General features: G+C 44.9%; 1 pseudogene; it reads left to right on the plus strand.

Annotated features, from left to right (window-relative positions):
• The first annotated feature begins 464 nt into the window (after positions 1-464).
• Positions 465-32,150, plus strand: LOC134369103 (histone-lysine N-methyltransferase PRDM9-like; annotated as a pseudogene).
• Positions 32,151-72,089: the final 39,939 nt, after the last annotated feature.

Below are 72,089 nucleotides of genomic sequence, written 5' to 3' on the forward strand. Positions count from 1 at the left end.
TTTTCCTAATCCTGAGGGAGGGCTTGCAGTACTGCTCTCTGCCTCTAGACCCGATGAAATCCAGCGCAGCATCATATAGAGCAACACATGGGCCCGACCCTCAGAGAACCTCATTCTGTCTGTGGGCTGGAACTGAAATACCCAGTACTGTCCAATGCGCCCACTTCGTGTCCTTAAGTACTTTATGTTGTCTGGGTTCGGTGCCACACAAGACGCAGGCATGGACTTTGGACTGGAACACTCATTGGACTTTACAAAGTGCAAACCGGCTGTGTGTGTGCACTGCACATGGCAAGCTTGGAGGGCTTCCTAGAGACAACGGCCAGGGCTCGCAGGCGGGGCAGTTGTGCCCCAGATGCCTGAGTACGGGAGGCGGGGCCATCCTGCGTGACAGCCACTACCTCTTCATCCATTGGCCGTGGACCCACAGTAGAGGTCTGGGCGTGGCTGGGTGCCTTGGCGCCATGAAGCCGGCAGAGCGGGCCAAAGTCCTGCGCATGCGCAGAATGCCGTGACCGACCGCGAGGCTCCCGGAAGTTCTCAGAGCCGGAAGCTGCCTGCGGCTCGGCTTCTCTAGCTGCTGCTGGGGGTGTGCAGCTCAAGGCTTTCGACCTTGCCTACCCGGCGCAGCTGAGCCTGCTGAGGACCAGGGCAGCATGGCGAGTTAGGCGGGCTCCCGGGAGGAAGGGGCTTCCGCCGAACCCTGGATAAAGGTAGGTGTGGGAAAGGGCCCTGGGGAGGGAGGGGCCGGTAGGCCTCTTGGGGAGCAGCCGCCAGAGGCCAGTAATGGCGTGGGGTGTGCGACCCTGGCAGAGTTGGGTGGGACGCCCGAGGAGGCCTCCGGGACCGGGGTTGAAGCTGTGCAGGAAAGCGCGGCCTTGGCAGAGAGGGAGGCGGAAGCGACCGGGCAGGAGGTGGCGCCAGTTTTGTTTGAGGCAGTGGAGGTGGTGGAGGTCGCTGTGGAGGAGGAAAGAGGAGAAACCGGAAGAGGCTTGTGAGGAAGGAAAAGTCGACGACCAGGAGGATAAAGAGCAGGAAGACGTGGTGCTGTGCTTGTGGATGTAATGGCGGTGGCGGAGGTCGTTGAGTGGCAGGAGGAGCAGGAAGAGAAGGGGAAATCCGAAGAGGGACAAGGGGAGAGAGAAGTCGAGGAGCAGGAGGATGTGGTGCTTGTGTTGGTGGATGTTATTCAAGAGGTGGAGGAAGTTGAGCAGGACGAGGAGAAGGAGGAGCAGGAGCAGTGGAAGGGGGAGTGGGCGCAGCACGTGATGGACGGTGAGAGGGTGGTGTAGGAGCCTGACAGGGAAGAGGAGGAGGAGGAATTTGAGGAATAAGTTCAGGAAGAAGACCTGGGGGAGGAAACTCTGATGCAACTTGTAGAGCCTGAGGAGAAGCTTGAATAGAAGACCCCGACACAGACTCTGTGGAGCCCCATGTTGTCCTTATCCCCTCTGTAGTCACTGGAGGTCCTTCAGTTAGAGTTGGAGCCCGTGAACAACCAAGCCAGGAGGGCCTTTGCTCGTTTGAGGCAGAACCTGGTGCAGAGACGCAGGACTCATCTCGGTCACCGAAGGGCCATCATCCAGGGCATCCCTGGCTTCTGGGCCAAAGCCGTATCCTTTTGAATCTCGCTTTATACTGACCAGTAGGAGCATGGGCAAGGGTAATAGCAATCGATCCACGGGACAGTTCAACATGAGAATATACAGGCTTTTCTGGCCGGTTGCTCAGTTGTTTAGAGAATGGAACTGATAGCACCAAGGACCAGAGTTCCATTCCTGTACTGGAAAACATCTACTTGGGGGTTGTGGAGGAAGGTACAGACTGAGGGAAGACGGAGCTGCAGCCACACTCGTGCAAATACAAATACTTATGGCACAGAGACACTAACTGGGGCGGAGAATTAGAAGTCATTCTGGATCAGTGTCGTGAATAGCACAAAGGAGTTCTCATGTAGAAAAGGTGTTTGAAGGACAGGCTTTGCTGAAAATAATGCTGTAGGAAAGTGTATGAATTCCCACCCTAGTCAGTAAGAGCTGATAAAGTGCATACTTAGATACAAGCAGATTCACTTTTGCCCCTAGTACATCAGGGACACATAGAGCTCAACATCCCTCAGAAAGGAGCCCCTCCCTGTGTCAACGTGGACAGTCTCCCATTTAAGGCCATGCAAGGCACCCATTGCCTTGAGTGTGTCTCATGAAAGGCAGGGAGGGCACGGTGCATAAGGTGTGGGAGACACAATGTGTGAGGTGTGGGAGACCCCTGCGCAACACACTCTCCTAGCTGTTTATACATGCTCAGTTGCTTCTAGCGCCTACTTCCGTAGCATGGAAAGGCTCCTTGACCTGAGGCAGATTGTGAACCACCCCGAGATGTTGGCCATGATCAGCGATGAAGATGAAGACTTGCTTAGCTACATGATCGACTTGGAGGTCAGAACTAGTGAGACTGAGGCTGGAAGGTTGAGCGGGGAAGGATAAGAGAAGCAATACTTTCAGGCAAACAGAAAAGGGTAGGTGACCTGAAGAGAAATTTTAACCTTCTCCACTTTGTCATGACAGGTGGAGGAAATCAGGCATCCCATTCACTGCTGCAAGATCATGTTGTTCTTTCGGAACAACCCGTACTTCCGGAATAAAGTGATTATTAAGGAATATCTCATTAATGTCACCGGTAGGAGGTGGATCCCAGGATGGGTAGTGAAGGTGTTGGGTTTATCATCGTCAGCATGCTCCAACCCCTTCCTGTATACTTTTCTTCCCTGCAGGATACAGGGCATCTCATTCCACTCCAGTTCAGTGGTATCAGGATTATGAACATGAGGCTTATAGCCGCAGGCACCACAACAGCAGTGTTAACTTCTTCAACTGGTTTTCTGACCACAACTTTGCAGGATCTAACAGGATCGCTGAGGTAGGGCCTCACTGCGAAAATTCAGAAATGACCAGGGAGGGTTCCCAGCCTTCTTGGGAATGGTGTCTGAACCCTGAGCGGTCCTGTCCTGGTTCCCCTAACAGATCATCTGTAAAGACCTATGGCTCAATCCCCTGCGGTACCACATGAGGATGCAGGTGCCTGGACAGGGAACCGAGAGGGCAGGTGAGCAGCTCAGGAAGTAGGGGCTGAAATGCATGTTTGTAGGTACCTGGACACTCATTTCACAAGTGTAGAAATTGAAAGACAGGGAATGACACAAACCAGGTCACCCAGGGCATCAAGATGAAACAGGAACGTTGGAGAAACTGCACTGCAAAACAAGTTATAGCTGGGGAAGCTTAAGCCCACTGCACTATAGTCAGTGTCCGGAGTCGTTTGGACAGAAGCAAAGCTCAATCCTTTACTTCTCTGAACTTAATTCCATGACAGCCAACCCCACCCTCAGTCATTTCTCCACCCCCTTAAATTTTGGCTCATCAAATGTTCCTCCTTTCACCCTTTCCACAAAAGGCTATGAATATTTGTACAGTCTCTCATTCCTTTCTCTCATCAATTTTCCATTTTGGTAATCAGTGTCTTTTAATTTTCTTGTTTATCTCCTTAGCTTATTCTACTCATACAGAGAACACTGGCAGTGGGGCAGATGTTACGGAGAGCAATTTCTAACACATGGTAAGGGGAAATTGAAGAGGTCACAAACGGGGAAGGGCTAGTTTTTCCTGGGCAGGACCTTGCATAATTAAAGCAATTTTTAACATTTTTCAGAGAAAATGAGTTTTTATGTGTGTTTGTGTGTTTTAGAGTATTCCAAGTTTTTGAGTTGAATATCTCGGAGCATCAGACTTTACCTAAAAAAGCAGAACTTCTAAAAAGTGACTTCAGATACAGTGTTCTCATGCTCAGGATTGAAAGAAAAGCCGGTCAGGTGATGAAAAATGCAGACAGCAAGACACTTGGATAAAATCGGATTGGTGTGAAGGAGAAATAAACACCATCAAACATATGTGTCTCTGTGTGTGTGCTTGTGTACCGGATTGGGGTGAGATTCTACATAGGTCAGATCCATGTGGGTTTTTAATTCTTTGTCCTGGAACTGTCAGTCTGTGGAGGATCTGGGCTTATAAAGTTGTAGAGAGCAGATACACCAAGGTTTGGGATTCCGTCTGAGGACTTTTTTTATTCCTTCCCCACAGAGCAGGGGGTTGTGGAGAAAGAAGAAAGGAAAGAGAAACAGTTTAGTTTGACACTTCTTGTTTTTCCCAGGAATGTGAGGGTAGTTCAAGGAAAGGACCTAGTGATTACAGAAGTAAGATAATCAGGGTGAAATTTTCTTGCACAGGGCTCCTCCAAATATCCTCTCTTGTGCGTTAAGAGAATTCAAGGTGGAAATATTAAAGTTCGTTTCTCTTCTGAACCAAATGTCATCCTTAGGTAGATGAATGCACAGTGCTTTGCTGGGACAATCAACCTGTCAGGGCCAGGCTTCCCAGCAACATTTTAAGAAATGGGAATATATGGTATATGAAGGGACTGTGGGAAAGGACACAAAGGGATGAGGGAAGGCAGTGAAGGTGTGGCTTTGTTTCTGGCAAAGGTGACTAAGTGAAAAGATAAACTTTTGGGAAAAAGCGGGTCTCCTTGTAGTTGTATGTGAGTCCCGTTGTTTTTCCAGGTGACTGAGTTTGGGCAAAAAATATAAACAGAGCAGGGAGGTGGAGTGGTTAAATATACAACTGCTAGACTTTCACCCATGTGCTGTCTGTCCCTAGATGATCCTAGATGTAGACATTATTCTTAATATTCCTATTTTCAGATGGTCTAAGCTTTTAACGAAGACCCTGTGTATTAGGTGAAGATCCCAAAATGTAAATAGGTAAGCCATTATGAGTACATTCCTTTCTTGGTATACTCCAGTGAGAATGTTGTCTTAGTAAATGATACCCCACACCGTATTAGGAACCCAGAAACCTTTCATTTTCTGTGGTGTTTTCAGCATGTTGTGCATAAGGTTAACATAAAAGGAAAGAACGGGACAGGCTTTCTAAGCAACTTGGTCCATCTTGATCCAAACAGCAGGAACCTTTTCCGGTGCCATGTGCTGCTACCTATCTTCCATTGTGCTTGTAAAAGAGAGCAGTTCCAGAAGCCCTGCATGAGAGCAGGTCAGCAGATTTCTGTGTGCCCTTTTCTGAGTATTTAGCTGCAAGTTTAGGGGTCTTACTTAGTGTTTAATGAATGGAGAAAAGGTTAGGAAAGGGTTCTCGAAATACTTATCTCCCGCTAGCCCTTGGTTGCCAGTTTTAACTGTAGCTGCTCTTGGAGTGAAATGTGAGGAGAACTTCCATGGAGGGTCTAGCAAAACCGTAGCTGTCTACTGTTGACTAAACTGCTATTGCCTAGTGGCTTGGTCATGTCCACCCAAGAGAATGCAGCTTCCTGAGTTTCGTCCTTGACTCATAGGTGTAATTCAGTCATATTACTGCTTTCACATGGTCCCGCTGTTTTGGGGTTACCAAAAGAAGTGTGAAATTGTACATTTTCCCTAATGCTTCCTTCCATGGAGTATCAGTGCATGTGGGCCTCATAATCACATGATTAATTTGTGAGCATTCTGACTTGATATCTCTGAACCACATTTGTTTTTCCTGATGTCAGTGTCTTGGTATTCTCTGTTTAAAATTCAAATTGAGTGTCTGCATTTCACCAGGTTTCTTTCTCATTCTGTGTGTGAGTGTGTGTCTCTTCCTCTGACTCTGCCTATACTTTTATCATCTGATATAATTTATCCTTGCTGCTGTAAACTGAACACTCACATCTCTACAGTGGTTTCAATATTTTCATCTCTTTGCTTTGCTGTCTGCCACTGTTACCGTTTGTTCATTCATTCATATATAGTTTGTGTCTGAGTCTGTCTCCAAGTGAATTTGGCTGTTTTCTCCATTTCTCTGATTCTGCCTATACTTTTATCATCTGATATCATTTATCCTTGCTGATGTAAAGTGAACACTCACATCTCTACAGTGGTTTCAATATTTTCATCTCTTTGCTTTGCTGTCTGCCACTGTTACCGTTTGTTCATTCATTCATATATAGTTTGTGTCTGAGTCTGTCTCCAAGTGAATTTGGCTGTTTTCTCCATTTCTCTGATTCTGCCCATACTTTTATCATCTGATATCATTTATCCTTGCTGATGTAAACTGAACACTCACATCTCTACAGTGGTTTCAATATTTTCATCTCTTTGCTTTGCTATCTGCCACTGTTACCGTTTGTTCATTCATTCATATATAGTTTGTGTCTGAGCCTGTCTCCAAGTGAATTTGGCTGTTTTCTCCATTTCTGCATCAAATCCGTCTATCTCTTCTAACTGAGATTATCTGTGAGTTATTTTTGTGAGTCACGGAAATGCTTTACTTATAGGCATAACTAACCTTGTTACATATTTAGAAACAGGGATAGCTTGTGCACTCACTGAAGTTAACGAGGAGCATAAATCCCACTTGGATCACATAAGAGAGGCTTTCGGAAAAGTCAGTAACAACTACGCCTCCTAGTTCTGCCCCCTTTACCCCTCGCCCCCAGAAGAGAATGAACGCTTTGAAGGGAATGTGTCAGGTCGTTTTCAAGGGCGGGGGGGAGTCTTGGGTTTACTTGTCAGGTTTACTTGTAAGTGTTCTGTAAACACAGTGCAGTGGTGAATGGAGTTGATGGTCACAGCCCCTCCAGTTTTTAACTGGATTATTCCTTTAAAAACCTTAATCTATGCACAATTTCTTTATGATTTGTTTGTTCTAAGCTATTTATGTATGGGTTTGTCATTGCATGAGAAGTTGTCAAAAAATCTCTATTCTCGTTGACCTCCTGCAGAGAAGTGAGAGGGGGACATAAACTAAACAGGGCATTCAGAAAGGGCAGGTAACAGTGTGAGCCTATTCTGCCTACAGGGTCTGGGTGTTGAAGAAATGTGAGGGCTTCAGGAAGAGATAATTTGGTCTAAAGGCTTCTAAGCCAAAGAACATTCTATCTGAACTTTCATGTCTTCTCAAGAATTTTGGGAGTTCGAGCAATTATTCTTCGAAATGTGTTTTTTTTTGTTTGTTTGTTTGTTTGTTTGTTTGTTTTCCTGCCCTTTTCTCTTTAGCCTCTCTTCTGGGACTGTCATTCTGGGCTTCGACTGTTCCTCAAAACTCACTGGGGCTTGACCTCCATTGTAACAGTGTTAAGAGAGTGGGAAGTACTATTATAATATTTGCAAGATAGGGTCTTTGAGGAGGGATTGGATTGTGAGTACTATGCCCTTGTCCGTGAAGTAATGAGTTATCATGGGTGTGGTTCTGACAACTTTAGAAGGAAAGCAAGTGAGCAGGTTAGCTCTCTTGCTCACCCATTCTCTCCCTGTGACAGCCTGCATTGCTCTGGAGTCACCACCAAGAAGAAGGCCTTCACCGGATATTTTTCCTGGACCTTGGACTTCCCAGCCTCCAAAACTGTAAGAAACATGTTTTGTTTCTTTATAAATCACTCAGTTTCAGGTTTTCTGTTATCGGCAACAGAAGTGGATTAATACAATTGGCTTGCTTTATGGGGATCACACAGTCTCCTAGGCTGTGTTTAATTTTTTCTTTCTTTTCTCTTTCTGCTCGTCATACAGGATCATTTCAAGTGAACTAACTAAGTTTTCTGATTTTTTCTTCTGCATGCTCAAACCTTCATTTGAAACCTCTAGTGAAGGTGTCAATTCACATGTTATGGTTTTCGAGCTGTTGATTTCTATCTCCTTATTGAGAATCTCTATTTGGTTAGACATTGTTCCCTTGGTTTCTTTTATTTCTTTGTGCATCATTCCCTTTACCTCTTGGACATATGTATGACAGTTGATTTGGGTGATTTAAAGACTGTCTAATAAGTTCATTGACTGGGAGTCCCCACCCACCATTTTTTAAATCATCATCATCATCATCATCATCATCATCATCATCATCATCATCATCATCATCATCATTACTATTTTCCCGTGAATGGGAAGTGCTTTCATGTTTCTTTGCATGCTTTGAAAAGTTTTCCCGTTTGTTAGGTTTTTGTTTTGTTTTGTTTTTGAAACCTGGAATTTATGATTATTGCAATGTAGTAATTTTGGAGAACACGTTATTCTCCCTCACCATGGTTTATTTCTGATCATTATAGTCGATTTTTTAAACTTACTTTTCAAAACTGTTTTGAGTAGACCATACTTGTCGTGTGCAATCACTGATGTCTCTGTTCCATTAAGCAGTAATTTGGGAGACATTTCTTTATGTGCCCAGAACAAAATGTAAGACAGGACAAATAAAAAAAATGCTGTCTTGTTCTTTTCAGATTGGCTCAGAATTTTGGTACACCGTCAAAACTATACGAGCAGTTTACATCTGCTCAAGTCTTCTCTTGTGGATTACCTGAAGCCTAAAGATGAGCCTGAGAGAAAAGCTTGCTGAATTAGTCTGTTTTTGTTGCTTATAAAAAAATACCTGAACTGGGTGATTTATAAAGAAAATGAAATTTATTGCGAAAGTTTCTGAGGCTGGGAAGTCCAAAGTCCATCTTGTGGTGGCAACAGTGACCCAGGGGTCTCACGCTGCAAGATGGTGGAAGCTGAGAGAGAGAGAGAGCAGAGAGACAGACTCTCCTCTTCTTTTAAAGTCCTCAGAACCACGTCACTCACCACCATTTTTAAACCATTCACTACTGCATGGTGCTATAATCCAATCACCCCTTCAGGGATCCACCCAGAGCGGCCAGTCCCTGAGGTTTGGGGTGGATTGTCCCCAAGGCGGGAAAGACCAGGTCCCGCCTTACCACCCGAGCCTAGGACTGAGGGGAGCCTGTGACTGACAGGCTTGGCTCCTCCCTACTCTCCGCCCCTTTATGTCCTTCTGATCGCTCATTGGCGGGAGCGTTTGGGTCACAACTCTGATAGGTGGTTTGGTGGTACCGGTGGCTGCGTGGCCGTTTCAACCAGAGAGGATCCCAGCGGGCGCCAGTCAGGGTGGGCAGCGGGGCAGGAGAAAGCCAGGGAGACTGACAGGAACTCGGGAAGTCTTTGCCGTGCAGTAAGAAACCCTTGTAAACCTTTAGCCCGAGACCTTCAAATTTCAGCCTGGGAAACCCCAGATCCCCTGATCCCCAAGAGACCTCGAATCCGCTAACCTGGACCGACCTCAAACCCCCTCGGCCTGAGACACCTACGCACCTCAGCTTCAGCCACCTCAAATCTACCGTTCACCCACAGGAACGCCAAATCCTCTAATGCTTAGAGCCCAAACACCCTAAGCCTGAGGAATCACAATTCCCCTCAGCCTGGGAAACGCTAAATACCGCAGCCACAGAGAGACTGAATTTCCCCAAGCTCAGAGATCCTACTCAGCCTGGAAACGTCCTTCTGCTTCAAAGACCCCCAAATAACGTCAGTGTCAGAGAGCCTAATGCCCCCTAATGAGAGACCCCAAATCTCCTTAGCCTGAGAGACCCCGAGTTTCCTCAGCCTCAAAAATGCAAAATCCTCTCATCCTCAGCGACCCCAAACTCCATTTACCTGATGAATCCCAAAGCCTCTCGACCTGAGTATCCCAAATCTCTTCAGCACGAAAGACCCAAAATCTTGTCCTGAAAAACCCCAAATACTATCAGCCTGAGATACCCCAAATCCCCTCAACCCCAAAACCCCCAGAACCTCAGCCTGAGAGACCCCAAATCTCATTGGCCTTGGAGACCCGCAATCTCCTCAGCCTGTGGGATTGCTGCTCCTTAGAGATCCAGACTGCTTTACTCCCACAGTTTTCCAGAATCTCCAGTTGAAGATCCCAGAAGCTTCCTATGAGAAATGTTCATTTCCTCTCAGTGGAGCTGGTGAGTCTGACCCGAGTCCCATCAGTCAGGGGGCCTCAAAGTCTACATGGGCCTCCCCCAGCCCTCACATCTCAGGACTCCCCTCGAAGATACCTGAGCCTTGACCCTCAGGCACCTTTGCCACCCTTCCTCAGACGCGTCAAGATGCAGGGGAACTGAAACAGTACAGCTTATGTTAGGTGGTCTGTCATGGCCAGCAGAGACCCTCCCCCTATCCCATCGATAGCCCTCAGACCTCCCCAACATCCTCCAGTTCTTGCAAGGTCTCCACATCTTCCTGGTCTGGACAACATGGCCAAGTGGAGAAGACAGAGCCTGGCTGTGCATAATGGTCTGGGCTGTGGCCTCCTCTCAGCACCATCTCTTTCCACAGGAACGTTGGCCTTGTAGCTGGGAGACTCAAGGGTTCTTCCCAACCTTGGAGTTGGAGCAGGTAGTTGCCAGCCTGTCCCAGCACCGAGAGCCCCAACAGGTCCCGGGAGGAGACCCCTGAGGGAGATGCAGGGAGTACAGGGCAGAAGCCCAAGGTGAGAGGTGGGGGAAGTCAAGCTGGGCTCCAAGCAGGATCTGTAAGAAGGATGGAGAGGGGAACCGAGTGACAGGAGCTGGTGTCTGGGGGGCCACAGACCCATGGCCTGCAACTCTGTGTGACCCTGGCTGTGAATGTGCGTGGAGTGGGGACAATTTGTCCCGTCTGGGACATGGGAGAGAAGAGGACACTGGAATCAAACTCTCTGTGTTGGGGAGAGCTAGAAAAATGCTGTGTCCTCTCAAACAGGACACAATCTGGGGAGGGCGGGAACAAATATCTTTATCCTTGTTTCACAGAGACCACCCCAAGGCCCCAGGCTGTGTTCTGCTTGTTATGATTACAAGGTAGAAGAAAAGGCCCCACTCGGTGTTGTGATGTATACAGTAAATCACTGATGAACTATGTTATTTTCTCTAGGCTAAAGATGCGTTCAAAGGCATTTCGATATACTTCTCCAAGGAAGAAGGGGCAGAGATGGGAGAATCGAAGAAAATTTGCTATAGGAATGTGAAAAGGAACTATAATGAACTGATTAACATAGGTTACTCCAAGTGCTGGCTGCAGACCAGCCTGGGAAATAGAAAACAGGTCTTCTGTCCCTGTATTATTATGGCTCTCTCTTAGGTGGCTGCATCTGCCCACAGTTCCCTTCTGTATGGAGACAAATCTGGAGGGGAAATTTTGTTCTTTTTATTTGTCAGGGTATGGCTGAGTGTCGGCACTAGTCATGCAGAGCTCACATCTTGACCTTGTTCAAGACTCTCCCAGCCCATGCTGAGCCACACTGGCTTTGTGGTGCTTTCCATTGCCACCACCCTTTGTTCCTCCTCCCACCTCTTCCCTTTTAGGACAAAGATTTGGCTTCTTTCTAGAGCCCCTCGAACAGCTTTCATGTGTCACTGGAGGCAGGCCAAACTCCATGTGGATGACACTGAGGATTCCGATGAAGAATGGATACCTAGTCAGAAAGGTGCGGGGCCAGGAGGAATTAGAAGTGACCTCCTGAAACCAGCCTGGGTTGATGTCTCGGCTTTATCTTAGGAGTTAACAAAGGAGAACATGTTCTCTCAAAAACAAATGTTCAACAAACAAGCAAGATGCGAAAGAGTATATACAGTAAGAGGCTGTTCATATAAAGGTTTTAAACGTGTAAAATGATTACATATTTTATTTACAGATACAGTAATAAGTGCTAAAAGTATAAAAACCTGAATGTGAGTAAGAAATACCAAACTCAGACGTTATCATCACAAGAGAAGGAGGAAGGGCTGGCAGGTGGCTTCACTATGTCATAGTTACCTTTTTTGTTTGTTTTATTTTTACTTTTGAATTTTGAAATAAAAAGTAGAAATAAAAACATCTCAAGCAGCTGTGGCAGAATGTTGAAATGGGACTGCATGGTGGTGGATTTATGTTTTCCAGCATTATTCTCTGTACTTTTCTATACGTTTAAAGTTTACCATTCTTTAAAGTCATAAAGAAAGACTGGTTTTGCTAAACATTGTTAATTAATTAGTGGGCAATTTAACTAAACCTTAATTGAACTGTAAATCCACCAAAGAGCTTTCTAACCCTAATCTCATAATAGTGCAGTCATTGGATCAAGTGTCTTAGAAGAAGAAATGACTAACCCCACGGTTTGTCACACATCATTATCTGGATTCAGTTAAATCCCCATCTTAGTCAATTTATTGTTTCTTATTGTGGTAAGAAATCACATAACATAAACTCACCCTCCTAACAGTTTTTGAGTGTTTCATATTATCAGCTATATACACACTGATGTGCAAGAAACTGCTAGAACTTTTTCATCTTGCATGACTATAAAACTATACCCATTGAACAACAACACCACATTTCCTCCTGCCCCAGCTCTTGGCAACAATTCTACTTTGTTTCTATGAATTTGATTACTTTAGATACCTCAAATAATGAACCATGCCATATTTGGCTTATTGTGACTGGCTTATTTAACTTAGTAAAATGTCTTCAGGATTTATCCATGTGGCAGCATATGGCAGGGTTTCTTTATTTTTTAAGGCTAAATAATATTCCATTGTATTTCTATACCACATTTTCCTTATCCATTCATTTTTTAATGGATATTTAGGTTACTTCCACCTCTTGGGGGGAATCTCTCTCTTCCTCTTCTTATAAAAAGCACTAATCCCATCATGAGGACCCCACCCTCATGAACTCATCTAGCCCTAGTTACTTCCCGAAAGCTCCATCTCCAAATATTATCACACCAGGAAGTAGGGTTTCAAAATATGAATTTTGGAGGAAAAAAACCCAGTCATAGCACCCACTCTTTTAACTGAGTTTTTTTCTTGCTGAGTTGTAGGAATTCTTTATATATTCTAGATATTAACCCCTCATCAGATATATGGTTTGTAAATATTTTCTTCCAGTCTGTAGGTTGCCTTTTCACTCCTTGATTGTTTCCTTTGGTGCTCAGAAGATTTTAAGTTTTACATACTTCTCTTTGTCTATTTTTGCTTTTGTCACTTATGCTTTGGTGTCATTTCCAAGAAATCGTGGCCAAACTCAATTTCTTGAAGCTTTCCCCCATGTCTCCTTCTTGAAGTTTTATACTTTTGGGTGTCACATGAAGGCCTTTAATCTATTTTGATGTAATTTTTGTATGTAGTGTAACATAGGGTCAATCTTCATTCTTTTGCATATGGTGATCGAGTTTTCCCAATACCATCTCTTGAAGAGACTGTCCTTTCCTCCATTGTGTGGTTTTGTTCAGCGTTTTTTCATGAAAGTCAAGTCAATATATATATATATATTTTTAAATAAATGTAATAGAAACCTTGTCAACACAAGATGAAGCACAGATGAGGTTTTGTTTTGTTTGTTTTTTGGTGGGTGACCAGTTACTTCAGTTGGTTAGAGTGTGGTGTTAACACCAAGATCCAGAGCTCTATTTTTAAAAAACATTTTAAGAAAATTAGCAGTGCCTCCAATAGAAGCAAAGGTCTTCATGGTACTTCAGAAACCATTTTCAAATCACCCTTGGATAATACTTGGAATTGTCACTCTCTAGTTCAGAATTCTCTGTCCCTAATGAGAATCTTCTGAGCTTGGAAATATTTACCAATCAAAACACTGATTTCTCATCACCTTTTGGTCCATCCTCCTTGGGTGGTCTTCAGAGTGGAACAGAGTAAACACCAGAAGGTGAATACCTGAAAAATCCTATTGACACAACAATCTTCCTCATGTAAGATCCAAACACAGGTAAGAGAAGGAGAATGTGCACAGTATCGTAGGACTGCTGCCTCCCTTTTCTGATCTCTTTAGCACAATGTCGGACATCATCCTTTTAAGAGTTAATAAGAAGAGCAATGATAATCACTACTGCTTGTTTTATTTTTGCAATATTTCAGACTTTATTTTAAGCATTGTACGTGAATAAACTCACTCAAACCTTACAACAACCCTATGAAGTTGGTACTATAAGCATAACCATTTTGTGGATGAGAAAACTGAAGTACAGAAAAGTTAGATTATGCCTGACATTACAGTCAGTAGTGGTTCAGTCTAATTCAATACTCCTTCTTTCCCTAAAGTACTTAAGAGCTGATTAAATCTTTCTTCTTTTGTAAAGTTCATGCTGCCTTACTCATACACCTTTACATTATTCATCTGACTGATTATTTCAACCTGATTCTTCTCTGATGTGCTAAGTGAGAGATACGCTAAGACAGTCTGAGGGGAGCTTGGCAATATACAGTCAATTTACATTGTGCCTGGTCCCAGATGAAGACGGAGATAGTTCCTACTCTCTCATAAGGGACCCATTCGGATGTGAGAAGACTGCTCCTAGCCCTGAGAAGTTTGAAGTTTGATTGAGAAACAACAGATAGGAGAATGACTTAGCACTTCATGTATATTACACTATTCAGTAGAAATGTATCCTGGTACTGATTTTAAATGCTCATCCCTGTAGGAAGAAGTTAACTGCTATTTCCTCTGGGCCCGAACTAGGCAAATCTCATGCTGTTTGTAATCATTTGTATAGCCTGCCACCTCTGTATTACGAGCTCTTTGAGAGCCTGGTCCATACCTGATTATTCTCAGGAGTCCCAGGCCCAACTCAGAGCCCTTGATGACCCCCTCAGTGTTTTCTGAATAATTCCAAATTTTTCAAATTAAAATAGAGGTAACAGGGTCAGAGAGTGCTGAAGATAATATCTTTGAATTAGATTTTGACTGTAGAGATGGTTGAGGAGGAAAATTGATGTCAAGACTATAAGAGAAATTGTTAATCTCAAAACACTTTGGTGAGCGTTATTACATTTCATGTTCACTGTACCATTAAGAATTAGCATGTATGCCAATTTACGGATCGGGAAACTGAATAGAATTAGCTGGTAGTACACCCTTACTTAGGCAGAATTGGTACAGGAACTAGTTAATTCAATTTCAAAGTTAAATATCCCTTCCAGGATATGGCAGTTTGCAGCTCTTAGCATCACTCTCTTAGTTGTCTAGATAACCTTTATGCCAACTGTTTCTTCTCTTCCCAACCTCACTGTTCATTCTCCAGATGTGTTTTCTACCCTCTGTGCTTTCCTACCTTTCTCCTTCTGTCAAATGTCTCCTAGTTCATAGAAGATCCCCTCTTTTTCCCTATAAGCCCCTACCTCCTTCTTTCACAGACCTTGTTGAGTCTCCAGGTAGTCTTCCAGATTATTCTCCCTCCCTCGCTCTCATGTATATATAGAAAGTTGAAGCAAAAGAGCCTTAAGACTGTCCTGCCCACACAGGCCTTTCCCTTTCTCTCTGGTATTCAGTCACTCCAAGTTTTTCCAGGGATTGTTGAACCATTAACTAAAGTCATGCATGTGAAAAGAGGTTGCAAGCCCTAAGGAACGAAAGAAATGTATGTTGTCTTTTAATATGTGATTCTCACATTAAAGGGAATATCCAGATCACTGTTAAATAATGAATCTATTTTGAAGAAATTGTCAGGAACAACAGATTTACTGAACACAAGGGACTCAGAGAAGGCCCGGAAACGAGTGTCCCCTCCTGCAGAAGCAAGTACCTCCGGACAGCATTCTAGAGAAAAATTGGGTAAGAGAAAATAATTTGGGGACTTTAGTCCCTCTAGGTCCTTTAGAAAGGTTGATGAGTATGGTCTAGATATGTGGCGTAGACTTTCGATAGACCTGTGCTTAAGCTGGACTAAGCTGAGACCAGAAGTTAGATGCTGTATTGAATAACATGTAAGAACAAACACTAACTCTGAAGTCACACACTTGTTATAATCCACGTAGAATCATTTGGACCTTGGGAAGACATTATAAATTCTCTGAGCTCATTAATGCTAATCTGTAAAATGAAGATAAAGACCAATGGCTCATATATTGTTTGAAAGCACTAAAATAAATATACATTCAAGGTGTCCAATAAATCCATCTGTGATAATAGAGACCACATTTTCTTATTGTATATCCCTGCCCTTGTTCAATGCCTAATATGTAATGCACCTTCAACAAATATTTTATGGATAAATAAATGCATGAATTAACGGTTTGTTACTAGAAAGTTTCGGAAGTTAATCCTGATCCTGGGAATCCAGAAACTAAAATTGAATTATGCATCTGTAGTCAGTGTGGGTGTAGAGTCTTAGTCTCTCTGAAATAATAGTTAAGAGGTAGTGAAGGGGTGGCGAGCCAGAGTATGTAGAAGGATAGACAATAATTTGATGGTAGGAGATTTCACATTTTCTGACGATACAGGGACAAACACTCCAGACTCCTAACTTCACTCACTTACTCTTCTCCAATGTAGAACTCAAGAGAAAGGAGATTGAAATGAAGATGTGTAGCCTGCGAGAAAGGGTCATGCATACAAAGAGGCCTGTGAACCTCAGGATGATGACTACCTGTGTAAGTGACCCTTTTGGCCCACTCATGGAGAAGGCTATGTCCCGGTACAATAATTTTATCTTGTTGTTTGAACCCAAATCATTCCTTTACTCTGGTGGCTTGGAGTACAGGATTGAGGCTGAATTATGTAAATGCTGGGCTCTTTCTGAAGCTCTTTATATCCAGGAACACGCACTATACTTTTCCTAATCCCTGCTGCTCTTGCCTTCAGATTGTGAGCAATGCCAGGACTACTTCATCGACAGCTGACTGGCTTATAGACCCCCTACATTTGTAAAGGACAGTGCAGTGGACAAGGGGCATCCCAACCACTCAGCCCTCACTTTGCCCCCTGGGCTGAGAATTGGGCCGTCGGGCATCCCTGAGGCCGGGCTTGGAGTATGGAATGAGGCATCCGATCTGCTGTTGGGTCAGCACTTTGGCCCCTATGAGGGCCAGATCACAGAAGATGAAGAGGCAGCCAACAGTGGCTACTCCTGGATGGTGAGAAGGGCCTACCTTAACCCCGTCTTCTGGCTTCCTATATCCCTTCTGTGCCTTTGGTGGGACATCACTTTCTACATGCTAGAACATGGATAGTGACAACATGGTTAGATCTGTGTACTTAGTGGTCTTTGCATGAACCTGGAACTCCTATTTAAAGGTCAGTGGGTGAGTGGGAGAAAAGTGGCACAGAGACAGAAAAAGTGCATTCTCCCTATGGTGCCTCAGCTCTGACGGGACAAATCAACTCAGATGTGTAGATGATGCTGAGGAGTACACAGCATGTGTCACCATTGGCGGCTGAATCCATGCAGGCTCAAATGCATGGATGACGGTAGAATAAAATAATTCTGATTATTACCTGCCCATCAAACCCAAAAATGACTAACTTATTTTTCTGAAACTCAGATCACCAAGGGGAGAAACTGCTATGAGTATGTGGATGGAAAGGACAAATCTCGGGCCAACTGGATGAGGTAAGGCCAATAGGTTTCGGGTTCCAGCAGGGACACTCATCTCTCTCAAGCTCGGCTTCTTTCCTCCTCAGCATGCCTCCCTCGATGGTTTTTACACTCTCTGCTCCCCTTACAATGTTCTTTCTTATTATGAACATCCAGGAAAAAAGAGGTAAAATAAAAACACTACCATTTTTTAATCAAAAAACTAAATCTCTATGATAGACAAAATTGGGGCACCAGGATAAACCCTGAGGAGCCTAGATTCATTGGGGATGCTGGATTCACACTTTAATTTATCTAATCAGCATTTATTAAGCATTTACTGTACTCTAGTTTAGAAAATGGAGTACATCTCATGAATAGATCACACAACCCATGCCCTTGTGAAGGACTATTGCAAGCATAAATGAAACATTCTATTATAGGAGAAGTACACAAGGCCAAGACAATGTAAAACAAGGGACCTTTAATCTGTGAGGACAGGAATTCTTCCCAGCTTCAGTGAAATTAAAACCTGAAGCCTGAGAAGTGAGCTGCAGGGTGGTCATGGACCTCTGTGCTGCATGGACCAGCCCCTTTCCATGAAGGTTCTTGTTTTATTAGAGGATAAGAATAGGGATATGCTGTTATTATTGTGTATTATCATGCTAGGCCAAAGGAACATCTAAGTTTCTATGGGAACCCAGGGAGGCAGGTGAATGGCACCTGGGTAAACTATGGGAGATTAGAAAAAGGTCTTTCAAAAGAAGATAGACTTGGGGTGATTATGGAATGATGTGAGCTAATCTAGAAGCAGAGTACATGATTGATTAAACACCAAATTCTGTGGTATAAGTAGAAATCGATTGAGAGTTTAGAGAAGTGAGAAGTCAGTGTTTTATGGCCAATCATGGTGGAGGTAAGTCTGTAATTGGGCTTTGAAGAATGGTTAAGTAGGCAAGGGGGGGAAAGCATTCCAGGCAGCATGAGCACCATAAGCAGGACTTGGAGAAAGAGGCTTAGGTATGAACAGCAGGTTCCTGGAGGAGGGTAACGGCATGGCCAGTCACAGCATGGGGGCCTTGACCATCTGGTGACAAGCCCAACACGGCCCTGGCAGGTAGTGGAGACTCACTGCCTGTTATTTTCTGTCCCTTTGTCTGCCTCAACCCCAGGTATGTGAACTGTGCCCGGGATGATGAAGAGCAGAACCTGGTGGCCTTTCAATACCACGGGCAGATCTTCTATCGAACTTGCCAGGTCATCAGGCCGGGCTGTGAACTGCTGGTCTGGTACGGGGATGAATATGGCCAGGAGCTGCGTATCAAGTGGGACAGCAAGTGGAAGAAAGAGCTCACGGCAGGGAGAGGTAGGCACCACATTATTCTTTAAAAAGGACAGAAAAGAAAGAATTCTCCTTGGGAATTTTCATGGTACAACTGTTAAGTAGAGTAAAATGCAGTCTGAAGTCAGAAAAATTTCAAATCAGGTGTTTCTGAAATTAAGGCTTTGTTTCATATGCATTTGACTTTTAGGGACAATTTATATTTTAAAACTTTTGTTCTCATTTTATTTTTTTAACTACTTTATATGCAAAATATATAACAACATATAGTCCTGACAGGCTTAGAGACAAAGAACAAGTTCTCAAGCACCTACCGGCTGTTTCAACAAGGCAGTTTCTTCTGGCTCTTTTAATTATTTCTTAATTTCTTCCGTATTTCTAAATAACATACATATGTTGTTTTTCATTCATTCATTATTTCAATTAGTTGTCATGTGAATTCTTACTCTGTGCCAGACAATGTTCGAGGAATAGGAAATATGGATAGAACCAGATGATCAGAATAAGTGCTATTGAGCAGCTAACATGTGAGTTAGGGAAACACGCAGACACACACAGGCATGTGCATAAAATGAGATAGTCATTCATGCTTTCAAGAAAACTAAGCCAGAAAAGTGCCTAGAGATCATCATGAGGGGAGCGAGGGTATGGCAGGGAACATGAGGGAAGGTTCCTCTCAGGACATAACATTTGAGAGGTGCAGAGTTGTGCTCAAATGTCTCCAGGCAGAAGGAGCAGCTCGTGCAACAGCTCTGAGGCAGGAGAGAGTGAGGGTGTTTGAGGAATGGCTGAGACCACCCAGGTGAAGGAAGCAGAGAAGAGAGCAGAGGTCAGAGAGATACACAGAAGCCTGGACATGTAGTGCCCATGATTCCTGCCAAGACACTGGGGATTTTCCTGAGATGGAAACAATTGTGGAATTTGAGTTAATTTTCAGAAAATAATCTGCAGTGTGTAATCCCCTCAGACGCCACATCAGTCTCCAGGTAAGAGAGGATGGTGGGTTGGATAAAGATGGGAGTCAGGAGGAAAGAAGTCTGATTAGGGATACAATTAAAACAGAACTTCCTATTAAATTTGAAATGTGTTAAGACTGAATGAAATACCTCAAGTAGGAATACTTGATGTGTCACCCAAGGAAGAACATATTTTTATTTTATGATTTGTGGACACTGAGATGGAAGCAATCCATAATCTAGTTTAGGCAGCAGGAACCAGAGTCCTTTACTCAAGGGGGCCTGGACCACTCTGAATCCCACTTCCTGATGGAGAACCAGGTACACAAGAGTCCACAATTAAATGTCTTTGACTGGGGAGACTCAAACTCAGGTGTACTTACACATGCTCTTTAACTCTACACTGCCTTCTACATTTGTGCATCTCCAAACGAAGTGGTTCCTGACTTCCTAGATCCTTTTCCCCTCATAACAAAAGTCACTAAGGATGAGTCCATCCATAATAGCCCCTTTTCGTGTTGCTATAACACAATACCTGAGACTGGATAATTTATAAAGAACAGAGGTTTATTTAGCTTATGATTCTGGGACAGCTGCACCTGGCATGAGCCTCAGGCTGCTTCTACTCATGGTGGAAAGTGGTAGGCAGCTGGCGGGTACAAGCAGCAAGAGGAAGCAAGAGAAAGAGATGGGGGAGGTGCTAGGGTCTTTTAAACAACCAGCCCTCATGGGAACTAATAGAGTGAGAACTCACTCACTACTGCAACCTTCCGGGGAGAACAGTAATTCATTCATGAGGGATCTGCCCCCATGATTCAAACAGCTCCCAACACTGCCATATTGGGGATCAGATTTTCACATGAGTTTTGGGGGGACAACACATCCAAACTCTATCACCATCTATGTAATCCAGAGTTATTATTTCTCAGTAGAATAAAATAGCTGCAGATGCTCTATCAGGAAAAGTACCCAGAGATTAGGGAGAGAAGAGGATATGATATGACCTAGAAGATAATTGTAGTGTGTGTGGGGGGGAAGTCACTGCAGTTCCTTCTGTATAAAGACTGAAGCTGCCTCTGATGCTATTGAAGGTCCCTGGTTTGGCTGATCCATAGACAAGGCCCTTGATGTGGGCTTTCTAGATTTCTGAGGAAGATGTAGTAAACAAAAACAGAATGAAAAATAGACTGTAAAGGAATGCTCGGTGGGAGACAGCTTGTATTAACACATGAGGAATGATTAGTGGAGCAGGCCTTACCATACAACAAAGCAGATGGCCCAGTTGTCTACACCTCCCCTGACCAAAACCTTCTGCTTTCAGCGGAACCAAAGCCAGAGATCCACCCTTGTTCTTCATGTCCTCTGGCCTTCTCCAGTCAGAAATTCCTCAGGCAACATGTGGAACAAAATCACTCCTCTCCAACCTTCCCAGAGACATCTGCAAGAGAACATCTCCAGCCAGGAGATCTCTGTGCAGTGGGTCAGAATCAGGAGCAGCAACATCCTGATCCACACAGCTGGAATGATGAGGCCGAAGGTCAAGAGGCCAAAGAAAGGTCCAACCCTTATATAAGAGGACAAGGCACAGGAGGATTTCAAGCACATTTTCCAGCCCGCCCAAAGGCCAAATGGGGAGTTCTAGGGAGAGTGAGATGGAAGAAGAGTCCAGAACAGGCCAGAAGGTGAATCCAGAGAACACAGGCAAGTTATCTGTGGGGGTAAGAATCTCAAGAATTGCAAAAGTCAAGTGTGGAGAGTGTGGGAGAGGCTTCAGTAACAAGTCAGGCCTCATCTGACACCAGAGGACACACACAGGGGAGAAGCCCTATGTTTGCAGGGAGTGTGGGAGAGGCTTTGGCTGTAAGTCACACCTCATGCGACACCAGAGGACGCACACAGGGGAGAAGCCCTATGTTTGCAGGAAGGGCAAGTGAGTCAGCAGTAAAACCACATCTCAACAGAGAGTGTGTGGCCACCACACACCTCCACAACCCAGCACTGAGGGAACTTCAGAGAACTTCTCTTGACCTCTCATATTCCCCAGGAGTGTAGAGACAGATGTGACCGATCAAACACACCCTCCATTTTCATGACCAGAGATGAGGCAGAAAATGTGGGAGGCAGGGGTTCCTTAAGGGTTCATGGTCTGTGGACGGGTGCGGATCCCCTCCATGTCCCACTTGGCTCCCCTCCATGTCCTTCTGGCCTCCTGTTCCAATAAACATCATCCCCAGACAAAGCTACAGTGCAGGCTGTGTACCTTGTTCTCAGTCCCAAAGGTGGGAGAGTCCAGGAGGCCACGGAGAACTTGGACTCTCAGCTTAGTCTCATGGGAACCAAGCCCTGCTTAAATCACCTCCTGGGCCCAGGGAGAGAACCAGGGGAGGACATGGAGACTGAGATGGGCCAGGAGGGGCCCGCCTCCACCAGCACCCCCTTGGCCTTTCCTGTTTCCTCTGATCTCTGTAGCCTTAGAGGCAGAAGCCAGGCAGGGACGTGAGTGGGAACTCAAGAGACAAGGAAAAGGAGTCAGGAAACCAGTTCCCCGAGCCCCCAACCCCTTCTCTATGGGTCCAGTCTTAGGCTGGGTATCAGGCATCATAGCGGAGGGGGCAATTGCAGCCCCAGGATCTGGGGCATGTTTACAGAGCAGGGCTTCGGTGGTGGGGTGGGCCCAAACCCTGTAATCACAGAGCCCTCCCCAGCTGTGGACTCTTGGTCCCTGATCCTCCAGCTCCTGGAAACAGCGTGAGGGGGGAGGGAGGAGACCACTGCGGTCTTGGTCTGAGGCTGCCCGACATATAATTTGCATATGCTCCAAGGTAGGTCATCTCCCCCAGACCCAAACGTTCCACCTGTAAAATGAAGTCTCTGGAATTGGGGAGAGGGAGGTGGGGCCTGGAGAAGGGAAGGAGTCATGGGACAAATCTGCCTGGGCAGGTACCCAGGAGGAGAATGCTCTAGGAGGTGGTAGATGGATGGAGTCATGGGAGTAACATTTTGGGGACTCCACTGTGACCTGTCTGAAGCTGGGGAGCTTGGGATGGGGTATAAAAGGCTGGTGTCCAGGGCCAGGGTTCCACAGAGGAGCAGGGGGGAGATGGGGATGGTGCCCCCTCCTCTGCTCCTCCTTCTGCTCCTGGTCCCTTCTGGGAGTGAATCCTCACACAGAGAAGAAAACCATGTCTCTGCACAGACTGAGTGTGTCTTCAGTGAGAGGCCGGTGGGCACTGGGGAGAAAGCTACTGATCCTGTGCCGGGTGGGCTCTGAGCATTGGGGGCACTGCCCAACATGGAGGCCCCATAGGTCTCAAGGCCCTGTCCAGGCACAGCTCCAGGGAGCTAGGTGGACAGCCCACAGGTTCAGACTTGAAGACCTCTTTCCCTCAGGGCTGTGACTGGCATACAGCATTCGACGTGGGAGCCAATTTCTGATCAGATTCTGCTGTTGAGAGAGAGAGAGGTGGTGAGTTCACAGAAAAACAACAGGCTGACCTGGAGTTGGCAAGTGCATCACAAGCAATGAAGTTGTGATGAAACCCAGAGTCTCGAAAACAGCATTTAATTCCTCTAAGAAAAGTGCTAAAAGTAATCCCTGCAGATGTGTCATGGCTGTCCTGATGTGCGCAGAATGCTGAGGAAGGAAATCAAAGGTTGACGAAACATCCACCTGCCTGTTGAGGGTTACAGGATTGAAACAACGTGCTGGAGACTGACTGCACTGGATATATTACAAGGTAATATGGGGAATTTTAAACAAGTGCTGGAGCAAATTGGGATCCTAGAAAAATGCAACTGAGTACAGGAAACACTGGCCTCAGCCCTTTCAAGTTAAGGAAGGGTTTGAGGTTACCTGAGAACCAACCCTGACCACAACCATGATATCCAGCCCTAAACCTCGAGGCATAATCCTAACATTAACCCGTGTAATACTGGCGTCTCTGTCCCTACAGTTCCTATCAACAGAACGAACCCACCCCCATGGGTTCACAGAGCCCTGGGGTGTTGGGGTGGGGATGGGGGGCCACACAGCTCTGGACCTGGAACCATTTCTCAAAACTTCTGTCTGCATCTTGCTTTCCAACAGGGAATTAAACCCTGTCTACATTGCTTGTTTCCTTTCAGTAGATGAGAGTGGAAGCCAGACTGAGAAGGGGCCTCCACCTGGATCACAGGTAGCCCTGAACCCTATGACGACCACATAAGAATTTCAAATCAACTAGCCAGAATGAAAAAGAAGCATCCCGAGAGTGTCTGCAGTGCAGCCAGGGATGGCAGTCACTGGACCATGCCAGGTGTTGGGATTGAGGTGTCTGGGCACCCAGATTGCCCTGGGTGGGTCTTGTCACCACAATCTACCCATTGTCCAGTCTGACCCTCAGCAATGTACCCGTGGTGCCTGGAGATGGGCAGGAATGGTCAGCACATCTCAGAAGTCACCCAAGTGTCCCCCAGCTGATGACCTGCAGAGAGCTGACACTGAGGACATCGGCCTGACATTGTCCTAAACACCATGTGTGTCTACCCAATTAAGGTCAGAAGCAGCCAGTGACTGCTGCTTCTTGTAGCCAGTGACATCGATAATATTGTGATAGATGGAAAAGAACATGAGAGAAGAGAGTTCGATTGTGTGTATAATGAGAGATATACAGTGAGAGATGTAAAGTGAGACATGCTGAGATATTTATATAGTGAGATATATAGTGAGATATTTTTATAGTGAGATGTTTATATAGTGAGATATGCGTATAATGAGAGGATTATACAGTGAGAGATACATAATGAAATAAATAAATAGTAAGGTTTTTATATAATGAGAGATACACAGTGAGAGATATATAGTGAGATATTTATACGGTGAGAGAGATATATAGAGGTGTATATGTATTTGTCCAGAAGCACACTTACATAAAAGTCTCCATTTCTTGGCAAATTATCCAAGAACTCAGCCAGTCTGTGGCAAAATTTAGTCACAGACCCTGCTGTATTAGCCCATTTTTGTGTTGCTGTAACAGAATACCTGAGACTGGGTAATTTAAAATGGAAAGAGGTTTATTTGGCTTAGGATTCTGGGACAGCTGCATCTGGCGCAGGCCTCCGGCTGCTTCTACTCATGGAGGAAAAGCAGCAGCAGCTGGCGGGTACCAGCAGATCACATGGTGGGAGGAAGCAAGACAGAGAGAGAGAGAGAGAGTCAGGCTCTCCTCTTCTTTTAAAGCCCTCAGAAACACGCCCCTGAGCACCATTTTTAATCCATTCACTACTGCATGGTCCTACAATCCAGTCACCTCTTTAAGGCTCCACCTTTCAATTACCATAATAGGATTTCCCACCCTCTTAACAGTCACAGTGGGGGCTAAGTTTATTTATTTATTTATTTATTTTGTTAATTTTATTTTGTCAATATACAATGTTGTTGATTATTGTGGCCCATTACTGAAACCTCCCTCCCTCCTCTCTCTCCCCTCTCCCTCCCAACAATGTCCTTTCTGTTTGCTCATCGTATCAACTTCAAGGAATTATAGCTATTATATCTCCCCCCCACACGCCGTTTTTTTTTTTTTTTTTTGTGTGTGTGTGTGTGTGTGTGTGTGTGTGTGTGTGTGAATTTATTTATCTATTTTTAGCTCCCATCAATAAGTGAGAACATGTGGTATTTCTCTTTCTGTGCCTGACTTGTTTCACTTAATATAATTCTCTCAAGGTCCATCCATGTTGTTGCAAATGGCACTATTTCATTCCTTTTTATAGCAGAGTAGTATTCCATTGTGTAGATATACTGCATTTTCCGTATCCACTCATCCGATGATGGACATTTGGGCTGGTTCCAACTCTTGGCTATTGTAAAGAGTGCTGCGATAAACATTGGGGAACAGGTATACCTTCGACTTGATGATTTCCATCCCTCTGGGTATATTCCCAGCAGTGGGATAGCTGGGTCATATGGAAGATCTATCTGGAATTGTTTGAGGAACCTCCATACCATTTTCCATAGAGGCTGCACCATTTTGCAGTCCCACCAAAAATGTATGAGAGTTCCTTTTTCTCCGCAACCTTGCCAGCATTTATTGTTCAGAGTCTCTTGGATTTTAGCCATCCTAACTGGGGTGAGATGGTATCTCAGTGTAGTTTTTATTTGCATTTCCCGGATGCTGAGTGATGTTGAGCATTTTTTTATATGTCTGTTGGCCATTTGTATATCTTCCTTAGAGAAATGCCTACTTAGCTCTTTTGCCCATTTTTTAATTGGGTTGCTTGTTTTTTTCTTGTAAAGTTGTTTGAGTTCCTTGTATATTCTGGATATTAATCCTTTGTCAGATGTATATTTTGCAAATATTTTCTCCCACTCTGTTGGTTGTCTTTTAACTCTGTTAATTGTTTCTTTTGCTGTGCAGAAGCTCTTTAGTTTGATATAATCCCATTTGTTTATTTTTCCTTTGGTTGCCCGTGCTTTGGGGTTGTATTCATGAAGTCTGTGTCCAGTCCTATTTCCTGAAGTGTCTCTCCTATGTTTTCTTTAAGAAGTTTTATTGTTTCAGGGTGTGTATTTAATTCTTTAATGAATTTTGAGTTGACTTTAGTGTATGGTGAAAGCTGTGGGTCTAGTTTCATTCTCCTGCATATTGATATCGAGTTCTCCCAGCACCATTTGCTAAAGAGGCAGTCTCTTCCCCAGAGTATAGGCTCGGTGCCTGTGTCAAAGATCAGATAGCTGTAGGTGTGTGGGTTGATTTCTGGATTCTCTATTCTAATCCATTGATCAGTGTGTCTGTTTTTATGCCAGTGCCATACTGTTTTGGTTATTATAGCTTTGTAGTATAGTTTAAAGTCAGGTGGTGTTATGCCTCCAGCTTTATTTTTTTTGCTCAGCGTTGCTTTGGCTATGCGTGGTCTTTTGTTATTCCACGTAAATTTCTGGATAGTTCTTTCCATTTCTGAGAAAAATGTCATTGGACTTTTGATGGGGACTGCATTAAATTTGTATATCATTTTGGGTAGTATGGACATTTTCACTATGTTGATTCTTCCAATCCAAGAGCATGGGATATCTTTCCATCTTCTTGTATCCTCTCTAATTTCTCTCAGCAGTGGTTTGTAGTTCTCATTATAGAGATTTTTCACATCCTTGGTTAACTCAATTCCTAAGTATTTTATTTTTTTTGGTGGCTGTTGTAAATGGGCAGGCTTTCTTGATTTCTCTTTCTGCATGTTCACTATTGGAGAATAGAAATGCTCCTAATTTTTGTGTGTTGATTTTGTATCCTGCTACTGTGCTGAAGTCATTTATCACCTTCAAGAGTTTTTTTTTTTTTTTTTTTATTGTAGAGGCTTTAGGCTGTTCGATATATAGGGTCATGTCATCTGCAAACAGGGACAGTTTGACTTCACCTTTTCCAATCTGGATGCCCTTTATTTCCTTCTCTTCTCTGATTGCTCTGGCTAGTACTTCCAACACTATGTTGAATAGGAGTGGTGAGAGTGGGCATCCTTGTCTAGTTCCTGTTCTTAAAGGAACAGCTTTCAGCTTTTCCCTATTCAGGATGATATTGGCAGTGGGTTTATTATATATGGCTTTAATTATTTTGAGATGCTTTCCCTCTATACCTAACTTATAGAGGGTCTTTGTCATGAATGAGTGTTGAATTTTATCAAATGTTTTTTCAGCATCTACAGAGATGATCAAATGGTCCTTGTGTTTGATTTTATTAATATGGTGAATCACATTTATTGATTTGCATAAGTTGAACAAACCTTACATCCCTGGATGAATCCCACTTGATTGTAGTTAATAATTTTACATATGTGTTGCTGTATTCTCTTTGCTAGTATTTTAGTGAGGATTTTTGCATCTATATTCATCAAGGATATCGGCCTGTTGTTTTCTTTTCTGTTTCTGTCTTTACCTGGTTTTGGTATCAGGATGATGTTTGCTTCATAGAAAGAGTTAGGGAGACTTGCGTCTGTTTCAATCTTTTGGAATAGTCTGTAAAGAATTGGTGTCAATTCCTCTTTGAATGTTTGGTAAAATTCTGCTGTGAATCCATCTGGTCCTGGGCTTTTCTTTGTTGGGAGCTTTCTGCTAACAGCTTCAATCTCCTTTATTGTTATTGGTCTGTTCAGATTTTCTGTATCTTCATGGCTCAGTTTTGGGAGCTGGTGTGTGTTCAGAAATTTATCCATTTCCTCCAGATTTTCAAACTTGTTGGTGGATAGTTGTTTATAGTAGTCTTGAATGATTCCTTGTATTTCAGATGAATCAGTTGTAATATCACCTTTTTCATTTCTAATTTTTGTTATCTGAATCTTCTCTCTTCCTTTTTTTTTTTTTTTTAGCCATGCTAATGGTTTGTCAATTTTATTTATCTTTTCAAAAAACCAACTTTTTGATTCATTGATCTGTTGTATTGTTTTTTGGGTTTCAATTTCATTAAGTTCTGCTCTAATCTTAATGATTTCTTTCCGTCTGCGAACTTTAGGTTTGGATTGTTCTTGTTTTTCTAGATCTTTAAGGTGAAGTGTTAGGTTGTTCACTTGCCATCTTTCCATTCTTCTGAGGTGAGCATTTAATGCAATAAATTTCCCCCTTAATACCGCTTTTGACGTATCCCACAGGTTTTGGGATAATAATAATGATGTATCATTATTTTCATTAGTTTCAATAAATGTTTTGATTTCCTGCTTGATTTATTCTTGGACCCATATGTCATTAAGTAGAATACGGTTTAATTTCCATGTGTTTGTGTAGTTTCGAGAATTTCGTTTGTTATTGATTTCTAGTTTTAATCCATTATGGTCTGAGAAAATACATGGGATAATTCCAATTTTTTTGAATTTGTTGAGACTTGATTTATGACCCAATATGTGATCTATCCTGGAGAATGATCCATGTGCTGATGAGAAGAATGAATTTTCTGAGGTTGTTGGGTGGAATGTTCTGTAGATATCTGCCAAGTCCAACTGGTCTAGAGTATTTTTTAGATCTTGTGCTTCTCTGCTGATTCTTTGCCTAGATGATCTGTCCTATATTGACAGTGGGGTGTTCAGGTCCCCTGCTATTATGGTAGTAGTGTCTATTTCCTTCTTTAGGTCTAATAGAGTTTGTTTTATAAATCTGGCTGCTCCAACATTGGGTCCATACATATTTATGATTGTTATGTCTTCTTGATGGATCAGTCCTTTTATCATTATATAGTTCCCTCGTCGTCTCTTTTTATGGTTTTTAGTTTAAAGTCTACTTTGTCAGATATAAGAATAGCTACTCCAGCTCGTTTTTTCTTTTCTGTTTGCATGGTAAATCTTTTCCCATCCTTTCACTCTTAGTCTATGTGAGTCTTTATAGGTGAGGTGGGTGTCTTGAAGGCAGCGTATAGTTGGGTCCTCCTTTTTAATCCAGTCAGCAAGTCTGTGTCTTTTGATTGGGGAATTTAAGCCTTTTACATTATGAGTTGTTATTGAATAGTGTTGGTTTATTCCTAGCATTTTGTTGATTGTTGTTTGGTTGGCTTCAGTGTCTTTTGTTCCTTGCTTTCTGATTTACTGTTTGTTTTCTGTGTTTGTTGGTTCCTTAGGTTGTAGATAGCCTTTTTGTTTGTTTGTTTTCTCTTCATGAATGCCATTTGTATTATACTAGTGGCTTTAGATTTTTCTTGGGTTTTTATGGCAGTGGTAGTTATTTTTCAGGAACCAAACCCAGTACTCCCTTGAGGATTTCTTGTAACGGTGGTCGTGTGGTGGTGAACTCCCGCAGTTTATGTTTATCTGAGAAATATATTATTTGCCCTTTGTTTCGGAAGGATAGCCTTGCAGGGAAGAGTATTCTTGGCTGGCAATCTCTCTTTTAGTGTTTTGAATATATCATCCCTTTCCTTTCTGGCTTTTAGGGTTTGTGATGAAAAGTCTGATGTTAGTCTGATTGGGGCTCCCTTATAGATGATTTGATGCTTCTCTCTTGCAGCTTTTAAGATTCTCTCTATGTCTTTGAGTTTTGCCAATTTGACTATAACGTGTCTTGGAGAAGGCCTTTTTGAGTTGAATACATTTGGAGATCGTTGAGCTTCCTAGATCTGAAGATCTGTGATTTTTCCTATACCTGGGAAGTTTTCTGCCACTATTTTGTTGAATATGTTTTCAATGCAATTTCCTTTTTCCTCCCCTTCTGGAATACCCATGAGTCGGATATTTGAGCGCTTAAGGTTATCTGATATCTCTCTCAGATTTTCTTCAATGCCTTTGATTCTTTTTTCTTTCTTTCTTTCTTTCTTTCTTTTCTTTTTTTTTTTTTTTTGTCTGCTTGTGTTATTTCAAACAGCCCATCTTCAAGTTCAGAGGTTCTCTCTTCAAGTTCCACAAGCCTGTTGGTTAAGCTCTCCGTTGTGTTTTTTATTTCCCTGAATAACTTCTTCAGTTCGGCAAGTTCTGCTACATTTTTTTTCAGGGCATTGATTTCCTTGTACATTTCCTCTTTCAGGTCCTGTATACTTTTCCTCATTTCATCATGATGTCTAGCTGAGTTTTCTTGTATCTCATTCAGTTTCCTCAGAATTATCACTTGAAATTCCTTGTCAGTCACTTCAAGGGCTTCTTGTTCTATAGGATCTAGAGCTTGAGATTTATTATCTTTTGGTGGTGTACTTTCTTGATTTTTTGTATTTCTATCTTTTCTTTGTTGTTTATTCATTGTGGCAGGGGGTTTCACAGTCCACAGGTTTGGCACTATTGACTGACTAAGATGTTGCTGTGGTTGCCAATTTGGTATCGCTACCTCAGTGACTCCCTGTTCCTGTGTGCTCTGTTCCGGGCTGCTGGGATGCACCGAGGCACCGCAGAGCGTGTGGTCTCTGCAGAGCTTCCCCTTCCCCTGCAGGATGTCTCCCTGCCCTGTGTGCGCTAGGCGGGGCTTGGGATGGAGCCGGGTGGCGGTGGTGAAGCCTACCTGCTGCTGGATTGTGCAGCAGCAGCGTGGACCCTGTGGAGTTCCCGCCTCCCCTGCCAGATGTCTCCCCGCCTTGTATGCACTGGGCTGAGCTGGGAATGAAGCTGGGTGGCAGCTGTGAAGCCTACCAGTTGGATCACGCAGTGGCGGCCCTGCAGGGCATGTGGTCTCCATGGAAATTCTGCCTCTCCCACTGGACGTCTCCCTTTCTCGGCCGCCAGTTGAATTGCTTCCAGCTCCAGGGACGGGCAGGTGGAGGCGGGGGGTGGGGGTCAGAAGCTGTGGTCACCTCTGCAGCCTGGGGTGACACACGCTGTTCAGGCCTCCATGTTTCCACTTCTGCGGCTGCGGCTGAGACGCGGGCTGCGGCGAACCGGGGGGTCCCTTGCTTGCGTTGGGGGAAGATTCCCGGTTCTCGGCAGGGTAAAGACACCCTTTCGAAGCCGTTCCTTTGCGCTGACTCTGCTACAGCTGCATCCGGCGCGGGCCTCAGGCTGCTTCTACTGGTGGCGGAAAAGCGGCAGGCACCTCTCCTCTTCCGCCATCTTGACCTCCCTAAGTTTCTAATTCATAAAACTTGGGGGACACAATTCAAGCTGCAATGAGTTGGCGGGGGGCATGATTCGATCCACTACACCTGGCGTCGTGGCTCAAGCTCTGCTGAGGTAGCCCCTGTCCGGTGATGGCAGATCCCCTGGACTGCTGACGCCCTGCACGCTCGGCTTCCCACCTGCTGACAGGCTCCGTCTGGCTCGCGGAGAGGGTGAAGGATGCAGTCAGAAGGTGGACACTCGGGAACCACCTAAAGTAGGGGCAAACCTCCCGTCTGCCAGCTGCCCACTTCCTACACCTGCACCCCAGCTGTCACTCTGCTGCACCAACACCTGCCCCTCAGCTGTCGCTCTGCAGGACCTACACCTGCACCCCACCCTCAGGCTGCCATCTGAGCGAATGCTGGCGGATGGGACCAAGCGGAGCCGGACGGTGGCGAGTGAAGTCGAGCGGTGGCGGGTGGAGCCAAGCGGTGGCGGATGGGACCGAGTGGAGCCGAGCGGTGACGGGTGTGGCGGGTAGGCGGGGTGGCGCCGGCAGAGAGCGGGGCTTTGGACTGGGGTAGCCGCGCGGCAGCTGGGCCCCGGGGAGCAGGTGGCCCGGGGCGCGCGGCGGTGCCCGGGCGCTGGGAGGCTCACGGCGGCCGTCGCGCAGTCTCTGGCAGAGCATGGCCCTGGGCGGCGCCCCGGTTGCCCCTGTCGCTCCTTGGCTCCCTCCCCGTCCTGACTCCCGCCCCGGAACGCGCCTGGCACACGTCCCCGGGGCTCACTATGCGGTGCGGCTGCGGCCCGGGGTCCCGGGCTCCCGGGCTCCAGGCTTCGCCACCCCACAGCTGTGTGGACCCGGCCCGCAGGGTCCAGAGACGGGCCGCACGCACCGCGACCCGGGGTCCGCCGCTCCGCCCGCGGGTCAAGAGGGCTCTCGTGGACACCTGCTCTCTGCCGTGTGGCCACCCGAGTATGGATGGACACGACGCCCTCACAGCCGCGCTCCCTCTGGGACCATTAGTCCTACTCGCTGCTGCAGCCCGAGGGTCCCCTGGCCCTGGACAGCCCCGGGATGATCCCTCGCCAGGACGCCTTTCTGCTGCCTGCGCCATCCTGGGCTGGGGACTGACCTCCCTGGCCATGCCACTGACGCCTGCGAGCGCCCAGCCACGGCGCCACGCAAGCTGCATGGCTTAAGGTTGGGGCCCAACCCAAGTGGGCCCCATCTAAGCCCATCTCTCAGTGCACCCGTCAGTATCTCTCTCTAAGGAATAATCTTTATTGTGGTGAAACATTCGTAACATAGAACTGACCATCTTGACCATCTAAGTGTCCAGGTCAGGGGTATTGAGCACGTTCACACTGCTGTGCAAACATCACCACTGTCCCTCTCCAGAACTCTCTCATCTCCCAGACTGAGACTCTGCACCCACTAAACACCAACTCCCGCAGTGCTGGGCTGGCGGCAGCCAGTGGACATCTGCCACTTGGGAATCTGACCACCCTGGATCCCAGTCTCTCCGCAGCTGGACTTGTGGTGAGGCTGTCGCACAGAAAAGGAACCAGAACGTCCAACTGAGAATTGTAAAAGGGGGTCTTTACCGGCAACTGTCTCTCCAGATATTCTGGTATGAGAAGAGCCCTGAGTTTAAATTGAAAGGGTCTTTTAAAGGCACATTGTCACACAGGCAAGAAAATCATATAGTCACACACTTAAAGTTATCATATAGTCACACACGTTTCCTCCTAGTTTGAGGAGGGAGGGGGTTTTTTGAGGCCTCCTGCAAGCTGGCTACAGAAGCCAAGACAAGCCAGTTAATCACTTAGGGACAGCAAAAACTTCCACAGAGAGGTTTCCTCCTCAGGTTGTCTAGATACATCCAGAAACAGCTCTTGGTTTTATTAGTCAGGGACAGCATAGGCGGGAAACAGCAAAGGCAGGAAGAATTTAAAATTTGTGTAAGAACAGGACAATTTTTAAACTTCAATTTTCACCATAGGTGTTGGGGGGTGGGTTCAAACAAGGACACTTTTTGAACAGTAAAAATGGCATTAGCTAAATCAATCTACCTCGTCACAGACTGTGAGGTGTGGCACATGCTCTGTGATGGGAGAAGAGCCAGTTCTTCCTCTGAGGGTGCAGCGGGGAGAGGAGACAAAGCCCAGTGCATCCAGTCCGCACCCAGCTATCTGTGCGGCCAGGTCTGTCTCTCGCTCCTGGGCTTGGTCCTTCATTCCTTCCCCAACATATCCAATACTCCTCCGCCTTGTGCCCATTTGCTTAAGATGGTTGAAACGGGTTTTATCTCCACACTCACGCTCCTGCACACTGAGGGTGCACTGAGGAATCACATTTTTCCAGGGAGTCTAAGGAAGCGCAGCATAGCACCCCAGAGTGTGTGTGCTGCAGAGAGAGGCCTCGTTTCTGTCGGGTCCTGACCACGTGAGCTAAGTCACTAAACCTCTCTTGAAACAGAGTAAGGCTAAGCCTGCAACCAAACTGACTCCATTTTCCCTGCAAAAGATACTTCATTACTTTTCCGCTCCTCAGTCATGAGACCCCTCCGGGCAAATGATTACCCCATGGGCTGCCCTGACAAAACAGACTGACATAAGACAGGAAACAGATATTTCCTGAGTGGAAAAAACCCTTCCCAAGGCTTGTTTACTATAATTGTAAAAGTTACAGATTAACCTAAGACCGCTTTAGGAATTCTCACCTGTGCACAAAGTATCAAGGTGACTGCTACAATGACCCTCCTGGGGTGACAATGATGAACAGCACTGCCTACTGAGCATGCACTCATGACACAACCAGGAAGAACAGAACGGACCACCTCCAGTGATGCTGCCTGCCACCCCTTAACTCCTTTCCTATAAAAAGACCCTGAGCAGCTCCCCTGGGGGGGCTAAATTACTGTTGCTACCCCCCTCATGAATAAGTCCATCTCCTCTTTTCATAAAGCGCTGCTTGCTTTACTGCTGGGTACATGATTCATTTCTATGACTTTGGAATCCGATTTCCTAATTTAATCACTGGCAAAAATTGGGAGGGCATCGGAGAGGACTCCAGCTGCAAGAGGCAAGTGGCCACTGGGACTATTTTGCTCCCATGTCTCTGCTGCTGGCAGATCTCTCCTGGAGTCCCTGTCCTAAGTTCTTTATTATTCTCTTTACCTTTCTCTGACTTTCCGAGACCTGTTCTGTTTGCTTGGATTGTATCCACGTCTGTGCAGGTGCACCGTGGAGGGCTCCTGGCTATGATTTGTTTTTTTGATTTAAATCTAGTTGGTACTTTTCTTCTTTATGCTGAAAACAAAGGGGAGAACTGCTTTTATCAATTCTTGTTAATGGGGTAGGTTGGCCCTGCCGATTGGGTCTAGGCTGAACTGGTTCCACTGCTCCTCTTTTCTCTTTGTTTGTTTGCTTGGTTTGACATTTAGTTGAGTACGTGTAATCTGAATAAACCTTCCAATCCTTGCATCAGCTTTTGGACTTCGAGGTCATTTGTTTAATGCGAGAGGGCAGGGCAAGCCTGGCCGGTTGGTAACACTCTGTGCCTCAGTTTCTTTGTCAGAAGAACAGAGAGAGTATATGTTCCTGCCTGTACGAGTTTGTCAGGGCTGCCATAACAAAATACCAAGAACAGGGCTTCAGCAGCAGAGCTCTATCCTCTCAGAGTCCTGGCCAAGATCGAGGTGTGGCAGGGCCAGTTTCTCGTGAGGCCCTCTTCTCCCTGTGTCCTCGCGTGGTCTTTTCACTGTGTACAAGCATCCTTTCTTTGTGCCCAAATTCCCTCTTCTTATAAGAACAGGACATTGAATTAGGGCCAGGCCTAACAACCTCATTTTATCACCGTGAGACCACATATAGTCACATTCTGAGCTACTGGGGGTTAGGGCTTCAACTTATGAATTGGGGTGGGGGAGCCCAATTCAGCCCATAGTGCTACCTCACAGAGCTGTTGCAGGGCTAATGAATGTGTATAACACACTTAGCACCATGTCTGGCACATGGTAAGTACTCAATAAAAGTTAGCTCTCCATATTATTATGTATGTCGTTGATTGCTTGTATATCTTTCAAAGCAGACTGGTATGGCTTGAATTGTGTTTCCCCAAAAAGTTGTAATCCCCAGTACCTGTGAATAGGGTCTTTACAAACGATCAGGGTAAGATGAGGTCATTGTCGTGGGCCTATAAGCCAGGACGACTGGGGTCCTTTTTGAAAGAGGAAATCTGGGTATAGGAAAGACATGGATGGGGGAAGCTGGCTGTCTACGATAGGGGGAAGCTGGCTGTCTACAAACCAAGGCCGCTGTGGCCGTTGGAAGCTGGGAGAGAAGCATGGGGCAGGTTCTTCCCCACAGCCTCAGAAGGAGCCAGTCCTGCCGACACTCGATCTTGGGCTTGTGCCCCAGAACAGTGAGAGGGGACACCTTGCTGTTCAAGCTTCAGCTGTTCGAGCTGCCCTGCCTGTGGTCCTCTGTTGTGGCAGCCCCGGGAACCTAATGCACAGACTGCCCTTTTCACTCCTAAACACCCAGAGCCCAGTCTAGCCCTGGCGATGCCGCAAGCGTGCTGTAAGTAGGTTCTGAGTCTGCTATGAAGTTTCACCGTCCCTCTGCGTTGAAATCATGTGTCCTCATCAAGCACTTACTGCTGGTTCACAAAAGTTCCTTCACGATATTTAAGGTGCTGGAATCATGAAATAATTCTTCCGTCTTTTTTGAAGGTATGATTTTTTGGACTTTTGTCCCCTAAGTTTCCCCAAGAGATCCTCCAAAAAAAACCCAAATAAAACCCCGAAGTCTCTTTTATTCTGCAGGTGTCTGGGAGATGGAGAAGGAGTGGGAGAGAATCTGTCCCAGTGTTCCTGTCCCTGGGGGCCATGATTCCCCTCAAGCCTGTGGAAGTCCTGTTGCAGCTGGGAACAGGTAAAAACTTGCTATTTAGTTTTTGGACAGTCAGATGAACAGGCCATTTGCAGCAGCAACAGTTTGGGCTCAGGGCTGAGAAGAAGGCAGGGATCCAATTGCTTCCCTTGATAGCCGAAGCAGCAGCTTCTCCACCCCATGTCTGTCATCCAAACATGCCATGGACACCTTGGGGGTGGGCAGGGTGACTTACTCGATGCACAGTGCCATGCAGAGTGGGAACCATGGAAACCACAGCACAGATGGAAAGTCCCATAGCCAGGAGGCAGTGCTGACAACGCTAGACCCTCCCCGGGGCAGAGGGTCTCTGCTGTCCGACACCCCAGTGATGCCCAGCAGGCAGCCCTGTGAGCCACCAGCCTGCGCCATGGCAACTTCACAGCAGCTGGATTTAGAGGTGTGACGCATCTGAACTGAGAGGCTCAAGCCATCGAGGCCGCTGCCTTGTGTGGCTCAGAACCTGCCTCAGCCAAGATGGCCCCTGACCACCATTGGGGTCTGCTGGTGACAGACTTCCCCTTGCCCCTTCCTTGTCATCGCTATGCTGATGACACCAGCAGTGCCGCCTCCAACTGGGCTACTCTCCCCAGCTCCAGCTGCATCTATGCAGCCACCAAGTGACCACCTCCCCTGGGGTCTAAGAGGCATCCAGTCAGCAGAGATGGGGTTTGCTGTGCCCACCCCGGGGGTTTGCTCTGAGCCAGACACAGGGGCTGTCCACTATCCCCCACTCCCCTTCACGCCCTAGCTCTGCACCTTAGTGCTCCTAAAGGTTCCTCCTCCAGAACCTAATCCCACCACTCATGCCACCTGCAGCCACAGCCCCGTCAAGCCCCCACCTGCGTCAACACCTAATGCACTCCTCGCCCCCAGCATCACACACCCAGACCCATGAGGCTTCCGGAACCAAACGTCAGACCCGGGCACCCCCACTCCCAACTCCTGAAGGTCTCCATGTTTGCTGAGCATCTGTCAGGGGAGACATCACACAGCCCCGAAGTCCTCTCCAGGATGCCCCTTAGCTTCCTGACACCAAGCACTCCTGGATGGGTTACATGGGTGCCCCAGAAGGTCGAGGTGACACAGCCTGATGGAAGACACCCCAGAACCGCTCAACTCAGGAGGGGATTGGCCCCCTCACCATGGGATTAAAAGTGCCAGTGGATTTCCCAGCTGGGACTCCAACCCCTGCTCATAGAGTGTCCCCCAAGCCACCACATCACCCCATGGGACTTGAGGCGAGAGGGACTAGAACACATTTTAGCCCTAAGTAGGGTGCATGGGCTATGCCAAGTCCCCTTAAAGCTCATGTGTTGGAGCCCTGACCCCAGGACCTCAGAATGTGACTGTGTTTGGAGACAGGGTCTTTAAAGATGTGATTAAGATAAAATGAGGTCACTAGGGTGAGCCCTGATCCAAGAGGACTGGTGTACTTATAAGAAAAGAAGATTAGGACACAGACACACACAGAGGGATGTCCATGTGAGGTCAGAGGAAGAAGATGGTGTCTACAAGGAGAGAGGCCTCAGGAAAAACCAGCCCTGCCACGTCCTGATCTCAGACTTCCAGCCTCCAGGACTGGGAGAAATAAATGTCTGTTGTTTAAGCCGCCCAGGCTGTAGGACTTTGTTATGGTGGCCCTGGCAGGCTCACACAGAGTAAAATCAGATCCCAGACTCAAGGAGCCCACACACCCCCCTTGTATGTTCGCTGTAACTTTACAGGGTCCCCAGGGACCTGGGGGTGTCCTGAGGAGAGGGCTGTGCCTTGGTGTACATAACCTTCAGGAAGCAGCCTCTTGCTCCCTCTGTCAGTCTGGCTGGTCTGGCTGCGACGTGTGCTTGATGCGTGAGTGCTTTCGAGTATTCGAAACTGTGCATAATTGACTATGCTGAGCATCACAGCCATGCTTAGACTGGGACTCTTCTAACCCTAACTGGCAGCCTCGAGGCTGCGATGCTGAGCAGTTAGGGGCTGCCCTGGGCGCATGGATAGCAGAGTCTGCTGTCCCAGGGTGCACGCTGTCAATGTTGAAACTCCATGCAACTCTGCCTCCAGCTCCATGCTCCCTGCACCTCCCAGCAACATCTCCCACGTGACGAAGGGATTTCAGCCTTGGAGCAGGGACGCTGCTGTTCTGCAGGGGCAGATGGTTCACTGGGGAGGGATGCTGGGCTCACAGAGTGTCTGATGTGAGGAGAACCAGGGTAGAAACCATTGTGCCCATGCCTCAGCCTTGACCTGGTCTCTCGCCCAACTCACCACACAAACATGGGACTCCAGGTGTCCTCACCTGAGTGTGCTCAGGCCACACCAGGCTCTTCTGGACAGTTGCATCTGTTCTACTAATTTTGACCATCATTCCAAACTCATTTGTGGCCTCCTGAATCCAGGAGTGGTCCCCACTTGGGACCTCTAGGTGTGTCCCTTGGGTTCCAAAGATTAGTGTGTTCTGTGGCCAAGGAGGCCACTGTCTGCTAAGATGGGTGTTCTGTGTCGGGCCCTGACCAGGAGTTTACCTGTCATGCGATGAAGTGGTGCCTGGGGTCTGCTGGCATCTTTGGGCCTCAGTGACCTCCCTGGGCAGTGGAAACAGAAGCAGTTCTGCAGATCTCATCAGAGCTACCAGGCACCTCTAGTTGGCCTTCTGCACACACATGGTATCCTTTTGTGAAAGGGTGTGTCACACGTGTGGCCCCAGTCCTAAGCTGCCCCGTGAACACAAGGTGAGACCCTAATGCTATGTGGGGTGCTGAGAGCACTTAATGCCTCTCAATTGAGAGTGCTGGATATTTTCTCGGCAACAGAGACTTATGGCACCTGGGAATTTTAACTATGCAGGTTGATGTCAGACAAGCTATTGGCCATTCTCTACCAAGTGTCTGCAATTACAGCGAATTTGCTAGTTTGTGTTGTTAAACAAAGCGGGCTTCCTGTAAGTACGGCTGTCCCACTTGCAGGCTCTCTGGGAGGCTGGGCTGGAATCAGCTGAGTGACAGGTTAATTGCCACTTTCCCTCATAAACCCTGAAAATGTTTCCATTACAAGCATGTTCACCCGAGTGCTCACTACAAAGCAGCGACATACCACGAATGCCCCAACACACCAAGAAAGAGAATGGCAACATCCCTGTGGGCCTGGCCCCTGACTGCGTGCTGACCAGCCAGTTGCTGCAGCACGGTGGCCCACAGCCATCTGCATGGACTTAGCTGGATTATTCAACAGGATAGACAAGGGTGTATAATGTGCAGACAAATAGAGGAAGCAATAGGAGAAATTTTGTGCATAACATGACTGCATCCGTGTTGAACACAGCTACACACACTCTCAGAAGGCGAGTTTATTCCTGCGATTTTCTCCAGGAACTCCACTCCCATGCCTGATGCAGAACTGCAGTTGTTTGGCATGATCACCGCCACTGTTAGCGTCAGGCTGGCAGCTACCACACGCCCCTCTTACAGGATTCCCACAGCCACACTGCATCGGGGGTCTGGTCTGCACTGACCTGCACCTCAGGCATCACTGTGCCCAGAGTCCAGCTCACCCCACAGTGTTGGAGCTACCCAGCACCCACCACAGTCTGCTTTCCTTTGTCCTGAGATTGTGTCCAGACAACATCTCCCACCTGCCCCACCCTGCAGCTCAGGCGCAATGACCCTAAGTTTCCAGTGGGAAGTGGGTGGAGGTGAGGTGTACCCCAGCTGGCCTGATGTGAGGAGGAAGGAAGGACGCTGTGCCCCGTGGTCACCCCGCACAACCACCCACCTGTCCTGCTGCTGATCCTCCACCCAGGAGGAAGGTGACAAGCCAGGAGGACACAGGCTGGGCTTGAGTCACCACAGCAGCAGAGCTGTCCACCTGCATCCCTAAATGCTGACTTGAGGAAACGGATGCCTCCTCCTTCCAGCCCTTGGTGTGTCTGGACTCTTCATAACCTCAACTTTTTCCTAAACACAAAAGTGCTTTGCAAACCCCTCCCCAGCTGTGACAGAAAATGAGACTTAATGTAGCTCACACTTCCTCAACCACAGCCCACGCTGCAGAGATGTGTCTCAAGACCATTACTCACGCGACGGTGCTTAAATGTATGCCCTCGGGAAGAACCCTGGGGTCCAGCCTCCCCCAACTCTGCTGTCTGCATTCAGGAGAGGCTTCCCTGAAATCGTGAAGCCTGCTTAGTTTCCTCGACAGCCACACTTTGCAACTGCCCGAGCTTTCCTTGTTTTAAACATCCATTTCATTCCTGTTGAGCCTAAGACAGCAGTGCCATCATGTGTCTTGTGATCGATTTCTTCTAACCCTGTAATTATTGGTTACAAGATGGTCTTAATGATGAATTCCAGAAGAACCAGCTTTCCAAGGTAACTCATTCTGGGTCTGGTACTGGCACAACCTCGCTGCAGACAGGCTCATACTCTGACAGGCCGGGCCATGGACCTTCCACCAGAAGGGCCTTCGGCACCGTTGTTCAGCCCAGACCCTGCCCAGTGCTATTTGTAACAGTCTGCTCCAGACCTCGGTCACCTCCCACACAAAAGGTTATTTTATTACACACTGTAGTGGGTTGGATAGTGCCCCCAATAGATTTATCCCCAGTACCCGTTCAGGGGACTTTATTTGGAAAAAGAGTGCTTGCAGATGTAATTAATAATTTTGAGATGACATGATCTAGGATTAGAGTGGGCCCTAAATCCAATGACAGGTGTCCTCATAAGACATGGAAGAGGAAACAGACACAGAGGAGAAGCCATGTGAAGATGGAAGCAGAGACCAGAATGATGTGCCCACGAGCCCAGGGACTCCTGGAGCCACCAGGAGCTGGAAGAGGTGGGAAGGATCCTCCCCTGGAGCCTCCAGAGGGAGCGTGGCCCTGCCTTCTGTGGATCTCAGACTTCTGCCTCCATAGCTGGGGGAGAATCAATTCCTGTTGTGTTAAGTCCCCAGTTTGTGGTCCTTTGCTATGGCTGCCCCAGGACACTCCTGCAGTCCCCATTGTGTAGGCTCCTGGGAGTGTGGGTCTCCTTAAAGGGTTGTAGAGGCTGGATCACACACCCCTTAGAGTCATCCTCGGGGTCACCGGGAGTCATAGCACAGTGTCTGGTCACAGGCTGCTGGAGTGCACGCCTTGGACCCATCCCAGAGGCTGCAGCCCATGACCAGATCCCCCACTATACTCAAGCCACAGTAGGAGGGGCAGGCGCATCTCAGTCAACCTCTGATTGTGGAGACTCCAGCATCACCATTCACACTGGTGATTAGGAAGCCACCAGCCACATCTGTGAAAACCCACTCCTGACATTTGCATTGCAAATGAACAGGATTCTGAAGTTGAGACCAAGTCCCCAGGGAGACGGGGACTTTCTCACAGTCACCAGTGGTCAGTCCTCATGAAAAAGCTTGCAGGCCCCCAGAGCCAGCCTCTTATGAATGTGAGCTGTCCCTGTGCTGGCTGCTCCTGTGGTGGCTCACCCATCCCTCACAGGGAACACCAGGCCAGATGTGTGCAAAGATTTTAGACACCAAGGAGCAGACACTGGATGGGAGCCAGGTGAGAGGCACACAGTGCTGGAGTTGAGTCACGCCTCCTGGTTTCTGGCCCCAGGTGCTCTTTTTATCTGGGTGGATTAACCTAGGCTATGCCTCCTTAGGGCTTTTTTCTTGCTTCCGATGTCTGCCTGCTGTAGGAGAACTTCAGATGGCAATTGTGGGAGCCGCACCAACCTTAGCAGCAGCTTGCTGTCCAGCTCTGCCTGCGGTGGGCCCAGCAGGCCACTTGAGCTGGATGCTGCATGGCCCCGGAGTCCTCACACCCCTCCTGGCCTGCAGCCCTGCAGCACTGATGGGAGGCAGGAAGTGCAGCCTCAGGTGCACTGTGGCTGCAGGGAAGGCGATTTATTAAGACCTCTGGGTCTGTGGGGTCTGGCCCTCCTGGGTCTGCCTGCCTTGGGTTGGCCTTGGCAGGGTGGGGCTGGCTGCCCAGATGGGCTGATGGTGGCCCATCAGAGCAGCACTGGGAACTGTAGTTGAAGAAAACAACCTTGCTGTATCCCAGCCCATTCCCAGGAACAGGTCCTGGTTCAGCAGGTGTCAGTATGGGCCTGGGGCTGCTGCTCTGGTTTGGCTTTTTATTATTATTATTTGTTTGTTTGTTTGTTTTGAATTTAATTGAATTTAATTTTACTTCTCAAAATACGTTGTACTTGATTTTCATGCCCCTTTATCTGTTCCTCTTTACCCTTTCTCCTCCCCCACCCCCACATCATATCTGTGCAGTTGGCCTAAATACTTCAAGGAATTTTTGTGCTTATTCTGTCTTCTTCCCCCCAACCGTTATTTGTTTGTGTATTTATTCATTTGTTCATATTTAGCTCCCACAAATAAGTGAGAACATGTGGTATTTCTCTCTGTCCCTGACTTGTTTCACTTAATATAATTTTCTCTAAGTCCATCCATGTTGTTGTGAATGGTAGTATATCTTTCTTTTTTATCGCAGAGTAGAATTCCATTGTGTAGATGTACCACAGTTTCCTTATCCACTCATCAGATGATGAACATTTCAGCTGGTTCCAGCTCTTGGCTATTGTATACAGAGCTGCAATAAACATTGGAGTGCATGTATCCCTTTGGCATGATGATTTCCATTAATCTGGGTCTATTCCCAGCAGTGGGATCTCTGGGTCTTATGGTAGATCACTCTGTAATTCTTTCAGGAAGCTCCATATCGTTTTCCATAAAGGCCGTACCATTTTGCAGCCCCACAAACAGTGGATGAGAGTTCCTTTTTCTCCACTACCTCTCCAGCACTTATCATTGTCAGTGTTTCGGATGTTAACCATCCTAACTGGGGTGAGATAGTATCTCAGTGTGGTTTTGATTTGCATTTCCCAGATGTAGGAGTGATATTGGACACTTTTTCACATGTCTGTTGGCCATTCGTATATCTTCCTTTGAGAAATGTCTGTTCAGCTGCTTTGCCCATTTTTTAATAGGTTTATTTGTTATTTTCTTGTAAATTTGTTTGGGTTCCTTGTATATTATGGATAGTAAACCTTTGTCAGATGTATATGTTGCAAATATTTTCTCCTACTCTGTTGGTTGTTTTTTTACTCTGTTGATTGTTTCTTTGGCTGTGCAGAAGCTTTTTAGTTTGATATAATCCCATTTGTTTATTTTACCTTTAGTTGCCTGTGCTTTGGGGGTCCTATTCATGAATTCTGTACCCACTCCTATTTCCTGGAGCGTTTCCCCTATGTTTTCTTTTTCTTTTTTTTTCTTTTTTTTTTTGTCCTTTTCGTGACCGGTAAGGGGATCGCAATGCTTGACTTGCTGTCGCCTGCACTGCGCTCAGCCAGTGAGCACACCGGCCATCCCTATGTAGGATCCGAACCTGCACAGCGGGAGCGCTGCTCTCTCCCAAGTGCGCCATGCGGTCAGCCCTCCCCTATGTTTTCTTTAAGGAGTTTTATTTTCCAGGATGTATATTTAATTCTTTAATCCATTTTGAGTTGTTTCTGGTATATAGTGACAGATATGGGTCTAGTTTCATTCTCCTACATATGATTATCCAGTTTTCCCAGCACATTTGTTGAAAAGGCAGTCTCTTCCCAAGTATGTAGACTTGCTGCCTTTGTCAAAGATCAGATGTTGAAGGCATATGGCTTAATTTCTGGGTTCTCTATTCTGTTCCATTGGTCCATGTTTCTCTTTTTACACCAGTACCATACTGTTTTGGTTATTATAGCTTTGTAATATAATTTAAAGTCAGGGAGTGTTATGCCTCCAGCTTTATTTTTCTTTGTTCAGGATTGCTTTGGCTATGCATGGTCTTTTGTTGTTCCATATAAATGTCTGGATTTGAAAATCTGGAGGAAATGGATAAATCTCTGGATGCATACAAGTTACCAAAACTGAAGAAAGAAGATATACAAAATCTGAACAGACCAATAACAATAAAAGAGATTGAAGCTGTTATCAGAAGGCTCCCAACAAAGAAAAGCCCAGAACTGGATGGGTTCGCTGCAAGTTCTACCAAATCTTCAGAGAGGAACTGATACCAATTCTCTACAAACTGTTCCGAAAGATTGAAACAGAGGCCATTTTTTCCAAACTCATTCTGTGAGGCAACTATCACCAATTCCAAAACCAAATATGAATCAAAAACAGAAAATTATAGGCCAACATCCTTGATGAATAGAGATGTAAGAATCCTCAATCAAATACCAGCTAACAGAATACAGCAACACATACAGAAAATTATACACCATGATCAAGTGGGATTCATCCCAGGGATGCAAGGTTGGTTCAACATATGCAAATCAATAAATGTGATACACCACATTAATAAAAGCAAAGACAAAAACCATATGATCATCTCTATTGATGCTGAAAAAGCATTTGACAAAATTCAACATCCTTTCATGATAAAGACTCTCTACAAGTTAGGCATAGATGGAAAGTATCTCAACATAATTAAAGCCATATATGATAAACCCACTGCCAACATCATCCTGAATGGGGAAAAGCTGAAAGCTTTTCCTTTAAGAACAGGAACTTGACAAGGATGCCCACTCTCACCACTGGTATTCAACATAGTGTCGGAAGTACTGGCCAGAGCAATCAGAGAAGAGAAGGAAATAAAGGGCACCCAGACTGGAAAGGATGAAGTCAAACTGTCCCTGTGTGCAGATGACATGATCCTACATATCAAACACAGTAAAGACTCTACAGAAAAACTCTTGGAGTTGATAAATGATATCAGCAAATTTGCAGGATACAAAATGAACACACAAAAATCAGTACCATTTTTATACTTCCCCCGTGAACATGCAGAAAAAGAAATCAAGAAAGCTAACCCATGTACAAGAGCCACAAAAAAAGAAAAAAAATAAATAAAATTAAAAAATTTAGGAATAAAGCTGACCAAGGATGTGAAAATTCTCTGCAAAGAGAAATACAAGCCACTGTTGAGAGCAAATAAAGAGGACACGAGAAGATGGAACAGTATCCCATGCTCTTGGATTGGAAGAATGAACATTGTGAAAATGTCCATATTACCCAAAGTGATCTACAAATTCAATGGAACGCCCCCCAAAATTCCAATGACGTTTTTCTCTGAGATGGTTTGGCTTTTTAAAATCATTTTCACCATTCAAACGTGAACGACTCACTGGTTTTTAATACATCACGGTGCTGTTAACCCGGGATATTCTCATCACCCCAAAAGGAGACCCCGTCCCCATCAGCAGTCACTCCAGTCCCCGCCCCGGCTAGCATTGATCTGCTTTCTGTCCCTGTGGACTCGCCTGTTCTGTACACACGTGTGAAAAACCTCACATGCTCTGTGCCGTGTGTGTCTGGCGTCCTCCCCTCCGCTCCTTGTGTGAGGCTCACCCGCATCAGCATGTCACAGCTTCAGGCCTCGGGTGAACCATCTCCATGGTGTGGACAGACCATGTGTATCCACCTATCCATGCACAAGGGATGCCTGGGCTGTCCTTGCTCTGTTTCAACGCAAAGTTGGGGAGGACGGCCACCCACTGTCACCACAGAGTGTCTCTGAGGGCCTGGGATGTGCAGTGCAGGGCCACCACTGAATACTCCCCTCTCGTTTGGGCTCATTTGGGGGGGGGCTGCTTCTTCCCAGGCCCCTCAGCTGGGTTGGCTCCCTGGCAGGTCAGAGCTCAGCTCTGAGGCAGGTGCTGTGAGCAGAGATGGGGAGGGGAGGGGCAGCCGCATCCCCGCATGGCACTGTTCCTTCTGTGTGACCCTGCCCCTGACTTCCTGCCAGCCCTGCCAGGTCTCCAGGACACAGGGGTCTGAGCAGTTCCCACCACAAGGCAGCTGCTCCTTATGCCCCAAAGCTCTCCTGGAACCAGTCAGGGTACTCGTGGCATTCCCTCTTAGCAAGGGTCACCTGGAGATGTGCCTGCAGCTGGGGCTCTTGTGCTAGAATTCCACCTCTTGTATGTGAGACTTTGTGGTCAGCTGAATGCTGTCCCCAAAGATGCCCACGTCCCCATCCCAGAACCTGTGAGTCGGCCCCTAACATGGCAAAGTGACCTGGCAGATGTGATTTGGTTAAGGATCCTGAGATGCAGAGATTGCTCGAGATTGTGTGAGTGGGTTCAGTGTCATCACAAGGCCCTTATTATTAGATACAGTGAGACACAGAATAGGGAAAGAGAGAGAGACCGAGCCAGGCACTATTTCAGCCAAAAACCTTTATTCCAGTAACATGGAAGGGAGACTGAGCCAGGTTAGTTTCCACCAACAAAGGAAAGCAGGAGGATTATAAGGCTTTGCGGGTTCTGGCAGAGTAAGGGGCAGTTTTGAAATCAGTGGTATGCAAGTGAAACCACCCTTGTGGTCTGATAACATCTGGTTGGTTAAGGCACAGGCTCCCAATGAGCCACTGTCTTGGTTCAAAGCAATCCAGCCTGAAGCCTGCGGACACAATGCACAAGACTTTCCCTTGATGATGAACGTAATGTTTACCCCTTGCCAGGAGGGGAACAGTGGAAAAGCCACTTAACATAGCTGTGCTGAGCTAAGCCAGCCCCGAGACACAATACTTAAAAGAGGCAGAAGGAGATAAGACACAGACACAGAGGAGAAGCCACATGAAGATGGAGGGAGAGACTGGAGTGATGTGGCCACAAGGGTCTCGCCATGCGTGTGGGCAAACGAGGGTGTGCAGTTGGTTCTGCCTGCTGCACCATCCAGTGTCTCAGATGTGGAGGCCCGTGGCTCGTGTTTTCAAAGTGCATACTTGTCCTCCTGTGAAGGAACAGGGTGCTGGAACTGGTCTCCAAGTCCTGGTCTGGAGCGAGGAAGACAGTCCACAGGGACTAGGCCACCTTCATTAACGTGGGAGGACATGAGGCCCACTGGAAGGTGCTCCTGACTGAGGGGTCAACCTGGGGGATGGGCAGCGGGTCCCAGGGGACAGGGGAGGGGACCTCAGCCCAGGTACAGACTCTCACATCAGGGATCCGGGAGCTGGGCAAGGCCAATGTGAACCTAGTCATCTGGGAGTGGACCCGGCTGAGCACGACTGGTGAGGATGGTGAACACTTGCAATACCAGGAACAATGGGAATACTGGGAATACTGGGAACACTGGGAACGCAGGGAACACTAGGACACTGGGAAATCTAGGAACACTGGGAACATTGGGAATACTGAGGATATGGGGAACACTGGGAACACCAGGAACATGGGGAACGCTGGAAATACTAGGAACACCAGCAAATCTGGGAATGTTTGGAACACGGGGAACACCAGGAACACTGGGAACACGGGGAACACCGGGAACACATGGAACACGAGAACACCCAGTATACTGGGAACACGGGGAACACTGGGAATACTAGGAACACCAGGAAATCTGGGAACACTTGGAACATTGGGAATACTGGGGATACCGGGAACACTGGGTACACTGGGAAGGGAGGTACAAGTGAACTCTTTTCTCCTGCCGTTAATCACTTGCTTTTGCTGATGGTGTGTCCAGCATGTGCATGGAAGATCCCTTGGAGAGGGCTGAAATGTACATGGTGGTATTAGAAATGCCCCTGACACTGGGGGTGGAATTCAAAGGTCCTGAGGGGGTTTTGCATCCTCCTCCTGCCATGACCACAGCAGTCTTCCATCCCTGCCATTCCTGCTGGGGCAGACAGTAAACCAGGAGAGCATTCCATATGGGGCAACAAACACCCCCTGTTATGAGAACCTCAGATTCACCACCTGCCTCATGGCCAGAGAGCCACAAGTCACCCACCTGACCTGCTGGGGCAGAGCCACAGGTGGGTCTGCAGGTGCCTGGAGCCCACCACGACTTCACCACAAAATGCCCTCTAGTTCCCACCGCTGACACCTCAGCAAGGGTCGCAGGGGTGGGCTTGTGTCTGATTCCTGCACAATGCCTGCCCAGCCCAGCAGCCCCAGGTGTCCAGTACAGTGAAGAAACAAAAACCTCCTCACCAGCCTCTGAGAGCCAGCTCCGACTTCCTGCAGCCTCCTCGTGTGCACGCGTTGTGGAAACATTTCAAACATGCTCCAAAAACATGGCTTTCTGGGCTGCACAGTATTTCACCACCTGAATGTACAATCGAACTGGCAGGTGTTTCATTTATTTCATGTTTTTCTACAGTAAATAACACTGGGATGAGCACCTCCATTCTCACATTTCTTCAGGACCTTTTGGTTCCTCCCTGGGGCAGATTCTCAAAGGGGAGTCTCCTCAGCCACATATACTGGGAAGACTTTTCCCCTTCGACTAGGTTGTTTGACCCAATACTTGCATTTTGAAATTCTTCTAATACACGGAAAAATGGAAAGAAGAGCAAAATGAACACTTAGAGATGCTTGCTAGTGACTCACGACTTGCTGAGGTTTTGCCATGTGTGCGTGGTGTATCTCTGCACCTGCTGTATTTCTGCTGAACTTTTGAAAGGTTGCAGCCCTGTGACCAGGGATGGGTGTGTTAGGTCAGCGAGACCAAGAGACTTAAGGACTCCAAGCCAAATGTTATCAAATAAGACAGTTTATCTCCAGTGAACCTCGAGGGGAGACTGAAAGGTCAATGTCTGCCTCCGTACAGTCTAGTGAAGCTTCATAGGGTTTGAACTTAGGAAGGAGGGTGTTGGGGGAAGAGCCTAAGTTCTGAGAAGCGGATGGGCAGCTATCCTGACACTAACGGCTTCGTTGTTTCCCCTAAGATCCCGTTTTGTGCCAGAGGTTTTCAGAATGCACCGGCCTTGAAGGAATTAGAGGGGATAGGGGACAGGGTGAGGGAGGGTGACCGTGTCTGTGCTTATGCTGAGCTGACTGTGAGGACTAATGGGGGATGTCTTTGATACCAGACGGCATCATTTTCAGAGCTTGGTCTGTTGGATGGAAGCTGGTACAGCCCTCAGGGGTGGACAGACCTTCTGGGGAGACTAAACTCCCCATGGCTCTTTAAGGAATCGGCAGGAAACAAGGTACGATTGTTAGTTTAGGCAGACAGTAGTAGGTTACAGAAATTTTTCAAAAAAAAAAAAAAAAGAAAGAAAGAAAGAAAGAAAAGAAAGACTGGAATGTGTAATGGTGTGGTGGTTTTGGAAGATGACTGGCAGTTTCTTAACAGCACTAAACACTCTGTTGCGACGCAGCAATCATGCTTCCTGACATTTAGCAACCGAGCAGAAAAGCTATGTCCACACAAAAATGTGCCCACACGTGTTTATAGGAGCTTTGTTCATAATTGCCAAAGCTTGGAAGCAAGCAGGAAATCCTCCAGTAGGTGAGCAGAAAACAAACTCTGCTACAACTACACCATTGAGCACTACTCAGCAATAAAAAACAAATAAGCTATTGAGTTATGTAAAGACACAGATGAACATGAAAATCATGTTGCTGAGTGAGAGGAGCCATCTAAAAAGGTGCATCCTGTATGATTCCATCCACATGACACCTGTAAAATGCAAAAAACCATGGAGACAGTAAATAGATCTGGTTGGCAGGGGTCAGGGGAGGGAGGGATGGACCAGTGGAGCACAGAGGATGTTCAGGGCAGTGAAACTACAACTTTAATGGGGATACATGACCTTATGCATTTTGTTGCTTTCCCTCACATGGATTTGTCACCGTTCTTCCCCTGGTTGATGGAGCCACAAAAAGGATTACTTAAAGCCCATTTCTCCTGAGCAGTGAGAGACCCGAAGGGGTTAATTTCCTGGAACCCTCAAGACAGAAGCATTCCTTCCTATGGGAAATTAACTACACACTGGGGTTCTCTGCCCACATTTATTCTCCAGTCCAGGAAGTTACAGGAAGGGAACATAGGTGTACTTATGATCAATTGTAGTTTAACAGTAGAGGCTGGTAAAATTCAGCAATGTGAAACAGCAACGTGACATTCCATAATGCAATGTGCAAAAGGTTAAGTCGGTCCACCAACAAAAGCTTGATCTTAGAAAACACTGTTTTTCCCTGCAGCGATTTCCCAGTATCTTTACGCATCAATCAGTAACTTGTCTGTCCTTGAGCCAGCAACCTTGCTTTGCCACAACTCTCCATCCACATCAGAGACCCTAGCCTGAAGAAAGTTTTCTGTCTTTTGCAAGGTTAACATTTCTATATGTAATTTTAAAAGGTTAGGCTAAACCTGAAGCCACACGGCCCTGGAAAACAGGCCCTGTGAAATACATTTGCTCCATAAATGTTAGTGCTCTCTACACATTTGCCCAACCCCACAAAATGCACAACACTGAGAGTAAGCCCCCAGTGTGTGTTAGTTAACAATAATGTGTCAATACTGATTCACGGACTGTAACAAAGCACACTTCAAGGCTGATGTTAGGGGCTGATGTCAGGCTGGTTCTTAAAGGCTCTGGGCTTCTTTTTGCTTGTTAATGCCCTAGGGGCAGGCTGGCCAGCTGGTCAGAGGTCAGCAACACCAGAGGTCAGTAATCCTACAGGCCAGTGGCCCTAGAGGCCATCACACTGTCTCAATGGGTGCTGAGTCGTCATTGTCCTGAGACTTGGTACCACAATCCTAACCTGAATGAGAGGTTTTGTCCTAATCCTCTGAAAAGCAGGTGGTGTTGGCTCCCATGAGGGTTTCCTAGGAATCACAGACTTGAATCTTTATTCTGAGAGGACACACACTTGCGCCTTCCAGGTCCTCTCTGAGTAGTCACGGTCCTGTGCTTGGACTTCTCTGCCAGGTGGCCCAAAGCTTTCCGCACTGAGGTCTTCACAGGCCATGCCCATCATGCTGCCTGGGTTGGATGGCATTTGCCACCTCCTGGACCAGCCTTTTCGACACTCCGTCAGGATCACTCAGCCAAGCTCTCTGCCTCAGCACATGTCCTGCCAGCACTGAGAAATTGTCCCAGGTCTCCCAGCCATGGCTGCTTGCAGAGCCACTCCCTCCATCCCCACTGGATGGCCTTCCTCTCCTACTGCAGAAGTGTCCACGCAGCCAACTGCTTGGATGGGTCCAAGCCACTCTCCTGGATTTTCCCTTTGAGTTTGGTCCCTGTTGGAGGAATGGGAGGGTTTTCCCCACTGCAGAGGCTCAGGGTTTGGGGCCATGTTGGGGTTCCACCTTTTCACCATCTCCCCCAGGGGTGTCTCCTATCAGCTACTGTGTCAGGCCTGCTGCTCCTGGGGCTCTGATACATCTTGCAGCTTGGATCCGGAGGTAGTTGCATGGATATCAGCATCCCCTCCCACCAGCCTCCCCACAAGGGGGCCTCTTGCCTGCCCATGGGGCAGTCACTCAGTGAGGTCGCTGCCTGAGTTAGTAGAGATCTTCCTCTTTCCTTCAGCTGACCAGGTCCTGGTCCTTTGCTGGCTGCAAAGCCCACGATGACCACACGGCCATCTCTGCCCTTCAGAGGACAGCAGTGTCCACATCCAGGACAGACCTCTGTGCTCCCCACATCCCTGGGTGACAGAGCAGAGCAGGGTTTCAGGCAGAGCCAAAAGAGGGGTTCCTCCTGGGGGATGGGGACCTGGGGTCAAGCAGGCAGTGGACGGAATAATCAGGAGATGAGACAGAAGACCAAGTACACAGAGGAGAGAGCATTTAGGACAGCGTGTCCAGAGAACAATGTACACAGAGGCCGCACAAATAGGGGACAAAGTGTCCAGGGAACCAAGTGTTCAGTGGACAGAGCTTCCAGGGAACAGAGCATCCAGGGGATAGACCATCGAGGACAGAGTGTCCAGAGGACAGAGCATTTAGGAGACAGAACATGTGCATCTGCTGGCTTCGCTGGACCCTCTACAGGTTGAGAACATCAGTTTGTGTTTTCTCCAGTCCTGGCTCTTCTCCTGGTGGGGAGGGTTAGAATTAGGTCGCAGGGATGCCCTCCTCTCCCAGCCCTGGGACCCGTTGGCTCTGTCTCTGTGCAGGTGGTTATTGCTGTCACCGATGATGATCTCTGTCCACCTTTTTGGAGTTTGCTATCTCCATGGGGAAGACTCGATGTGGGGGGAGACCGGGCTTCCGCTCAGGGGCTGGGTCCGTGGCCTGCCGGTCATACGCAGACACCATGAGGTCAGCTGCCTGCCCATCCAGAGCCTGCTCCATCCTGGGTGTTGAGTGTTCTCAGAGGACAGTGCTGGGGCTGCCATGCACTTGGCACAGTATCTTCTCAGCGTCCGAGACCAGTGTCTGCTGATCTGCCCTGCTGCTGTTGGCAGTTTCACACCTGTGACTTTACTGCTTCTGTGGCTCTCTTCTTATGTTGCCACAAACAGAGCTAAACATCTGGTCGTGTGAAAGATGCTTTATAAAACTGGATTTATTAGTCTTCCTGGGTCTCGGCTAGTCTTATTTGTTGAAGAAAAAATGTGGAGACCAGAGATGGACCTCATAATAAAACCTGCAGTGGGGGGAGCGGGACACCCCCAAATTAAAGTCCACCCAGAACCTTGAAGAGGATTTTATGTGGACACAGGGTCTTTGCAGATGTGATTAGTTAGGGACCTTGAGATGAGGTCATTCTGGATCAGGGTGGTCCTAAATCCAATGACAGCTGTCCTTATAAGGGGCAGAAGAGACACAGACACAGAGAAGAAGCCATGCAAAGACAGAGGCAGAGACTGGAGTGATGTGGCCACAAGCCCAGGGATGCCTGGAGCCACCGAATCTGAGAAACAAAAATAAATAGATTATGTAGAGGATGGATAACAGATAGACAGACAAAGAATGAGAAAGGCCTGTAAACATTATGGAAAACTATAACCAAGCAAATAAATTACAAAGGAAACAAACCAAATATGGCCTAGAAACATATTTTAGAATAATGGCTGAAAGTTCTCTACACTTGAAGAAAGACAACAGCACTCAGGTACATGGATCTCAGAATTTACTAGTCATATTCAACCCAAATAGGATTACCATATTTCTTAGGCACAAAATAATCAAATTATCAAAATCAGTGATAAAGAAGCATGCTAAAAGCAGCAAAAAGAAATACGTCACATTTCAAGGACCCTCAATACAATTTTCAGTGGATTTATCAGAAGAAATCTCACAAGCTAGGAGAGATTGAGATAATATGTTTAGAGTGCTGATAAATGAAAGGAAAGAAAGACACAGCCAATCAAAACTATTGTTCAGCAAAGCTATCATTTTAGCAAGAAGAGAGTTTTGACAAGAAAAACCTGAAGAAATTTATCAACACCAGACCCATCCTAAAAGAAATGCTACAGAAAATTCTTCAGTCTGAAAAAAGAAGATATTAATTTGTAACAACAAAATATAGACAGTATACAACTGTTTGGTAATATAAATATACAGACAAGTTTAAAATATTCTAATATTGTAAATGTGGAGAGTAAATAACATATCTTTAATAGAGACTAAAAAGAAAATGTTGAAAGTAATAACTATGAGGACTGGTTAAGAGACAGAATGAAATATGTAAACAGAGACATTAAAAATTCAGAAGGTAAAAAGTAATAAAGTTAAAGTTTAGAGTATGCTTTTGCTTCATCCTTTTGTTTCTAATAAAAGTTATGTTGTTATCAGTTTTAAATAACCTATTATATCTGTAAGACGTTTATCGTTAGTATTATGGTGTGGCACTCTTAATCCTGCCAACTACACCAATTGTGGAACCACAGCTAAGGTCTGGAATCCTATCAACATCACCAATTGTAAAGGTAGGCAACCATACCAGTTGTCGGGCTCTTTTACCTGCCGGTAATCCTGCTGACTGGGCCAACTGTTGCACTAGGGCTGGGTCTGAAGCTCCCAGGCCCCTCAAGCCCATTCACAGACTGGCTCACAAACTCTTCAGATGCCAGTCTGGGTCACGAGACCCCACACACGCCAGGCTGGGTCACCAGACTCCTTCACATAAGTCTATAAGCTGGGTAACCAGCCAAAAGGTCATGGAGCAAAAGGTGGGAAAACATGGCTGCACAGGGCAGATGCCTGAGGCAGATGTCCACCTGTCTCATTCACTAAAACTGCTCTCTCTCTCTCTCTCTCTCTCTCTCTCTCTCTCTCTGTCTGAAGAACACAAGAATAGCAACAACATTAAAAGATACATCGGTGTGCATTTGTACTAACTACACACACACACACACACACACACACACACACACACACACACACACACGCACAATTTGCTTACAAAGATGTGCTAAAACCACACCCAACTGGGCCTGAGGTGAGGGCCCTGACCAAACTATTCTATTTTCCCAACACATGGTAAACATAAAATAACCTTATAATATATATACTGAAAATAAATAGCATAGAATTAAAATATGCCACCAGAGATAATCACTTAAATACCAAGAAGGACAGTAAGAGAAGAAAAAAAAAGTTAAAAGAGACTACAAAAGCAAAAAATATGAACAAAAAAACAAGTGATGAAATAGCTGTAGTGACTACTAATGTAACAATAATTCTAAATGTAAATACAGTACAGTTTTTAATTAAAGGATTAGAGTAGGTTAATACATTTTAACAAATAAACCTAACCACATGCTGCCTCCGCAAAACAAACTTCATCTAAAAAGACACACACAGGCTGAAAGTGAAGAAATGGGGAAAAAATAATCCATTTGTTACCAAAACCCCAAATGTCTGTTTGCTCACTACTCCACAGACAATAATTAAGAGAATCATGTGAACCAAAATCATTGTATTCTAATGTCGAGCTGCAAGCTATGCCGTTCAGGTTGCAAGAGTAAGAAAAATACCTTTTAATTTAGAAGTTGAACAAAATGGAGTCACTATGAATAGAAATAAAGACCAATAAAAGTAGCTATATTTATATCAGATAAATACAATTCACTAATAATGTGTCAAAAGAAAAAACAGAAATAATGGCATTACATAGTGATAAAGAAGCCAAAACACCAGAAGCATATAATAATTTTAAATATAAATGCACCAAACACCAGAGCATGCAAGCATAAAAGGCAAATATTTATAAACCTAAAGAATGATATTGGCTCAATACAATAAAGGAGAGTTAAACACCCCACTTTTAGCAATAAAGAGATTATATGCACAAATGATCAGCAAAGAAATATCAAAGTTCTAGATTAAAACGGCCAAATACACAAAACATGTAGAAAACTTTTTATCTAACATCTAAACAATACACATTCTTATAAACAGCACACAAAACATTCTCTAAAGTAGGCCCTATGTAGGGTGACAAAATAAGCCTTAAAATTTAAGAAAAATATTGAAATCATAGAACGTATCTTTGCTTACCACAATGAAATTAAACTAGAAATCAGTAGTAAAAGGAACATTAAAAACTCTTCACATACATAGAAATTAAACATTTGCTTCTGAATCAATGGGATTTTAACAAAATTAGAAAACTGAAAAATTTCTGAGACAAATTAAAATGAAAACTCAACACAACATGTCTATACAATACAACATTCACAGTTCAAGAAGAGAATTTATAGCAAAGAGTGTCTACAGTAAGAAGAAAGGTGTAAAATTAACAACCTAATTTTACAATTTAAGAAATTAAAAAAAAATTGATAAACCCAGAATTAGTAGAAGAAAAAGCAACAAAGATTAGAAAAGATATAGATTTAAAAATTTAAAAAGTCGATAAAACAAGCAGTGTTTTTTGAAAAGATAAACAAAGTTGACAAAACTTTAGACTACCTTTAAAAATAAAGAGAAAACTCACATGAATAAAAAGAAGACATGGCAATTGAAATCACAGAAATAAAAAGGATAATAAAATAGCATTTTGTACAACTACATTTCAACAAACAGGAAAAACTAGAAAAAATACCTAAATTTCTGTACAATTACAATGTATGAAGACCAAGTCATGAGGAAATGGAAAACACGAGGAGACCAATAATGAGCAATAAGGTTGAATCAGTAATAAGGCCATCTGTCAAATGGAAGTTCAGGGCCTGGTGACTTCACTGTTAAATTCTACCAAACACTAAAAACAAAACAAAAGCAACAAACAAATTTTTTTTTCTTTAATGCCATCAAAAAAATTGAAAGGAAGAGAACACTTCTAAACTTATTATGAGTCTAGCATTATACTGGTATCAAAAAGCAAAGACATAAAAATAAATAATTAAATATAAAGACCAATTGCTGATAAACCTAAATGCAAAAATTCTCAGCAAATACTAGCAAACAAAATCCAATATCACATTTAAAAGATTATTCACCATGATCAAGTAAGATTTGTTCCAGTAATATAAGGATGATTCAACATATGCAAATTAATAAAAGTGATAAATCATAATAACAGAACCAAGAAATATGTACAAAAGCATTTTACAAGATTCTACATCGTTTTATAATAAAATTTTTTTGTAAAAGGAAGCAGAGAAAAACATTGTCAAACACAATAAGAGTGATATATGACAAAACCACATCATACTGAAAGAGGGAAGTTAAAATATTTTTTTCTCTAAGAACTTGAAGAAGGAAAAGTTGCCAACTTATGCTGCTTTTTTTAAACAAAGTCCTGAACGTACTATCCAAAAATATCAGACAACAGAATAAAGACATACAATTTGTAAAGTAGGAAGTCAGATATCTGTTTGCAAGCAATGTGACTACATACATAAACTTTATTACATATATAAACTTTAAAGACTTTACAAAAACTGTTATAACTAATGAATGTAGTATACTTTCAGGATTAAAAAAACACACACACACACAAATTTTAATGTTTCTAAACACCAACAGCAAACTATCTAAAAATACTGAGAAAGTAATTGCATTTACAACAACTACAATAAAATAAATAACTAGTGATAAATTTAACGACGTTAAAAGTCTCTGTGATAGAAACTATAAAACATTTACAAAAGAAATTGAAATAGGCAATTAATTAGAATGATAACTTGTGTTCATAAACTAAAAAATTATTTACATTAAAATATTTACACTACCCAAAGTACTCTATATATCTAGCACACTCCCTACAAAAATACCAATGATAATCTTACACAAATAGAAAAAAATAAATAATTTGTGGAAAACCATGAAAGACTCCAAATAGCCAAAGCAATCCTGAGCAAAAAGTATAAATCTGTAGGCATCGCAGTACCTGACATCAAAATTTCTACAAAAATATAGTAACCAAAGTAGCATAATACTGGCATAAAAACGTACAGAGAACAATGAAAGAGAATAGAGAGAACATAAATAAATTTACATATAGTATATTCTCTCAGTTGTGACAACATAAATAAATCTGGAGAATAATATGTTAAGTGAGATAAACCAAGTACATTAAAACAAATGATGCGTAATCTCACTCATATTGGAATTTTAGCACATTATTTCTATATAAGTAGAAAGTAAAATAGTGGTTATGAGAGGCTGGGAAGAGCAGGGTGAGGGAAAATAAAGAGAAAGTGGTCAATGGGTACAAAATTACAATTAGATAGAAGACATAAGTTGCAGTATTTTCTTTCATTGTAGGGTAAATGCAAATAGCAATAACCAATTGCATATGGGTTAGTCAACTGATACAAAGTAAAAGATAGAAAAGGTAAGTTCTGGTTTTCTATTACATGGTAGGGTGACTTCAGATAAATATACTGCATTGTTCATTTTACACTACCTAGAAAACAGAATCTTGAATGTTATCGCCACAAATAAATTGTTTAAGTGATAAATATGCTAACTATTCTCATTTGATCATTAGAAAAATGTACACATGCATTTAAATATTATGCTGTATCTCCATAAACATGTTGTTATTATGTGCCAATTATAAAGAATTTTTTTTTAGAAAGAAAAGAAAACTAGCATGGAACACCATAAAAAATATCTCAACCATGTAAAATGATGCAGAGAAGTCAGAGAAGCAAGAATTTTAGTAACCAAAATTTTAGTAAACAAAAGATGATCTTAGCTGAAGATTTTTTAATAGTTGGGGACTCCAAAGTCAGAGTGCAAAAGATGCTTGCATGAGTGATATTAATGGAAGAAGACAAGAATGTAAAGATTTCAAGTGCAGAAATGAGGCGTTGGGCTATAAATTGGACATAAGAAACTGAATGTTCCCTGGGGGCAGATGTGGGACAAATAAATATTCTTAAGATGTGAAAAACACATGCATGTTTAAATTTGAATGGAAAGAATCTGGAGAAGAATAAAAATTAAAGATTGCTAACAATAAGAGAACATTTATATCACGTTTACTTATACACAGCTCTCTTTTAAGTAATGTACTTATAGTTAAAAAAATAATACTAGGGTAAATTATTATCCTTATTTAATAAACGAGAAAACATAGGCACAGATATTATTAAATACTGTTCACAAAGTTACACAGGTAGTCAGCAATAGAGTCAAAATTCAAAACCAAAAAATTTGGTATCAGAATCTGTTGCCCCTATGAAGGCACAGTTTAAATAGCTTCAAATTACAACCTGGTCTAGAATGATGGGCACAGTTGAGATTGGAGATGATGAATTTAAAGTTAAATAATCTGAAAAATTTACCACTATTCTTAGAGAAAAATCATGTGGCTCCCAGAGATAAACTAAATGAGTCTGGTATTGAATGATTCAGGCAGAAAGCAAGTTTATAAATAATTTTGGAGAGAAGCCAGACCAGAAAAGAGATAAGCAAAGTTTTTTAATAATAATGTCTGTTTTTTTTTTACTATTACAAAAGCAGCAGATACAAAATGATGGTAATAAGCAGAATTTTGTTTGTCCAAACAACTTGGCATTCTTTTGTTTGTTTGTTTGTTTTTATAGCTTCCTCCTTTGGTGGGAAGTTATAAATATTTTTGAGGTATGTTAGAAGAAAACTTGACCACAGTATTGATGCAGGAAATAAGCAAACTACCATCCCATCTGCACATATACACAAAAAAGTAATATCATTCACCTCATTTAAACTCCCAGAAGTTAATGCATGTTAAGGTTCCACTGGGGAACATCTTAGGCCCAAAGTGGTGAAGATTGCAAAGACACACACAGAATGAAAGTGAAGGGAAGGAAAAAGATATTTTCTGCAAATGGAAATCAAAAGTGAAAAGTAGCTATACTTACATCAGATAAAACACACTTTAAATCAAAATCTATTCTAAAAGATGAAGATGGGCATTATATAATGATAAAGGAATCAATAAAATGAGAGAATAAGTTATATATGCAACCAACATCAGAGCACCCAGGTATATAAAGTTGATATTCTTAGATCTGAACAGAGAGATAGTTGTCAACAGAATAATAGGGACTTCAAAGACCACTCACATCACTGGACAGATCATTAGAAAAAAAACATAATGAAAATTATTTTTTTAAAAGAACATGCTGTTTAAATGGTTTCATGGACAACACAGACCTGATATATTTACATAACATTTTATACAACAGCTGTAGAGTACACATTTTTTTTTCAACACATAAGGCATAGTCCAGGATTGACCACGTTAGATAACAAAATAAATTTCAACAAGGTCAAAAAAAATAAAAATCATGCCAAGTATTTTTCTGACCATAATGGAATAAACTAGATATTAATAATAAGAGAAACTTTCAAAGTGACACAAATACTTTAAAATCAAACAACATGTTCTTAAACAAACAATGGAACAAATAGATTAAGAAGGAAATAATTTTTAAAAACTTGGATCAAATGAATCCAGATATGCAGCATAACGATACTTAGGTGACACAGCCGAGGCAAGAAAAAAGTCTATTGAAATAAATGCCTATATCAAAAAAATCTAAAGCTATCAAATGAAAAACCTAGAAATGCACCTCAAGGCACTAGAAAATAAAGAACAAACTAACCCCCAAACAAGGAAAAGAATAGAAATAATAAGAATCCGAGTAGACACAAATAAAATTGAAATTAAAAATGCAATATAAAAGACCAATAAATGAAGAGTAGGTCTTTAAGAACATAAGCAAAATTGACAAATCATTAGCCAGACTAACAAAGAAATAAAGAAAAAAGACCCAAGTAAACAAAATGATATATGCAAATAGAGTCATTACAAATGATACCACTAAAAAATAAAAGATCAACAGAGACCATTATGAATAACTATATGCCAGTAAATTCAAAATTTTTATTTCTCTATCCTAGACAAAATAGAGGAATTCCTAAACATATATGACATGCCAAGTCTGAACCAAGAAGAGATAGAAAAACTAAATACACCAATAACAGAGAACAAGATCGAATTATATTTTTATGTTTTTACTAAGTCTCTCAACAAAGAAAAGTGCAAGGCCAGATGGCTTTACTGCTGAATTCTACCAATCATTTAAAGAAGAACTAATAATAATACAACATTCAAATATTTCAAAAAATCAGAGTGAACTGAATTCTTCCAAAGTCATACAACTAGGCCAGCATTAGCCTGACACCAAAACCAGGCAAGGACACAAAAAAAATAGAAAACTATTGTCCAATATTTTTCATAATCATAGATACAAAAAATCTCAATAAAATAGTAGAAAACTGAATCCAAAAACACATCAAAAACATTATGTACCATAATGAACTGGGATTTATCCCAGGGAAGCAAAGATGGTTCTATACATGAAAATCAAGAAATGTAACACACCAAATCATCAAAATAATATATAGATCTTGATGCAGAAAAAAATTTGATAATATTCAACATCACTTCATTATAAAGACTCTCAACAAATTCGGTATAGAAATAATCTCATACAATAAAAGCCATATATAAGCCCACACATAAAAGCATACTGAATGGGGAACTGGAACAAGACAAGGATGCCGACTCTCTCCACTCTTATTTAACATAGAACTGGAAGTTCTGACCAGAGCAATATTGTGAAAATTATATTTTCTTTATCCAATTATCTACTGATGGACATTTAGGTTGGTTCCAAATCTTAGCAATTGTGAATAGAGCCAGAGAAAGAGATAAAGGGCATCCAAGTTGGAAAGGAGAAAGTCAATTTGTCCCTCTGTGCAGATAACATGGTTAAATATATAGAAAGAATGGAATCATAACACTAACCTAACAATAATCCGAACCCGAAAGAAAACCCTCCCCCTAACCCTAATCCTAACCTAAACCCTAAACCTAACACTACCTCTAAGCCTAACCATAAGGCAAACCTGAACGATAACACGAACCCTAATCCTAAACACAATCCCTAAACCTAAAAATAACCCTAACCCGAACCCGAACCCGAACCCGAACCCAAAACAGAACCCGAACCCTAAAACAAACCCTATCCAGACCCCAAACCAAAATCGGAACCCTCAAACTACCATAACCCTAACCCGAACTGGAAAGAAAACCCAAACCCTAACACTAACCCGAACCCGAAGCAGAACCAAAACCCGAAACTGCCCCTGAAACCAACCCTTACACTCACCCTAACACCAAACCTAACCAGAGACCTATCCCGAACCATAATCCTAACCTGAACAATAACCCTTATCCTAAACCTTACCCTAACACTCACCCTAGCCATAACACAAACACGAACACTAACCTGAACCCTAAACCTTACCCAAGCCCTAACCTTAACCCTAACCCTAACCTGAACAAAAACCGGACCTGGAACCCTGCCATAAGCCAAATTTGAACTCGAAACCAAACCAGAACACAAACCCTAAAACTAACCCGTCCTCTAAACCAAACCTAACCCCAACACTGACCCTATCCCTAAGTCTAACCCGAACTCGAACCAGACGCCTAACGCTAACCCTAACCCTTCATGAAACCCAAACCCGACCTGAACCCGGATCATAACCATAGCCTTAAACCTAACCCTAAGCCGAACCCTAACCCTAACCCTAACGATAAATCTAAAGCTAACTGGAAACCAAACCCTAAACCCAACCCTAACCGTAAACCTAAATGTAACCCTATGCCGATCTCTAATCCTAACCCGAACCCGAAACATAACCCAAACCCGAACCAAAACCGGAACCCGAAACCTACCCTAATCAGAACCCTAAACCAAACCCGAACACTAACCATAACCCTAACCCGAACCCGAACCTAAACCCGAACACACAGCCGAACACGAACCCTACCATTAAACCTAACCATATCCCTAAGCCTAACACTAACGCGAACGTTAACCCTAAACATTATCTTACCCCGAACCATAACCCTAACATTAACCCTAACAATAATACTTAACCTAACACTTACACTAACCCTATACCTAACCAAACCGTGAACCGAAACCCCAACCCTAACCCTAACCAGTAAACTAACCTGAACCTGAACCATAACCATAACCACAACCCGAATGCTAACCCTAAACTTAACCATAAATCTAAACTTTAAACAAACCAGAACCCTAATCCGAGCCCTAACCCTAACCCTAACCTAACTCTGTCCTGGATCCTAACCTGAACCCTACCCTAACCCTAGCCCAAAACCCAAAACTAACCCTAACCCTAACCAGTAAACTAACCTGAACCTGAACCCTAACCATAACCACAACCCGAATGCTAACCCTAAACTTAACCATAAATCTAAACTTTAAACAAACCAGAACCCTAATCCGAGCCCTAACCCTAACCCTAACCTAACTCTGTCCTGGATCCTAACCTGAACCCTACCCTAACCCTAGCCCAAAACCCAAAACTAACCCTAACCCTAACCAGAAACCTAACCTGAAGCAGAACCATAACACTAAACATAATCCTAACCCTATCCGTAATCCTAACCCTAAAGCTACCCTTAACCCTAAAATGAACCATAAATCTAACCCTAACCTGAAATGTAATCCTAAACCTAGAGAGAACCATAAAACTAAACTGTGCCCTGAAACGAACCCTAACCCTTACCCTAACCCAAACCCTAACCCAAAATCTAAACCTAAACCGAACACTAACCATAACCCTACACCTAAATGTAACCCAAACCCTAAACATATCCCTAAGCCGAAGACAAAACCTACCCCAATCCCGAACCCTAAACCTAACGCTAAGTCTAAGCCTAACCCTAACAATAACACTAACCCTAAACTGACCCTGAACCCTAACCTGAACCCTAACCCTAGCGCAACCCTTAACCCGAAGCCAAACACTAACCCTAACCTGGACCCTAACCCAAACTCTAACACTAATCGTTACACTAACCCTAAAACTAACACTAACCCGAATCCTAAACCTATCCCTACCTAGAAACCAAACCCTAACCTTAAACCGAACCCTAACTCAAACTCTAACCCTAATGCGTCACCTAACCTTATTTCTAACCCGAACCTGAATCCTAAACATTACCCTAACCCGAACCATAAACTGAAACCATACCAGAATCCAAACCTGAACCATAACCTGAAACCTCACCCGAATACGAACATGAAACCGAACCATAACCCTAAACCTAACACTAAGCAAATATCTAATTCTAACCCTAAAACGAACACTAAACCTCACCCTAACCCTAACCCTAAGAAGAACACTAACGCGAATTTGAAGCCTAACCCTAAACTTAACCCTAACACTAAAATTAACCCTAACCCCTAACCCCTAACCCTTACACTAGCCCTAACCCTAACCCTATCACTAACCCTAAACATAACCCCTAACCCTAATCCTAACCCTACCTTAACCACAAATCTAACCCGAACCCAATCCTAACTCTAACCCTAAACCGAAACCTAACCCTAAACATAACCATAACACAAAACCGAACACTAAACCAATCCCTAACCCTAACTCAACCAATAAAACTAAACATTACCCACACCCTAACCTGAACCCAAACCGGCACCCAATCACTAACCCTAACCCTAACCTGATCCCTAACCATAACCTGAAACCGAACCCTAAACCCAAACTTAACACTAACCCTAGCCCGAGCCATAAATCTGTCACTAACCCTAATCCTAACTAGAACCCCAACAATAACCCTCAACTTAAACCTAACCATAACCCTAATCCAAAACAAAACATTACAAGATACCAAATCCAACCCCTTACCCTAACCATCAACCTAACCCTAACCCAAACCCGAACCTAACCGAAACCTGAACCCTAACCAGAATCCAAAACCTAACCCAGAATCGAAGCCTATCCTTAATCGTAACATTAACTCTAACCCTGTACGTAACCGTTACTCTAACCATAACCCTAACCTGAACTTAAACCATAACCCTAACTGTAACCTGAACCCTTAATTTAATGATAACACTCATGCTACCCCTAACCCTAAACCTAACACGAACTATAATCCGAACCCTAACAGGACACTAATGTTAACCCTAACCCTAACCCTAAGCCTAACACTAACCCCAACCTAAACCCAAACCATTACCATAACCCGAACCCTAACACTAACACTAACCTTGACCTGACCCGAAACTGAACCTGAACTAAAAGCCGAAACCTAGCACTAACTCTAACCGTAACCAGAGCCCTAACACTAACCCTCACCATAAGCCTAACCAGGACCCTGACCACAACCCTAAGCCTAATTGTAACTCTAATTGGAAACTGAATGCTAATCCTAAACCTAGCCCTGTCCCTGACCCAGACCCAAACCTGACCCCGAACCCAATCCCTAACCCTACACCCAACCTGAACCCTAACCAAAACCCTAACACTAACCCTAACCCTAAGCCTAACTGAAACCCTAATCAGAACCCAAACCCTAACCAAAACCATAACCCTAACCCTAACCGTTACCCGAATCTGACCCCGAACTCGAAACCCAACCCTAACCCTAATGCTAACCAGAACCCAAAACTGAACCTGAACCCCAACCCTAAACCGAACCCAACTCGAACCCGAATCTGAACCATAACACTAGGCCTAACCCTAACAGAAACCCGAACTGAAAACCTGATCCTAACCGTATCCCTAAACATAAACAGAACCCGATCCCTAACCCTAAACCTAAACCTAACCAGAAGCCGAACACAAAGGGTAACCCTAACCTGAACCCTAACCATAAACCTAACCCGAACCCGAATCGTATTCCCAAACGGAACCTTAACCCTAACCCTAAATCGAAGCCTAATGGTACCCCTACCCCTAACCCTAACCCGAATGCGAACCCGACCACTAACCCTTACCCCGAACCCAAACACGAACTAGAACCTGAACCTGGACCATAAACCTAACCATAAACAGAACCCTAACCCGTAACCTAAACCTAACCATAACCCTAATGCTAAACCTAACCAGAATCCGAACATTAACCCTTAACCTAAATGTAACCAAAACCCGATACCTAACCCTAACCCATACCCTACCCCTAACCCTAAAACTAACCCTAACACTAACCCACATCTGGACCAGAATCCTAACCCTAACCATTACCTGAACCCTAACCTGAACCTGAACCCTAACCCTAACCTTCAACCTAAGTCTAAACCGAACTGTAACCCTAATCCTAGCCCTAAACCTAACCCTAATCCTAACCCTGAACTGATCCCGAACCTGAACCTGTACACTAACTCTGACCCTACAAAGGAACCGATCCCTAATCCTAATGGAATACTAAACTTAACACTAACCCTAACCCAAACCCGAACCCTAAACCGAGCCCTAACCAAAACCCTGACCCGAATTAGAACTCGAACCAGAAACCTAAACCTAACCCAAACTCCAGGCATAACCCTAACCCTAACCCTAACCAGAAACCTAACCTGGACCAGAACCCTAAACCTAAACATAAACCTAACCTGCACCCTAACACTAACCAAAGCTCTAACCTTAACCTGGGCCCTAACCCTAACACGAACCCTAACCCTCATCCTAACTCTAACCATAAACCGAAACCTAACCCTACCCCTACCCCTATCACTAACCTGAACCATAACACAAAACCAAAAAGTAACTCAAGCCCTAATCCTATCCAGAACCCTAAACATAACCCTAACCCTAAACCAAATCCAAAGCCTTAGCTGAACCCTAAAACTAACCCTTACCATAACATGAACCCGAATCCGAACCAGAACCCAAACCCTACTATCACCCTAACCCGAACCCTAAAAGGAACCCTAACACAAAAATGAACACAAACTACAAGCCTAACCTTAACCGTAAACCTAACACAAATCCCAACCCTAACCTGAACCTGAACCTGACCCGAACCCGAACCCAAACTCTCATACTAACCCAAACCCAACACCTAAACCTCACCCTAACCCTGACCCTAACCCTAACACTTAACTGAAACCGAACACTAAAATGAATACTAACCCTAACCCCAAAATGAACGCAAAACCTAACCTGAATCCGATCCCAAACCCTAACCCTCACCCGAAGAATAACCCGAAAACTAACACTAACCCAACGCTATCCCTACCCAAACCCCTAACCCGAACACAATCCTAACCCTAAGCCTAACCATAACCCTGTCCCTAACACTATCCCGAACCCGAACACTAACCCGAACCCTAACACTAACCCAACAACTTACCCTAACACTAACCCTAAACCTAAACGAAACACAAACCAGAACACTAACACGAACCCTAACCCTAACCCTATCAATAACCATAACCCTAATTCTAATCCTAATCCTAACCCAAACCAGAACTTTAATCCTAAACCATACTGTAACCAGTACCTGAACCAAAACCGGAACTGTAACACTAACCTAACCATAATCCGAACCCGAAAGAAAACCCTCCCCCTAACCCTAACCCTAACCTAAACCCTAAACCTAACACTACACCTAAGCCTATCCGTAAGGCAAACCTGAACGATAACACGAACCCTAACCCTAAACACAATCCCTAAACCTAACAATAACCCTAACCCGAACCCGAACCCGAACCCGAACCCAAAACAGAACCCGAACCCTAAACCAAACCCTATCCAGTCCCCAAAGCAAAACCGGAACCCTCAAACTACCGTAACCCTAACCCAAACTGGAAAGAAAACCCAAACCCTAACACTAACCCGAACCCGAAGCAGAACCAAAACCCGAAACTGCCCCCGAAACCAACCCTTACACTCACCCTAACACCTAACCTAACCTGAGACCTATCCCGAACCATAATCCTAACCTGAACAATAACCCTTATTTATAAAAGCAATACACAGCAGAGAAATAAGAAATGAAACATATCCCAAATCTCACCCACCCCGAGGTGCCCATTAAACAGGTTCATGTATATCTTCTAGGCATGTAAACACATCTGTATAGAAACACAAATTATAATCACCTTATAGACGTAATGGAATACATCTCCATCTGTGACCTGCTTGGATCAGCATATTGTACAAATCTTTTTCCTGAAAATAAATAACTTTCCCACAAGTAATTTTTAATGCTTCCAATCTATCCTATTGAAAGGATGAATCATAATTTAAACAGTTTCCCTACTGTGGACTGGTTTATTAACTCTTTGCTATTACTGAGAATATTGTGATGTATAGGCTTGTTAAAACCTTAATCTTTTCAGCAGATGGTTAGATCCATAGGAAACATTTGAAGTCTTGAAATTACTAATTCATCAGGCACTTGCACTCCTCAGGCTTCCTATATGTAAAGCTAAACTGTGTTCTGGACATGTAACACCAAATTTATGTCCTATTAGAATGAACATTTACTGTTGGTTTTGACCTTTGCTACATTTCTAAAAGGAGAAGAATCACATATATCCTGTTTTCCTTCGTATTTCTTTAATTACTTAAGGTTGACATTTCTCATGTATGCAAGAGTTTACAGCCTCCAAGGTGGTCCCCAATGGTTCCCAACTCCTGCTATCCACACTCTGTGTAATTCCCGCCCACATTCTTTCAGGCCTGATCTGCATGACCGGTAGAATATAGACAAGTGGTCATCTGTCACTTCTGACTGACACTTAGGTTCCAAAAGACATTTTTTATTTTGTATGATTCATATGTTCATTGTAGCTTAACACGTGCTCAGTTTTGGGAAAGGTCTGTGAATGCCTCTGCCTCTCTCTTGGATCGCTTCTTACTGTGCTATGCCTCAGTCTTAGATTGCTTGCACAAGAGGGATTTGCGGCCACATTGTGGTGAGCTAACAGGCCAGCCCAAGGAGAGTCACTTTTAAGGTTCAATCTCATTGTCCAACTGGACAGAACAAGCCAAACAGCAGGGATGTAGAGGAAGGAATACTGTCCACCATGCATTGCAAAGTGGGCCCCTCATTGCCCCTCCTCTCTATCCAAGAGCATTCTCTCACCAACTGGATCAGCCTCAGAGGGCTTTGTAAGCAAGTCCCAGCACGAGGCCGTGGAAGGATTGAAATCGACTTTGTTTGCTCTGCCACTTGCCAGTACAATCCCTTCTGTAGCCTGAAAAAAGCAGTGCTTTTCCTCTCAATTAGTAGTCACACTATATATGTTTTAATTTTGCACACTACAGAATCATGTGGCATTTTTACCCTTGTGGACGGAGCCCTGGGTTTAAAAGTTTGGACAATCCCACTCTAGAACATATTCTCTAAGACATTCCAAGGAGGAGAAATCACATGCATGGAAGACCAAAGCAAATGCTGTGTGTGCCTGAAGGACTTAGAGCTCAAAGTGCAAAATTCTGCTGGCTAGAGAGGGTCAAAGATGGACTGAGAGGCAAAGCTAGGGGAAAGATCACTTTAAATGCCTGGAAAACTCACAGGAAAGAGAAAGTACATGATAGTCTCTGGACTCAAAATGTACAAACCTTACAGGAAAAAAGAGGGGCACTGAATCACTCAAGGCTCAGATCACTCAAGTTAACACCTCATTCCAGCCAGCTCACTAGCAAACCTAGAGCCTCAGTCTGGGCCCCAGTGTTGCCAGTGGAAGCTGGGCCACTTGTAGGCAGAGAGACAAGAGCCAGAATCACAGGGAGGCAGCTCCTAGGTCCCAATGGTAAAAGACCAGCCAGAGTTGCCAGGCAGATGTACGGACTCACACAGGATGTAGTATCTGGGGGTACTGGCAATTTATATCACACTCGCAAAATCAGTAATATTTGAAGTAACAAAGCTTTGGAGCACAGTGTCATAGCCCTGCATGAGGTCTTTTCAGGATACCAGGAGGATGAGACATAGCCCTCCATCCATTGATCAGCAATGCTGGAAACCTGGACGAGGAAAGCCTGGAGCTATAACGCTGCAGAGCATGGTGGAGATACAGGGGAGTCACTGGTTGAACGCAGGGGTGGCTTGTTTTGATTTGCTAGGAGTGGGTCAGGGAAAGGAAGGTGGGTAAAGAGAAAAAAAAATAAAACAGGGGAGAAGGGAAAGGTAAGGTCTACTGTAAAGGGCCTGTGCTTGTATCCTCTAAAAACGCAGAAGAGAGGAAGCCTTGCAACCTAATTTATGTATGGTTTTGTAAAGAATTACAGGGCTGTATGCAACTGAGTGCAGAATTAATGACATCTACCACGTTTGTTCCGTCCCGTCAATATAAACTACCTATTTTACACATCAGTTATTACCGGGAGATGAGGGAGGGACGGGGTGGGTTGGGGAGGAGCGAGTGGACAGGGAAGTGAGAAGGGAAAGGGGCAGGAGAGCACAGACACAGACGCCTCCTTGCATGGAGGTGTGCTCCCATCTAGTGAGACTTTGGTTTATTGCAAAGTCAGTTCGATTTGGGTAACGGGAGGCAGCAGGGCTGATGATATTGCATCTGATGAGAGCCAAGCCCTCACGCTCCTGATCCCGCTGCCTCTGTTCGGGTGACTGAGGTAGGGTGGAAGGGAAGCAATCGCCAGGCCAGGTGGAAAGGCACCCACCTGCTCGGGTAACCAGGGACTAAGCCTGCAAACCGGCAACGTCGCCATAAACAGTGGGCAGAACCAAGTCAGGAGGAGTGGTCACTTTGTGAACCCTTGCTGCCCGATCAGCAGACAATAGAAACGGAGTGAGAGGCCCTACCCCACCTCTGGCCGGGGAGCCGAGCATGGAGGTCCAGGTTACTCGGATGCCCCTACAGCATTCACCTCCCTGGGTTTACGAGCCCTCGAGCACCCCAGGGCCGCCTGTGGTCCACACGGGGCGATCAAGCCCCACCGACTGGACTGCCCGTTTTACCTGCAGCTGCACAGATCCCCCCACCGACAGCAGGGGGCCACTTTCCTTTCCTTGAGGAGGGGGTATTGCAGCTTTCCCACTGCCCTCAGACCCGTACGTGGACCCTCAGCACCTCCTTCCATGCCTCATGCCACTGCCTTCTTTTCGCAACGCGGCTGTCATCCACACGCAGTAGCCATCCTGGCTCTCCTGAACTTTTCCTTAAAAACCTTCATCCAAAATTCCTTTGAGTTGCCAAGCAGCTTCCCACACAGGCAGTAACGGAGACACATTGGGGGAGGAAGGGGACACAGAGAGGCTGCGGCACTAAGCTCCCGCAAAGAATATGTGAACCGAGGGGTCGGGGGACTCCCAGAGTTGGATTTCTGCAAGAGACAGCCATCCAGGGCACGTGGGGCAGCCTCCACTCTGTTCCCTTTTGCTTCTTAATAGCACTGAAAGGGTCCTCCCATGAAGGAACCTCATCCCTTCCCCAGTCTTCCTTGATCTCACACTCGTCTCTCTCCCCCTGCCCTTTCCTGCCTGCCTGACCCCACATCGGAAGCCGCAGTCCTGCAGCAGTGGCCACCCCGTTAATGAAGCGTGGTTGAAATCCGCGCTGCCCCCTTCAGAGCTTGCTGGCTCTGCCCGCTCTTCCTGCTCTGGTCTCACCTGCCTGGCCTCCCTCTCGCAGCAGGTTTTTCCCACTCAGCCTTCACGTTTGGGATCGAGAGCCACATCAGCCAGTCCAACATCAACGGGACGCTGGTGCCGCCCGCCGCCCTCATCTCCATCCTGCAGAAGGGGCTGCAGTACGTGGAGGCTGAGATCAGCATCAACGAGGTACGTTATGTTTGCGGGGCTGGGCTTCCCAGCAGCGGGGTCTCGGGACCCCAGTCCAAAGCCCGCGTGTGCTTCCTGCAGGCGTCTGAGAGCAAGCTGGGGTTGTTTGTTTGGTTTTTGTTACACTTTGAGCATCCCAAATCCGAAGTCCTAAATGTTCCAAAATCTGAAGTTTTTGAGCATCAATGTGATCCTCAGAGGAAATGCTCACTTGAACATTTCAGATTTTGGATTTTCAGATTTGGGGTGCATAACCAGTAAGTATAATGCAAGTATTCCAAACTCAGAAAAAATTTCACACTGTGAAACGCTTCTGGTTCCAAGCATTCCTGGGAGCCTGACAGAGGGCATAACCAGAGGGACAGTCAGGGACAGAGAGATGATGGCCCTGTGTTAAAGTGACTTCAGGTGCTGGTTTCACGACTGTGCTCTTTGTGGAGCTGATCCGGGGAAGTATAGAACAAAAACCATCAATTAAAATCATACAGATTCTCTTGTATCCCCTGCCACCTACTAGATTGGAGCTGTGCCGATTTGATAGAAATTTTGAAAGTGTTATTTGGGATTTAAACAGATCCCTTCTCTTCCCTGGCCCCTTCATCTGTGCTCTCTGGATTCAGCTGAGTCCCACACGGATGAGTCCACGTGTCCCAGTTCTGTCCCGCCTTCCTCAAGTTCAGAGCACACAAAAATGTGTTTGTCCGTCCACCAGGCAGCACCCGGAGCACTGCGGGTTTCATGTGATTCGAGTATTTAGAAAGCACGTCTTACTTTTAAGTGTGTACAGAAATTTTTTTGATAGTACCAGAGAATCGAAGGATGTTCAGACAAAAATGTGAATCAGAGGTCCAGACTGGAGCTCCCTCAGTACAGCGTGGTGTTGACAACACCAAGTCAAGGGTGATCCCCTTACCGGTCATCTTTAAAAAAAAATATATATATATATGAATCAGAAGTAAACGAGGTCATTGTCGGTTGTATCGTGGCTGTATTCGGTCTAAACCCTGAACCCAGGGCATCGTTTCAAGTAGCTGCAAGTGCTTATTTTATTAGATCAGATGGGCACGTTCACCAGGAAGGAAATCCTGAATGCTGCAGGCATCTCTAAAACGGGGCTGCTGATTCCAAAGACTTACTCCTCCCACAAAAGTGGGTACTAAGAGATTCCACACTTGCCGTGGCACCAGACGGGGTATCTCCTGTTCAGCACTATGTACACATGTGGCTGGACCCTGCTCTGTAGTGGGGACTGTCCTGTGCACTGGAGGATGTGGACCGGCATCCCTGGTCTCAACCCACCAGCTGTCAGTAGATTCCCTGCCAAGTGGTGACAATGAAAAATGTCTCCAGTCATTCCCTGATGTCCCCCAAGGAGACAAAATAACTCCCCCCTTACACACATCCCTGCTCCTGTTGAGAATCCTTGCATC

The sequence above is a fragment of the Cynocephalus volans genome, unplaced genomic scaffold (assembly GCF_027409185.1).
Source record: "Cynocephalus volans isolate mCynVol1 unplaced genomic scaffold, mCynVol1.pri scaffold_35, whole genome shotgun sequence".
Classification (NCBI taxonomy): domain Eukaryota; kingdom Metazoa; phylum Chordata; class Mammalia; order Dermoptera; family Cynocephalidae; genus Cynocephalus; species Cynocephalus volans.